The 72,089-nt window shown below is 33.7% G+C and overlaps 1 protein-coding gene across 3 annotated transcripts; it reads left to right on the forward strand.

Moving 5' to 3' along the window:
- The first annotated feature begins 10,512 nt into the window (after positions 1–10,512).
- LOC100371591 (neural-cadherin-like) lies at positions 10,513–52,173 on the forward strand. Of its 3 annotated transcripts, XM_085501537.1 has the most exons (23): positions 10,513–10,646; positions 19,414–19,541; positions 20,121–21,483; positions 28,210–28,403; positions 29,448–29,739; positions 31,836–32,066; positions 32,788–33,029; positions 33,197–33,435; positions 33,617–33,780; positions 35,250–35,504; positions 36,112–36,297; positions 40,765–40,874; positions 41,616–42,011; positions 42,671–42,936; positions 43,487–43,829; positions 43,940–44,055; positions 44,275–44,606; positions 44,860–45,035; positions 45,927–46,206; positions 46,862–47,030; positions 49,522–49,652; positions 49,913–50,185; positions 50,345–52,173. In XM_085501537.1, the coding sequence occupies exons 3-23, from the start codon at positions 20,232–20,234 to the stop codon at positions 50,593–50,595; spliced, it is 5,898 nt and encodes a 1,965-aa protein (XP_085357663.1). In that variant the 5' UTR covers positions 10,513–10,646; positions 19,414–19,541; positions 20,121–20,231; the 3' UTR covers positions 50,596–52,173. The 3 variants fall into 3 exon arrangements, with proteins under 3 accessions (XP_085357663.1, XP_006823457.2, XP_085357664.1); XM_006823394.3 differs by lacking the exons at positions 10,513–10,646; positions 19,414–19,541 and adding an exon at positions 19,783–19,881; XM_085501538.1 differs by lacking the exons at positions 10,513–10,646; positions 19,414–19,541 and adding an exon at positions 19,855–19,987.
- The last annotated feature ends 19,916 nt before the right edge of the window (positions 52,174–72,089 follow it).

The raw sequence follows: 72,089 nt of genomic DNA on the forward strand, positions 1-72,089 counted from the left end.
ACCCCAAAAATAAGAGAATTTAGTATATAGCCTTGACATTTTTTCCTTGTCTAAAAATGTATTTTTTTTGTATGTAACTTTATATGGAAATTCTAATGAGATTTAAAGTTCAGTTCACAACTGACGGTTTTGCAACATTAGAGCTTGTCAACTTGTCCATGGAGGCTGCAAGATTTTTTATATAAATATTGTATTCATTAATATTTATTTTGTATTTACATTGACCATGAGGTCCATAGCATATTTTTCTTACTAATGTGACTACAGTGACTATGTGGTGTACTCGGCGGTTTTTGTTTTGTTTTGTCAATTGTTGTCAGTTTTTTGTTTTGTGTTCTTGGAACTTTGTACAAAAAATAACAACGGTTAAATAGGTATATTATTTCCACTTAGCAGTATATCATAGACAGTACTTGTATACTTTGTTCTCCAGCATTAATATCGGATTGTTCGAAAGCATGAGATTGTAATGTACATTTCGTTTATTAATGTTGTACGCTATCTTCGGAGCCATGTTGACTATATCCCAGCCCGTGTACTTACTATATACATTGTATATTGGTATATACAAAATGCGACCAAGTAAATGTCAGAAAAGTGAAACAAAAAAGTAACCTAAAAATTAGTTGTCCATGTCAAGAGAGCCGCAGAGCCAAAACAGTCTGTCAGTCGTCGCCGTCCACAGCAGCGATATGATTTTACACATCGAAATTGAGAATCGCCTATTGACCTATTGCATAGATAATAGCTAAGGGGGTGAGGGACTGAATTTCAAAAACATATTTTATATATATGGTATATAATTATCATATATAAATATTTTAAAACAAAATAGCAGCATAGTTCTAATTCTTAAATTTGGTATATTCAGTAAAATATGGAACCTTTCACAAAATGTTTCAGGAAGATAAAAAAGTTTATTTTTTTACTATGGGTTTCTATGGAAACCAGAAGTCAATGCACTGTACAACATTATTTTCTGGGACAAATTATGCCAAAAAAAAAGTCCTGAATCTTAGTTTTCTGAATAATATAAATATCATATCATTCTGCTCCAATTATATTGCTTACATATTTTATGATGCTACCCACTGGTAATCATTAATCATGTTGAAGACCACACTAATCAAGGAAGGGGTGAGGGGAGGTCGCTTGGAATCCAGAATTCATGCTTGATAAAAATTGCTTCTTCAGACAATGAGAATTTTGAATTGCTAACAAATACAGACAGGATGTCAGTGATGTTCACTGATTTAATTATTGTTTTGTTGGAATAATATAGAAGAAATACCATAGAAACAATTGTAAACTGGCCTATAGAAATGTTCTGTTAAAATTTTAATATCTTGATGTCATATTTTGTTTTTATTTATTAAGTTGAAGGCTATTCATAAATGAAAATACATAGAATAGTTTAAAGTTATACTTATGTTATGTATTTGTAAAATATAAATAAGGATAATGACGTAAACAAAGTTGGGGATTATAATGCTCTTTTACGAGATGTTGTATATGAATATAGTAATGCACTTTTTATCATCAGAATATTGCTCTATCAATGAGCATAAAAACTGTCCTCATACTTGTGTGTTTGGACTATTCTATCAAAATCAAAATATAGTTTTGAATCACATATATATAATATATTGTTCACTGTCAACTATTCTTGATAAATAGTTAAAATTTTATTATAAGAATTCCTCAGTTTGGGATACATTGGACATTATTAGTCCCTGTTCAGGCACAGCCTGAAGGAGACTTTCTAAAACGGGTTTTGTAAAATGTCCATTTTCCATTTCCCGCTTTCCGTCTCCAACATTTTCTCGGAAATTCTGCAGCAGATATCAGTGAAACTTGGCAGGTTGATGAACAATAATATGTTTACTATGCACACAATTTTTTTTCCAGATCTGAAAATCCTAAGTAGGTATTTTTCACGATTTTCTTTAAGAATTACCTCTCCCGTCAACATTGACAGAACTGCGCATTCTCAGAATGAATTAATTGCTGTAAAATACTTTATTTTTGCTAAAGGAATGTTTCAGTTAAAATACAATCCAGCGAATATATCTATTTTCCTATATTATACTTTCAACTTCAATCAATGAAAATAATCAATGAAAATAATCAATGAAAATAATCAATGAAAATAATCAATGAAAATAAATTCCATACAAAATACCCAGAAAAAATCTTTTCAGCGAATAATAATCCCAGCTGAAATAAAGTATTTCACAGTATATTAGATCTGTAAGTAACACTGTTTTACAGCTTGTGATTTCTCCATTGCATGCAATTTATTATAGTACTGTTTATATTCTGTTCGGTTCAGTGGTCTCATTCACTAGTTACTAGAAGAACTAGTAACCTTATTTGATTTCAAGAACTTCAAGAAGGCGGCATAAGAGATGTGTTTGCAAAGGTAAGTTCTCCAGTTTCAGTAAAATTCAATGTATTGGGGTAGGATTGGTGTACATTCTGAGTTGTATCAATGTGAATATTATGATTGCCAGCTTTATATTCTTGCGAAAAACCAAAAAACAAACAATTGTCTCAATCTACAAAACTAGTTTGTAAATAGCCTTGTATACCCTGTCAAATTATTGTATACGATTAATTCATAAGGACATAGTTTCAAATAAATCGTTTCCGGTCTTTTGCTCGTGTTTCCACAACTCGGGGGGAAAAAGAATTTTGCATGTGTCAATCAATATATTCATTAGATAATATCAGGTTGCCTATGATTATACAGTGGCCCCTCGGTAAGTCGTGGGTGTCAGGATCCAAGCAAAAACCGCGACTTATCGAGGGCCGCGACTTACAGAGAGACCTCGTGAAAGAGGGAGGTTGTGCATTGAAAAACATATAAAAAGCACATATAAACCCTCGGTTTAGTTAATTGATGTATCATCACATGTGTCAGGAAGTATTCGAATAAAATCATGACTATGTATGCTGTAAACTTTGCGTTGTTTATTTTGTTTGTGTCCGATATTATGTGGGTCGTTTGCTATTGCTTGCGACTTCGACGGTAACAGCTTCCAAAATGAACCAGTTTCATCGCAATTATAAACTTTTTCGTCAAAATAACCACCTTTATAGATAATTTCTCTCAGTTTTTCGGGAAAAGTTCTGATAGCGTCCATGTTCGCAGATCGAGCTTCGCCTTGGATTGAGACTGCGTGTATAGCGTGTCTTCTTTGCCATTGCAAGAACCACCCTGAACTGGCCTCAAATTCAAAGTCGGCATATCTGAGTTGTGTGCTTTGCATTGGGTGATGGGACCAGAGAGTCCGGCAGATCGTTCTTGAAGAAACGTAAACAGCTTTATCGATGTCATTATTGTCGGACAATTTCGCATGTTTTTTCTGTTCAGTCCCGCCTCTTGGTCAACTTTGAAAACAGATTTACTTTTCATTTTTTATCCACCCACAGATAGTGGGCTCAACCACTGCTAGATCACCTGTAGCCCTTAATTTGGTTTCACCTCTTCTTGACACGATCGATCGCTGTGAGTTTATGGCGTACGAACAGGCTGGATAGTTTTCGCTTTGACATGCTGCTCAATTGAGAAATAGAGATCAGATAATGAATTCAACTCATTGTAGCGAGTTTTTTAGAGGTATACCAAAATGGGACCGGCTGAGAAGTACGTACGGTCACTACTCGACACCCCTGTTGACACCTTGAGTAAGGCCGCCGTCACCCATTGCATCTCAGCAATTGACGGACAGTAGGTGTTATGTTGTCTCTTTAACGGTTAGTTAAAAACACTATGCCATGAAACATTAGTCTTTATACTTCAAAACTGCTGTCAAAACACAATAACAATTTTGGGAGCCATTCAAGTACCCGCAACTTAGCTTAATCGTGACTTACTGAGGCGCGACTTAGCGAGGGGTCACTGTATTCGTATTTTTTATGTTGTAAGCATTAAACTGTTAGTTGTAATGAAGATTTTATCGACCACGTGCGATTCAACACGACGGATGTACAGTGACAATATGAGATAATGGCGGATATGCCGACCCAGTCCTCATGTTTTTTCGGCAGTTTTTTTTAGTTTTTTTTTTCAATATTTTCAATATTTCATTCACTCCTGACGCCTAGGATAGAGTCTAATTTATACTTTACCGTAGTCATTGACGCCTAGAATAGAGTCTAATTTATACTTTACCGTAGTCATTGACACCAAGAATAGAGTCTAATTTATACTTTACCATAGTCATTGACGCCTAGAATAGAGTCTAATTTATACTTTACCGTAGTCATTGACGCCTAGAATAGAGTCTAATTTATACTTTACCGTAGTCATTGATGCCTATTCAAGAGTATGATGTTTATTGTGACTAGTGTGAATGGGTAAGCTTCGTTTCGACAATGAGCTGTTATTTCCATGAACAATGTTAAATTATTCTTTAAATGCTCAGTTTATTTTTTGAAAACAACTAATTTTTAAACTTAAAAACAAAAATTGTGCTGATTTCCCGTCAAAATCAAAGCATAAAGATCTTGCTACAACATTGGTGAATCTCTACCGTGTTGCGTTCAACATGAGGTCACTGACCATCATTAACATATTTAAATGAGCTATGTGTAATGGCAGATGTCGTATCGCATCATGCATTTACATTCGACCGAAATCATTCGTTTACATTGAAACTAAGTTGAATTTTACTTCCAATTCATAAAAATTCAACGAATTTATTTTTTGTACATTATTATAATCATTACTGAATAATAATCAACAATTGCAATACTTCGAAAACAAGTAAGTTATTTACTTGCAAAACACAGAATGACTGGATTGTGTTACCATGATCATTTGCTACCGGTACTAACCACTAAGCAATCTATTGATGTTTGTATTTATTCAAAACTTCTTTTAGAACCCATATTACATTATGTGAATTTTTTTTAATTCAATTTCAACATCTCGGGAATATTTTAGAACCAAATTAAGGGACGACGTCAAAAGATCAGTGTCGAATAAAAAACTTATTTGCTTTAGGTTGGGATTGGGGTTGGGGGGTTTGACCTCAAAAATTTTCCATCCCACAAAAACGATTGTATTTTTTAATGCTGTAAACAAAAATCTTGGAGTATTTGTAGTTAAATAACAGAAAATAAAAAAACACATCCAAGACGAGAAAATGGTTTGGTTTGAGTGTAAATATGTGCGTTAAATGAGGTCAATTTCAGATCATGGACCTAGAACCAACTGCTATGCCATACTACTGTCCGATTATCAATTTGTATTTAATGGTGAGTATGGTTTGACGCCATGATCAATATCTATCAATTAAGTTTCAGTGGGGGGGGGACTAAAGGAATTATGTTTTTTATCCCACATTGAACTTTTGATGTTGTCTCTAAGGCCTTTCACTCCTCTCTGAGTGTGACACCTAAACCAGAGATTTAAGGCCGCTTGAACCTTATTCAAAATTAAAAGTACATGTTATTATGTAATTCATTATGAAAACTGACTAAATTAAATGTGATCTTATTTTTAATTGTTTGAACAGAATTTTGATTTATTTATATCGGTAATGACGTTTTCATTCGATATTAATTGTGCAATTGTTAAATTGCCTACCTACTCATTTATTGTTTTTGTTTCTGTTGCCTTGAAATAAACATTTTAAAAAAAAATTAAAAAGACATGCTTGATTAAAATTGAAAAAAAAGATGTAGCCATGGCCCCTTCCTGTCTACTGTTCCCAACTTCTTCCAAAGTAAAACTGTGGCGAAGCAAGTGCCATGCAACCATCAACTTTAGAATCGTGTGAAAAAACTTGTATGTTATTGAAAATCATTGTTTTGTTGTCATGAACGTGAAGCGTTGGTTGGTTTATAAAACAAATACGAAGTTCGCAAAAAAACATTCAGTCTATAGATTTACTCTATTGGCTCAGCTGACCATAGGTCCGCTGAGCCTATGGGATGGGTTTCTGTCCTGCGTCTGTCGTCCGTCCGTCTATCTATCTATTTATCTATCAGTCTGTGCACGAATCGTTTGACTCGATTTTTTGTGTGTGGATGCCTTGATGAGTGTAGATAGTAATTTGTTCATGAGAAGTCGATCTGCCAAAAATTATGCAAATTAGCCCCCCAAAACTCTAAAATTTCTTCTATGCTACTATGACACTAAGTGGTCTACAGTGCTGATATTGATAGTGCATGTGCCTTGGGTTGTTCTCTATCTTTTGTTTTGTTAATTTGGTAAGAAAATTTTCAATTTCCTAATTTTGGCGAATATTTTAAAAATTCAGATTTTCCAACCTAACTAGAGTGAAGGTGTGACTTGCCTGCCAAGTTTGAACCAAATCAGCTCAGCCAAAAAAATCACAGAAAAGTTAAAAAGCCATTCCTGGTGAACACTAATGAAAAAAGATATCAAAAATTCAAACAGTAACTTTGTGCCCACACTCAAGCTGGGTAGAATGAGCTATATCTGAGGTGTTTTATCCCAAATTTGTAGAAGATACATTTGGCGCGAAACTATCCAAAATTTTTTTTTTGCTGTTGCTACGACAACGGTGGGCCAAACAAGTTTTCCAGATTTTTCCTAATAACTAGGGTGAAGGTGTGACCTACCTGCCAAGTTTGAGCAAAATCAGCCAAGCAAAAAAAATCCCAGAAGAAATAATACGTAAAAACACTGGAAATCACACACACATACAAACCTACAAAAGGGCAATTCTAGCTGAGCGGATCGCCAACAAATACTGGTCCTATTGATACACAAAGAATGGAATTAACATGTCAAGTCAAAGAAGTTATTAAAGGTACTGAACATCAGGCGTCACTCAGATTTATGAATGATATCTCTGGAGCAAGTACCTGTATGACAAATAGTCTTGTTGCACTTGTGTACTCAGAGATTCTGGACATGAATCAATTGAATTCTTCAATTATCAGTAAAATATTAGATTACGGAAAATTACTTTATGGTGAGGTGTATCCTCATAGACAGAGTACTGATTCATCCTCCTACTTGCAGATTTCAGATTTAAAAGTTTGCTTATCAGTTGAGTTATATCAATTTTGGTGTTCTGCAGGGACATGTATATTTTACTGATCATTTTATTGCCTCGTGTTTATACGAGCATGCACTGTCATATTCAAGGCAAATCACTGCATCAATCACATGCAATGCAATGCAGTTCAGCTAACTGATACAGAATAACCTCATTATTGGAAATATATTTGGATGGTTAAAATGGATTGGTCTAGCTAAGAAAAAAAAAATGAAACAGACACTAAATATATACCACCAAACAAAGTGTAATGCTGTATCCATCATATCTGCACACAACCTGAAGCAAGTCTAATATTTTAACAGGGACTCTCGTACTGTCATACGTGAATTGTTGTACCTTGATTCAAAATGGCTGACTAGTGGCCATATTGTTGTTACCATTTCTAGGACAGATTTTATATTCGTAAAAGTTGTTTTCACTCAGTAGGTAGTACCTTATCATACAAAATAGTCTCTCAACATTTAAATATAATTTTCTTTTTTTCAATGTTTATAATTCAGTCATTGAAAACTGGATTCACAGAGACTATGTCGCTGACAATGACCTGTTAAAAATATGTGTGTAAAAAATTAACTCTGTCAGTGTGCAATAATAATGGTGAAAATGATTTGTATGTCAAACACTGTGAAGTATTTATGGAATGAAATGATTTCACTATATCCAGGGGGGGGCACCTTATCACCGGTCATCAATTATTATCATAGATCACACCTCAAATAGTATATCAACATATGAATCTCATAATGCACAAAAGAACGATATCAACAAAATGTTCAAAGTTGTCCATATTGCATATTACTCCTCAGAATAGAAATAGGAATAGTGTGTCATAATTTTAGGTTCTGTCATTTAATTTCAACGAAACTGGTCTTTTGCTTTATTTCTAACAGCACACTCTCTCTGCTGATGATGTACTAGGACTGCATATGCACTCAAGAATCAAGAACACAGAATAAATTAATTCAGACCTCCTGAACATATGTTCGATCATTATGCACGGTTGACAGATCATAAGAATTGTTAAACATGGGTGCACCACTGTCCCTCAACACCGTGGGTGCACCTAGCCAATGGCAAAAAGTATGGACTGCATCATTTCCTGTTAACAGTATGATAATTACAGAGCTTTTTTGTTTTCAAGCATGAAGGTAAACTTCCTGGGTGGACAAAACAACACTTGAGTCACTTCACAGTTTTAGAACAATGGGTGTGTAGACATGCTTAGCTTAAAATAGAACAAATCAGTAAATACTGAATGGGTGTGTAGACATGCTTAGCGTAAAATAGAACAGACAAAATATGTTCATATATAGAATAATGTAGCATAGCAAGTGTGTAAGTTTCTTAATGCTGTAGGGACAATAAAAAAATATAACATATTCGCTTGGTATGTACAATAAATGACAGGTGTTAAAATTAAATATATTTTATTGATTAAGTATATACAATCCAACTCTTTGATACAATAAATGTAAAGTTTGGGTTATGTTCACTTCTATTGGTGACATACTTCTATCAGAGTGAATCAGTAATGCCTAGCACTACATCTTATCCTATTACTAAATGTCTTGATTACAAACATTATGTTTTAGAAAATGAAAAATTTTCCAAAACATAATGATAAGATAAGATAAGATAATTCTTTATTACAACCTTATAGAATGAATTACATATCTATTTTGGTTTATGAAATGCAATAAAGGTGTTAAAATAAACATAACAAGTTAGATATCTAAAATCTACTACAATACAGTTACATGAAATAATGTTAAAAAAAAATATTAATGACCCATTAGGTGGTTTTCTCTAATGGTATTTGCTGTTTTTATAAATTTGATAAGCTCTGTTAGTAAATATTTGTTGTTTGTATTCAATATATGAATGAATTTTTCTTTGTTTGTACAGTGTTGAAAATTGTTAATTTTCTTTGAAAAATGTGAATATAACAACTCTCTGTTTGTAATCAAGTTAAAACTTTCTCATGTATTTTTTAAATTTTAATTCTGAATTCATTTTTTAATTAATGAAGTAAATGAGTTATAAGGCACTACCTTTGAGAGTTTTAAGTACTGTTGACAATATGTAAATTTGTCATCAAATACTTTGAGAGTCAAAAGTTATCACTAAAATGGTTATTCTGGTTTTTAATTTCACTATTTTCACCGATAAGTAAAGTCTGCTAATTTAAATCCATGTTAAATCACATTATTCTCCTGCCATGTTTGTGAACTTAAAACTTATTAAATAGTGAAAATAAAGGGTTTACACTATTCATTTCTTGAACATAAGTTTGTTTGCTCCAAAGCATGTTACAATTATTATATTTGAATTTTTTATAAGCAGGTATTCAGGCATGGGAAATAAATCTAGGATGCTCATGGAAATATGCAGATATGGCTGCTTTTAATTCTAATTCTACTACTAAAACATAAAAACCAAGATTTGTGAAAAGGAATTAATTTGTATCTGCCAAAGAAATTATGCATGTGATTTAAATTGTTAGAGTCTAGAGACCTGTAGCGTAGAATGAAATAGTTTTTATTTAATCAATAGTAAATATTGTCATATAAAGTTTAGACCCAGACCTAACAACTATAAAATTGATTAACTTATATGTATGACGAAAAAAATGTTGATAACTTATTGTTATATTATTTTCATTGGCAGATTGCTACCATGAACAGGCTGATATAATTACAGTATAATAAATCTATAATTACTACTGTCAAGTTTTAAATCTACAGATGGTAACACGACTTTAATTACAGTTTTCAGGAATTTCCAGATATCGGTTTGAAACACAATAGCAGGTAACGCAGTTCAATGTTGTTTTTCTGAATACCACTAATTAAAACAACAAGCATTCTTGAGTAAGCAGATATGTATGTAATTACATTTTGTCTCTGAAGTACTGCATGCCGACACACTTCAGTGTTTTTAAAAATTGAGTTCAAAAATTGTTGTGTGCATGACGCTCACAGTCCATAAAGAGTATATATTTTTAAAAAATCAGAAAAAAAAAACGTAGCCACGTAAAAAAAATTTGTTCCACGTAGGTTTACCACATTAACAATAAATATATGCAACTGAAATAAATTTGATAATTTATATTGTGACATAAATATACCATCCATCAATGGTTGTGGTAAAATATTTCAACTTTTTAAAAATGTCGCCAAGGTGATTTTCATGTCTCCCCAGCAAGATCACATATCGCATTGGGGTTGGTTTAATTGGTCTAATCATGGAGGTCTAAGGGAATGTATTGACAATGCAAACCACTGCAAGTGTTACATACAATGAATATTCAAATAAAGGTATCAACTGTTTCTGCTTCTCTTCTGTTATTATGTAAGATAGCTATTGTTTGGGTTGTGTCTCCTATGATTGGTTGTCAGACTGGAATGCTTTATGCAAATCACTAGTGCTTTCACACCTGTTGACATAAGAACTACTTCATTCTGAAGCATGTGGGAGTTTTATTCAAATTAGGTGTGTCATTCTTTGTTGGTGCTCTGACCCATTCTGTTCAATTTCACTAGCATCAAACGCTCACTGGACTAATACCTGTTGTGAATTTGAAGAAAGCTACCAAGCCAACAAGTAAGTCTGCTTTTTTCATGACTGTCTTCTTACACTAATTTATGGTGAAAAACTGCTAGATATTTTCAGTTGACACAAGAACCGTACCTCAAATTTCAAATAGGACTGTTTTATAAAATGCCACTCACCAAACACTTGTAGATTACTGTAAAATGACTAATTTTCAGTTGGTTTTAAATTTACGGTTTCGTCAATTAGATAATGTGTTCTATGCTAAATTTTACATATTCACTGTGTTTTAATTTAGCGCATTTTTCCAGTCAGCGAAATAAGCTAAATTAAAACCCAGTGAATAATTACCCCCTTTACAGTATTTCAGTGTAAGCATAGCATTATTTGCATAACCTTGACTCTTGTTTCCTTCATGTCTCAATGCCTTGCCATTATGTGTACTTGTTCATGGTGTTGCATTCTCTTATATCAGATTGTAGAATACATTGTACATCAGAATAATTTAAATCTTCCCTCGGCATGCCGGTTAGTACAGATCATCAAGTGCAATGTTTTTGGATAGGGTATTTGTATGACCATGGGTGTAATTATTATTACAATTTTATTTTTAATTTAAATTAATGATATCACAAATTCTTTTCATCTTTTGAGTATTTAGAGATGACTCAAATTTGTTTCATACATATTTACATATAAATAATAATATTGATCAGTCAGAAGTCACAATTAATTTAAACCAATTTCTCTCTTGATGTGTGATGCTGATAAATTAACTATAAATAATGGGAAAACTTATTTTATAATTTTTAGGGGTGAAAATAAGCCTATTATTGTGACATTATCTATTTCCATTGAGGAGACAATATTGACAAGGTTTGTCAGAGTAACTTTTGACAAGCATCTCATCTGGTCCAACAAGCATAGGGCCCCCAAACACAGAACCCTAATCCTAACCCTGCCCCTCCAGTGTATACCCTTATCGGGTCACTTACAATTATTTGGAGGGGCATAGTGAATTACATTGGGAGCCTGGAGTGTTAGGGTTGGGGTTTAGGTTAAGGGTGAGTGGGCCTTAAGGAACTCTTCCCAAAACATCATAGTCCGTACCATGATGTTGAACTTTCCCTCCTTGTTTTAAAATTTGAAAATTCATTCACTATCTTTTGGTCCTATTAATTCACATTTATTAAAATGAAATTCCAAAAGTGTATACTAATGGCTATCCAAAAAAGGAATTCTGATGTCTGCTAGTATTTTTTCATGCCTGAACTATTAATTAGTAAACAAGTCATCTTGTAACTACTGTAATTGGTATTAGAGCAATTACAAATCAGTGCTTAATAATTGTACATGTAGATTAAAATACTACTGCCCAGGTTATTGACCACCTCTTGCCTATAGTGATCACTTTTAGACGGTGTATAACACCCTGTGTATAAAGACCACAAGATGTATGTAACCACCCTTTCAGCATCATTTTTGCAAATTCACCTTTCTTTATAAACTAAAATAATATTAGCTTTCTGTTCATGAATCTGTTTTTAATTTGATTTTCTTTAATTTTTCTTGACTCATAAATGTGTTTGTTTGCAACTGTACCATCTCGTTCGCTGTTCAATTGTTATGTCAAATATGAACAAATAATTCAACCTTCATATAAAGACAACCTGTATATAAAGACAATTTTAATGAAGTCTTGCTATATACTGGTTTGACTGAAGAAAACTAATTTAATTTATTAGTAATTAGAAAATATCATATTCAAGCATAATATAATTTGCCTGGCATATGCCTCTTGGAAATATTGTGTTTAATTGTATCCAGGTTACCAGGTTAGTTTGTAATTTATATACCGTCTGTGGCATATATAACCGGTATATAATTTATAATCCACTGGTATTCTGAATGAGTGCGACATTGAGGACCAGTGACTTTTCGCATAGTGATCAAGCTTAAGCTCAGAGTAATAAAACTATGGAGAGTAACAAGTCAAAGATTGTGTCACATGGGTAAATAATATTGGGGGGGGGGTCACCATCATGTGTGTGTGTGTGTGTGTGTTTACTTATAATTTGTAGACATATGATATGTTCACATGGCAGCATTCTACCAGAGCCAAACTACTGCGCTCCTCCTACCGAGGAGATTACCTCCAATGCGTTCATACGGTCGGGAGTGGAATGAGAGCTGCCATAGTTCGATTCAGTTCGGTCAGAGCCTAACGGAACAGTGCCCTCAAATAATTAGTATGAAAAAACGGGCTTCTGTTTCTTTACATGGCACGATTCTGTTGATGTGGGAGAAAAAACAGAAATGCTCGCAATCGAATCTGAGCATTGAGGTAGAAAAGACAATGAACTGGTGTTATGATTTAGGTAATAGTATCTCGAATAAACAGAAAAAACGGCAGCTAAAATGTGTTACAGCCTATTCGCTTACGTTATTGTTATTATTCAACTGTTGTGATATGTATTACAGTTGTCAATCTAAACCTACTTTGAACATGTCACCTTACTGTGACCGCTTCTACGATTTTTATCTCTGGTGTCTTTAAAAAGTATCTTCAATTTTCATTGAATCTGTTCAGTCCTTCTTCCAAGTGTTTGTTGCTTAATTTAATATGCCATTTTTTCATTAAAAATTGTTCAAAGCATACAACACATGCTGGAGAAGACGATGTGATATTCTTGAAATACAATGTGCACAAAATGATACAACATTGTAAATATATCAATAGTTTTACGCAGTATATGCATCTTCCTTGTTTTTCTTTACCTCACATTTTGTGCATGGCCCAAAACATTTTCAAATTGTTTCAATATTGGCAAACCTGCCTGTGTAAACTCTGAAATTTGTGCATATCACCACAGTGTTGCGTCATACCTAGGTGATAATGTCTTTGTGTATGATAATCTTAAATTTCCACTTCCTTGAATTCCTTCCAATATCTTGGAAGATATGGTTTTGAATTGTGTGTATGTCATCATATTGCATGATTTTTTTATTTTTAGAAAGTCTGAAAATTAGGAACTCTGGATTCTTACATTATCTAAAACTTCACAAAAAAATAATTTATTTTATACTTTTAATGCTTTCTATTTTAAACCTCATTTGTCATCGAAAAATTTCAATTTTCGGAAATGGAATGGCCGATTATCTTGTATTTTACATAGTTATGTATTTCTGCTTCCTTTTTTCCCCACATCTGATTCTGTAAAGTGAAATGACTGAACCATGAACCAAGACTATAATGGTGTAAACCAAATATTTTATTACCTTTGTAATAGTTTACTGAAGGTAGTATAGGCCTTGAATATGTCGTTGACCATGACTAAATTCACCAAGATTTGTCATTAATTCTTTCTCATTACACTGTAAAAAGGATTGGTAAATTCCTTTTCCCTGACATGCGTGTGTACTCTAGTTTCATAATTTGAATTTGAGATTAGCAAGGTTTACTGCTGGGCATGAAGACACAGGAAATCACAGACAGGCAAAGTAATTCATTCACCTGTGAATTCTACAGTGGATGAACTTTGCATACAAAATGTACAAATCTCTCGGATCAATATCCTGTTGATTCAGTGCTTTATATGGTACAGTACATTCTTGATTTCTTTGTACTTTAATGACTTTTTACTAGCAAGGGAAATTTATTATAGCCATCGGTGACATGTTTATGCTTGTTGTTTGTTGTGTACACACGAGTTCACTCTGCTGAGTAACTATGGGAAACGTACTGGTTCAAGAGCCATTATTAAAACAAAATTGGTTACTTATTAATATTTATATAGTCTATCATTAACTATTCACTCTCTGATGTGAATAATATTCTACAAGGGGAAATGAACAAGACAGGAAAATTGTGGTAAAACTTTTTGACAGTTTGACAACTGTTTTTTATAGACTACCCACTAGAAATGTAAATTAAACAATCCTTTGTTTCACTCCATGTCACCATAGTTGTTTTAGATATTTTCCTGACATAAGGAATAACAGTAAAATGTACTAAAACCAACAAATCTGTCATTGTGATATTTAATGTAAAATTAATGTAGTGTGAAAATAAAGAAAAAGCATTATTTTATATTCAATTCTTTCCATGTGAATTATAAGAATGTTTGTTCTGTTGACAACTGCTTAGATCAAACATACACAGCAATATAAAACTTAGTGATGATTCTAACTTATTTAGCCATTGACCATAACTTGGTTGCTATGTTATGACACAAATTGCAGGACAAATTGACTTATTGGCAAGGCCTGTGATGAATGAATTTTTTTTATCGTGCAGTGTTATCCCCGGAATAATAAGTATATATTTGCATAACAATATGATATGTTAATTGCCTCCAGTGTATTCATTATTATGTTAAATTTGTTCTATTGTCTATCCTAAATTGGGAACTTCTCATCTATAATATAATGCTCTGGGGAAAACCCAGTCATCTGAATTCTGACTTGTATATACAGGGGTACAGTGTATGTTGTTGAGTTGCTTCTCTTGCAAAATCATTCCATAAATGTAATTTAATTTAACTTTTATGCTTCCATGTACTTTGATGCTCTCTTTTTTTTCAAAATCTGTGCAGGTCTTCAATAAAATTGCATTCTTATGTGTAGAAACTTTTGATTCAAATGTAATTTCTCAACATGCGCAAGTCATCTGTTATCTTTGCGTCTACCCAGTCCTTGTTAACTGTCTTAATTCTACTACGAAAAATTCTCTGCACAATAATCAAATACTAGTACAACGAATGAATAAGCATTAATTATGTACATGCAACGATGATTCATACGTGTCTAAATAAGACTATTACACATTACCAATACTGTTTTCTATGTGCAACATATTTGAGTACAAACATCCTCCCCTGCATCATGAATTCACAATAATTTTAGATTTACCAGAAAAAAAGATAATATTTATGTTACAGCAATGATTATCAATAATTTTACTATTTTTAAGAGCTGAAAATTTAATATTTTAATGGGTGTGGTTAGGTTCTAGGGAATTCAAACATAAAGCAATTTGCAGGCATATTGATTTAATTCTCACTGTATGACAAATTAATGAATTTTGTAGTAAATATTCACGATAGCACTGGTAGCCTGGTGCAATTTCAGTGACAAAAACGTATTTTTCAATATTACAATTCCTGATTAATGAATTGATACTATTTGCACAATTATTATTCATTCGCTTACATATATTGTGTGACCGTGTGAACGTAAAAACTCCACTCAAATTAAACTGCTATCTTTCAACTAACTTGCACACTATTCTACCCAAGGAAGAAAAATGAACATGCAAATTACCTTTGGCTATAGCCCAATATTTTCGTGTTTTTTTTGCAGAATTTTGGTAGTTGAAAAACTGTCATGATCATATTTACTCAGCGAAACGCGCACGCAAGTCAATTTTCTCTTAAAAAAAAAAAAAAAAAAAAAAAAAAAAATTCAACTGGAAATCAATGTTTCTCAGCTGTCTTAAATAGTTCTTCTAACTGCCTTTGTTTGTACCCACCCACTCTCCCTTGTAGAGTCCTTGTAACCTAGGGAGCTGCAGCTAGTGGGTGCTCCCTGGCGACTACCTAGCTTGGTGATAAAAGACCCATAGTCTCTGCGAAGCAGAATGGTACCCACCCACACAGCAGACAACTGGAATGTTTACTGGCCTCTGGCTATCAACAGGCAATGGTTGAATGTTTACTTGTCCTGGCTACCAACAGACAACTCTGGAATGTTTACTGGCCTCTGGCTACCAACAGACAACTGTTGAATGTTAACTGGCCTCTGGCTACCAGCAGACAACTGTGGAATGTTTACTGGCTGCCAGCAGACACCTGTTGAATGTTTACTGGCCTCTGTCTACAAGCAGACAACTGTGAAATGTTTACTGGCCTCTTGCTGTCAGCAGACAACTGTTGAATGTTTACTGGCCTCTGGCTGTCAGCAGACAACTGTTGAATGTTTACTGGCCTCTGGCTACCAACAGACAACTGTTGAATGTTTACTGGCCTCTGGCTGTCAGCAGACAACTGTTGAATGTTTACTGGCCTCTGACTGATGGCAGACACCTGTTGAATGTTTACTGGCCTCTGGCTACCAACAGACACCTGTTGAATGTTTACTGGCCTCTGGCTACCAACAGACACCTGTTGAATGTTTACTGGCCTCTGGCTACCAACAGACACCTGTTGAATGTTTACTGGCCTCTGGCTACCAACAGACACCTGTTGAATGTTTACTGGCCTCTGGCTACCAACAGACAACTGTTGAATGTTTACTGGCCTCTGGCTACCAACAGACAACTGTTGAATGTTTACTGGCCTCTGGCTGTCAGCAGACACCTGTTGAATGTTTACTGGCCTCTGGCTGTCAGCAGACACCTGTTGAATGTTTACTGGCCTCTGGCTGTCAGCAGACAACTGTTGAATGTTTACTGGCCTCTGGCTGACGGCAGACACCTGTTGAATGTTTACTGGCCTCTGGCTGACGGCAGACACCTGTTGAATGTTTACTGGCCTCTGGCTGACGGCAGACACCTGTTGAATGTTTACTGGCCTCTGGCTGACGGCAGACAACTGTTGAATGTTTACTGGCCTCTGGCTGTCAGCAGACAACTGTTGAATGTTTACTGGCCTCTGGCTACCAACAGACAACTGTTGAATGTTTACTGGCCTCTGGCTACCAACAGACAACTGTTGAATATTTATTGGCAATCAAACAATAATGGTTGACAATTCTAGGCCATGCAAAATGTCCATACATATAAACTTGCAGCATATTCTGAGTTTAACAATGTATACAGGTGAAAAAATATCCTAAACATATTGGGAGTGTACCTATCATTGACTATGTCAATGTACTCTAGTTGCTGGTGCAATCTCAACATATTTAAGCCCTTTATACTGTCATGCTTGTGTTTTTTTTTAGTTACACAGGTACTGATCCCTTTTTTACAAGAATCTCAAATTAAACCATACCTTGCATCACGTCTGTTTCTTGCTTATATCATGCACTGTAAAGGGACACAAAAAACAGATGTAAACCTGTTAAATTTTTTTCAAATCATCTATAACAAAAGTAATTAATCAAAAAGTAAGCACAACATTCTGGTCACTTTGTGTGATGTCATGTACACATGAAGAAAATCATTCACATGTAATCATTTTGTAGAGAACACTATTTAAAATCATTTTTAGAACTCCCACAGCCAAAGCATCCCATTTGCCTAAGGGGGGAGCAGCGACTGAAATGTCGGGGTTTGAAGTGTCTGTCCACCTGCAAAACTGCTCGACTTGAAAGACCCAAGAACAGCACTGGCTCCTGTACAACCAGTTGCTTGACTCACAATTTCAGGCTTATTAATGCTCCTGGGCTTGTATGTTTTCTACCATCAGCCCTACTTATTGGTGTCTGGCAATGTACATGCATGTACTACTAATGTGTACTCGTAAATCAAAATAAACTGTTGACAGCTCTTTTAAATAGGTGTCAGTCAGCTTTATAAAAAAGTTCAATTATAATGGAATACATGTTTAACCTAGCCCATACAATACATGTGATTCCATGTACACTAAATTGTCTTGTTCATCTGTTCTAATCTAATTTAGTCTCTACTTTCCTAATATAATTGCACAATGTAGTAGTCAATGAATGTTTTCATAAATCATTAGTGTTGACTTTATTTTCATTAAAAATGTATATCCACTGAAAGAACCAAAGATTGACTTTTTTTTCTCTGCACCATGATAGTATTCAATGTGCAACATTGGTATATAGTAAACTTGATTTATTATTAGAAACTCTCAACTTGCTGTTGAGATTAAAACCTTGTAAATGAAAGAAATAAATGAACTACCAGTGAGCATAAAGGCACAGCCTTACTTATATTTTGTAAAGAGTGTCATTGCCATCAATAATTTCAACTACATTGTGTTCACCCATGTCACTAATATCAGACATAGACAGGTCACAGGTAGAATAGTGGTTGTACATCAAACTCATGGTCGGTAGATCTACAATGTAAGTTCAAATTCTAAAAAACTGTCATAAATATGGCTACTGTGGCAAAAATGCACTGTCGGCACTAGCCTAGGGCTTGCTATTTGCACATACAAAAAAAACGGTGACATTCAATGTCAAGAACTGTTACCTGGCACAAAAAAATATTTATGTACATGTATGTGGCAGTTTTGAAAGGAATAAAGCTAACCCTACCTAAATGTTAAGTTGTGCTTTGATCATATTGTTGTCAACATTTTTCCAGTAACAGATACTGTACATAGTGTCAGATGAGAATATATCATGATACAGTGTTTTATTATTAGATGCAGCTTTAATATATATAAACTATAATCATAGAGCTATCAACTTGATCATATTTGTCTGCTGTTTTTGTTTTGATTTCTCTAGTGTTTTTTAACTGAAATGTTAAAGGAGTTTCAATACAATTAAGTGACAGCTGTTTGTGTCTTGACTTGCACCTAAACCTAGGTATGACTTCTCTCCAGGTGTCAATAACTTTAGTCTTGACAATTCTTTTTCTGAATTTGTTGAATCAAAGAGGTGTGCTTTGGATTAACTGTTATGGTATATGTGATCAGTGTGTCAGTAGGTGCAGTGAACTGTGCAATTGCCTGATTGTTTTCATGATTTGATACGGTGGTGTGAACCTATTTAAACTGTAGCGAGTAAAGCTGCCTTCAACCAGATCCACCTTTTTTGCATGCATACATGCATACATAGCTTTCATGGCCACTGGGGTCATAGTTTTACATATGCTAATTTTCAGCTTTGTCATTTTCAGCACCTATAGCGTCCAGCATTACTGTCATTGTCAAATAGAGTCACATACACATTGTCCTGTGGTGAAAGTTCCAACTATTCTGAAAGAGGAAGAAAATACTGCAGCATGTTGTAATTTCCGTAACGCAGGTAAGATGAATAACACCTATTTGTGATTCCATGTGGGTTTATGAGAGTGAGTAATAAGCCTCAGTGAAAGAGAAAATGCCCAGCCTTTTAAGGTGATTGGGTTTTTTGTTTATCATGCAAAACGGCCGTAAACAAAAGCCATCCATACAAAGGGACATTAATTACATGCAGCTTTTCTGTTATGCGTCATCATCAGGGCGTCTCCCATGCAAATCCAACAACTGTTCCTGCTCATTTTAATATAAATGGTGGCTGTGTTCAAAAAAATAGTCTGTTCCATGATTGGTTGCTATAAATAATCGTACTGCTGGCTGTTTTGTACAGGGCCCTGCCTGCTAAGGTTAGTCACTTCACCACTAGCCACATTCACTTTTAACAGTACTCACCTTATTACAATTGGATTTACGTACACTTCAAAAGTGTCGTCAATATGATGTACACAGTAGGTAAGTAACAGAAATGTGTGGATTATTTTAATATGACGGCATTTGAGGTGAATTGGAAAGTGAGAATTTAATACACACAAATCATTTAAAAGCAACAAACACACTGACGGCCATTTTGAATTTATCATTGTAGTGCTATAGCAGGCTGTGGTGGAACGTTTTCAGAAGATCTCACTTGGTGAAGATAACACCCAATAAGGATTTACTTGCTGTAGTATATTTAGTGTTTTTTTTGAAAAAAACAATGGCAAGTATGGCACCTGTAGCCATACTAATGCTGGCCTTACTAAGCATACAACAACTTTCGATACAAGCCATGCCATTCCCCCAAATCAAGGTACCCTGTCATGTTATGCCTGGATTTGAAGTAATGAAGTTACAGCATGTAGGACAGCATTACAGAATGCACCGTCATGGGAATGAGAACATTGACAGGTTATTCAACATAACTGAAGATGGAGTATTACAAACCAAGGAGAAACTAAATGATTATGCGGATAACTTGTTCAATATAGTGGTAGAACAGTTTCTGAATGACAACTCCTGGAAAGATTCTTTCAGTATTTACATCTCTGATAGCCAGCAGGATTTGGCTTTCAGTAGTAAGGTTTTTTATGGAAATGTTGCTGAGAATCAACCAGCTGGTACGCAAGTTGTCGTTAATGCATTCATGTCTGCCTGTTATATGTGCAAGGATGTTAACTACCAGTTGGTTGGTGCAGGAAGTGAAAAGTTCCGACTTGTCTATGAAGGACAATCAGTTAAATTGTTCACCGCTGATGTGTTAGATCGGGAAATCCAGCCAGAGTACATTTTTACGGTCACTGCCAGTTTATCATCAGAAAGTGTGACATCAGAGCTGACAATATCCATCATGGATGTAAATGATAATGCTCCCATATTTGATCGCGAGTTCTACGAAGTTACCATCCCTGAAGTATCTCCTGCTGATGCACAGGTTGTACAGGTTCAGGCCAGTGATGCTGATGCTGGTGAGAATGCACGTATCACATACCAGACTGACAACAATGATATGACTTTCTCTGTGCATCCAGATACTGGTAGCGTGATAATAGGAGGACCACTGCATCCTAAGGAATATGCCTTCACTGTTTTTGCACATGACCATGGTGATCCATGGCTTGAGTCTACAACTACTGTTTACATCACCGTAACTCCAGTCGACCAACGTCTGAAATTCTCTTCCATTTTTGAGCCAGGTCCAGTGATACTTGGCCGAAAGACAGAAAAGTTACCAGATATGGAAGCCATGATAAATGAAGAAGTGCCAAGTGGTACAGTAGTGGCAGAGGTAGCAACCGCCGTAAATGGTCAGAGTGGTGATAAATTTGTGATGAACAAACCTCTCAATCCCAGGTTTCATGTCAACTACTTCACTGGTGAAATATTAGTGACTGGAAAACTGAACCACACAGAACACCCAATAGAAGAAGTGTATGTCGAGATCACGCAAGATTTTAATAAACCAAATAAACGTGAGTATATGCATAAAGGTATAGTTGCTTGTCTAATTCTAAATCAAATTTTCATTGTATCTCCCAAGCTAAGCTTATTATGCCAATCCAGTAATGATCTACCAAAGTGTTCCAAATTTTGTATTTTTCTGTATATGGTACACGTGTATATATATCATTTGTACACAATATGCTGTGCCCATCATTTATCCCATCCTTTTAGGTGATGATATATAGGTTAGCACAGAATGATTCAGTTATAAAAGTTTGACACTTATTGTGTGTATTATTGTAAGACCTAATAAGATGTGTAACAAGTTAGCCTACCAACAAGTTGTATGAAAGTTGCATGTATGACTGAGACTTGAAACAAACACATATTTTTTATCACAAGGCATATAGGTACATGTACTACAGGTGGAGATGCCTCATATTTTTTTGTGATATCTTCTATTTTGCTTGAAATGTGCATTGAAGGGCTTCTTGTTTAATAATGTACAAAAAAAGTACATGTGATTGTTTTTCATCAACAACAAAAGTTGTGTAACTGTTCGTCATCCTCAACTGGTGTTTAGTTTGTAGTTATGAGAATAATCACGATAAACAATTTATTTTACTACAATCTAGTGTATAATTTATATTATAAAACATAGATTGTAGTAACAAGGAGTAAATCCAAATTGAGATTTGATCAATAGTACCATGTCATGTTATTTCCAGGACCATAGGAACATGCCTAATCTATTAATAATTGACTTGTTTGAATTAGCAAGGTAGCCTTGTAATTATAATAGACAAATTAATTAGGAGAACAAGGACATTCATGCTCACTGATAGTGTACAGTAACAATATTATACTTATTGATATATATATATTTTTTAAAAACTTTTAAATTTAGTTTTAGATATTGGATTGTTATTTTTTCATTTCACTTATTTTGTTTATTTTTTGCAAAATTTTATACTAATTATGAAGTTTATTAAGTTTGTTTTTTTAAGTGTAATACTACATATTTTCAGATGATTCGGGATAATTGCTCCATTTTTAAATGAAAGTGAGAGTAAAAATTGGCTTTTGATCACTGTTTTAATAAACATGTATGTATGCATTGAAATTACATGCAAATAATGAAAAAAACAAACTATGAGAGACAAAAATATTATTCAGATGTGATTCCTGTATCATAATCCTGTCTGTGAAAAGGTTAAACAGTAAATTTGGAATTGTGCCAACCTGAGTCCCAGCCTTTAAGCAAATAATAAATACACGACAATAAGGTATCGCGCTCTCTGCGTCACTAAATACGACATCCAGACAAAACAAGCGGCTGTTGTTCACTGTCTATGCATAGTTTTATGTTACCGTAATTGTCTCCTAAAAGCACAATCCAAACAGGATTATTGAAAAATATCATTCCAAATATCGGCAAATTTTCTCAACACTCTCGTGCTTAGCATCCTATTATTATTCTCACTGTTTTCTCACTAACAAATTTAAAACATTTATTTTCCATTTATCCATGATTGCACTGTTAAATGAGAAAAAAAATGTCCAGACATTTTCTGGATCATTACTGCATCATTATTGCATGTGCTAAAAATAGCAATTCTTCATTGGTACTGGGTTTGATATGACCAAACTGCATTAATCATATTGTCACAGTTTGCTAGGTGGCTAATACTGTCGGGTACCTTAACACAGATGTATGTATAATAACATTTCAAGGTCTTTGTTTCAAGTATTCATATGATATACAACTAAAGCTTAGTCAGATCTGTGGAAAATGGTGAAACTTTTTACTTATTTGCCTCTGGACATGTCCCGCAAAAACATGATGGAATTATAGACACAAATTTATGCAATTCATCAAAATGAAATACATTAAAATAGAATTATTTGTTTAAAATATTCCATGTTATGACGCAAGTTGAGTGCACCTATTCAGTTAAAATGTGTAGGAATGTGGTAAATATTCAAATTTGTAGATCACTTAATACTCCACTAATTAAAAAGTTACCAATTGATCTAGCAGTATATCCAATTTAAATTTCCTGGTGGGCAGATTAATGCTTTTTTACAATGCAAGGTTTTATCTTTGCTTACCTACTTACAGTATTTTGTTGGTTATGTGGTGTTTCTTAGGCAGCCATCATATCCCACTCTGGAATTCAGATTTAAAAGTATTATAGATACATTCCTTTACATTTCCAAATGAAACTGATTTTCTTCAAAAAATATTTCTTTGCAAAATGCTTGGATAAATTTTCCTCGTTCTAAAACTCGCTAAAATGACTCAAAATATTTAAAGCACAATGAATGTTTTTCAACACTTTTTTTGTTAATACATGTATTCATAAATATTGTCATATAGATTTGTTTATAGGCAAGCAATACATGAATAATTACTTTTTAAAAAGGTAAAAATGTATGATCTTCAGAGGTAGATTACAAATTACACAAATTCATAAAATAGTCTCATTTTTAGTGAGCACTTTTCTTCAGAAGATTGGGACGAAAATGGCCAAACTGAAAATTGATTCAAATTTTGTCTGTTGGCTCCAAAATTACAATGTAGAGTTCATTTCAAGAAAAAAGTCTGCAGCCCCCATCTTTAACTCAAATTGGTCCCTACAACAGTTTTGTTATTAATGTCAAGAGAATTGACAATTCTATTTAACCTGAAAGTAACGGCTCTATCATGGTTGTCATTTTGAATTGAAAAATTGACATCTTGAATATATCCCGTTAACTAATTATGTACTATTACTGTCCTTTCCACATAAATATTGAATTAAGCAGTACATAATTTATTGATTTGAGATCAGCAGGTGTAAGATTAGTTTACCTTTATCACCATGCAGCACATAGAATATCATTTAAAGGCACACCTCCAGGTAAGCCTAATCTCATGGCAAAATTCATCAAGAAATTAAAAACTGATTAACTCTTGAAACATAATCAAGTGTCCAATCCCAGGGAATGGCAGCTTCCCCTTTAAAAAAAACAAGTTGTATATCATATTATATCATATCAGGGTGTTCTCAAATTGAGAACTAATGTTGCTCACTTTACCACATCATTTTTTAAATGTAGCCTTTTTGTAGGATAAAAATGGCGTGCAAAATAGGAATACTATGTTTAAAAAATAAACTTGAGATGAATGACAAATCTGCAAGCTGCTATTGACATGCGACATGTCTTCTAGGACCAAGTGTTTTCTATCCTCAATTCAAAGCTGTTTCTTTGTAAAAAAATTCACTTGGGAATTAAAGCGGTTTTGACAATGAATACAACAATATGAATGAACCTTGCATTTAATCTCTTGAGTATTAATAACAATTCAAGGTTGAATGTACAATAAATTCTGGCTTCTTTTTCAAATTATTTCTTGGTATGTTGGACCATGGAGGTAAAAAAAGAATTTATCTCTATGGTTGGAATAAGACAAGACTATTATTAGAGTTAGTGTGTTCTATCTGTCTTAATTTCTGAGGAGAGAGGGAGGTGTACTGCAAAAATGTTGTCAAAAATTGAAATTAGGTAACAGATGGTCAGTGTTTTTCAGTGTTTAGTCTGTTTGAGACTCCTTTATTTAATGCGAAGCATATTATATGTAGCATATGGCTTACTATCAACAGAAAAATAACACATCAGCAGTATAGCCCACTAAAAGACTGATTAGCATGGTTCTACCACTGCCACCATATTACTATTGCCTTGCATCAGTTCGATACAGATTTATAAATTATTTAAATTGTACATCAAAGCTTTATCTCTGATTGAAATTAAATATACATGAAACTAATATGCTTGTCAGTCATAGGTTTATGGGTCTCTTCTGCTTCAGTAATTTTATTTCAAAATGATGACTTGAACTAATAATGAAAAAAAAATCTGTAATTGTTAACATTTAACAAATTGTGAGATAATTTTTTTCTGGAAATTGAAACTATATTGATTGAAATGCAGAATATGGGGATATAGAATATGTTTACTTAGGCACGTATATCCATAAATTTGCATATTCAATTTGTTCTATAAATACTGTCCCCAGACAGTATACAATTCGATTTAAATGTTCACAGATACATTGCTTAAAAGCACATTCCACTTAGTTAACTAGTAAATAATCTTAAGAAATTGACACCTGAAACAATTTGGTTATTATTTTCTTGTTCAGGTATGCAATTTGAATAAGGAGTGTCTGTCTTTCCCTGTGAAAAATACCTTGGTTGAAAGCAGGAAATAGGGTGTGGTATGTTGGATGTAACTGGATACCTTAGCAATGATTGAACAATTTTGTTTGGCAGATTTCAAAATTTTGATGAAATCCCCAATTTGTTGCATCATAGCTTCTGTGTATATTGACTATCAAGGTTAATCTTGCATACATGTATGTAAAGAATGTTGGATGTTAAATCATACGTTAGATGCTTGTGCAGGTCTGGAGTTCTGTAAAAAGTTAATTATTAACTGAGTTTTAATTTTACTTATTTCGCTGACTGGAAAATGTGCTAAATTAAAACCCAGTGATTATGTAAAATTTAGCATAGAACACGTTATCTAAATGATAAAACAGTGAATTTAAAAACTCGCCGACTATGCCTGAAATGGTAAATCAGCGGAATTTAAACCCAGTGAAAATTAGTCATTTTACAGTATATATATAACCTTTATACAAAGTACAGGTCGATTCTTGTGTGGGTTCTCACAATTTTTTTTTTTGTATTTTAATTTATAAATTGATTTTCAGCAGAGAAGTCATTTTGTCAAGTCTTTTTTTTTTTTTGTGCAAATAGTGTGACAACTATACTCCAAAGTCCAACCTGTGATTAGGTGCTTTGTATTACCTCAGAGACGCAAGATATTTTTGGGGAGACAAATGGAGTTGCAATGAAAGTTGTATTGTTTTATATCCAAATAAGATCAGCTGTATTTCAATGAATATTTACATTGTAGTTGTGATTATTTTGCTGGTAGATGTACTCTGTGTTTACATCAAAGTTTCATATCTAATACTTTTATCTGGATTATAATGCCCCTCAGCAATTTGCCATCCTGAACCCCATGATAAATAATGGTATAATCCAGCTGTTTGGAATGATGTCATTGTGCTCATTCCATAAAAGGTGAAGTGTGTTCCATATTAGGGCATTGCAGGGAGCAATGACATGCCTAAATACCTATGTCAGGTATTCCATTATGAGATGGTAGAGTGTTAAATGAATTTCTGTGGGTAGAAGGCAGCTGATTCATTTTACGAGGAAATGAAAGTGATAAAAATAAATTTTGAATAGATAGAATTTCTATACTTGTTCCCAAATAACACTTGTATAAAATTAAAGAAAGTTTAATAATTTATGAATGCATTATGTGACTATCTTGGTGTTTATGGAAGAAAATAAAGTCCTGTTATAATGTTTGAATTGGCCAGTACAAGTCTGGTTTTGTCTTTGTTTCCCTGGTGTATATCTAATGAAACTATAGCTCTATAGTTGAATTTTTTACCTTGGTTACTAATTTGTCGGTAGTTGTTGTTGTCACGAAGCCGTTTCTTTGATCTAATAACTACAATGAGTTTAGTGATTGCAAAGGGAATGCATACACATGACTATAGCTTATTTGGCTGACCTGTTAATACCGACTAGACCTCTCTACATACCTTGAATGCATTGCAGGTGAAGAAACCAAACTGATCCTTCCCCTTGTTTATCTGCGCTTAACTTTCAAAGCCTTTCAGACCTGTCAATAAAACATTATTTTCAAGTCAAGTATGTCAGATCCTTCATGACGTGCCATAGACAAACACTTGTGCACAGAAATGTACAAAAAAATATTTATTTTGTTATTTGAGTTGTAGCTGTGTTGACGGAACTCTTGCAGTGTGGCATATTTTCACTCTGAATTGTAGAATTCTCTGCTTTGTGATGCCAGTTGTTAGGAAGACAATGGGAGAAATTGCATTCTTTCAGTGGAAAATAGTTGTCGGTATTTAGGAAGTAACGTTTCAAGGCTAGTGATTAAAGCAATCAGGAATTTTGTTTTTATTGTGTATAAACCTTCGGCATTATGTCCCACTCACTCACACAATCAACCACCCAGTGCTGGTCTGTTTTTCCTGAGCTTAATAATTACAAAATTAACACTCGGCTCTCACATTATCTGATAACAAATATGGAGCCAATTAGAATCTAGATTTGGAACAAAAAAAAAATCACATGTCCCTGGTCTTATAAATTTATCTTTTGAAACCTGTATTAAAAATATAGGATTACAAACTGCCCATCTGTGACGCATACACATGACTTAATACTTCTATCATTTTAAATCAGAATTTCAGAGATAGATATTAAGCTGTCTCCTCCCCCATATTTATTTTAAAAAAAAATTAACAGAAAGCTCATGATCACAGCTAATCGATAGGGTTGCATTAGAATAGTTCTGAACGGCAAGCTATTAAGTCTCGTCAGTTGAATGAAAAGAAAAAAAAATACTGTACCCTGTGACTAGAAATTCCAATACTATGTCTGTTTTATCTGTGCATTTGAATTGGAAATGTTTCTGTGGTTAAAATAAGTAATATTTTATTGATTCAGTATACAAGTGTAATAGCTCGTATGCAAGGCTATACATGATACATAGGGCAAGTACTGACACATTGCTATGTTTACATTAAATTGACAACCACAATGTTATTTCATTCTTTATGGATTCCATTCATTTATTTTTTTCTTTCACTTCAACAGCTACTCCCAAAACTATAAAAGTACTTATCACTGTGGAAGCTGCAGTCAGTGGAATTCAGGAAGTTTCCAAAGCATCTAAGAGGGTTCGCAGAGCCAGTAATCCTGTGTTTGACGAAGCCAAATATGAGGGAAGCGTGCCTGAGGTGGATGGTCTCAATAAACCACAAGTATTCACACCTGAAACGATTCTCACGGTATGTGACATATAACATTCATTTCTCAATGAATTCAAATTGCTTTTTAGTCCCCGTTCAGACAAAGTCCAAAAACGGGGACTACCGTAATAATTTGATTTCCGTCTGTGTGTCCGTCTGGAGCCATTTCTCGGACACCCTTTGACCGATCTTATTCAAACTTGGCATACTGACAATCTATGATGACCTACATATGCACATCAATTTTCGTTATGATTTGTTTAAATATGGCTGACTGGAAGCCATTTTGTCCCTCAAATTTGCTAAATTCTGATATTTAAACGTGTCCGGAACTGTTTCTGAGATAAACAGGGTGATTTCAATAAAATTTTGTATGTTGATCATGCATATTGGGTTATACTAATATTGGGTTACTCATGCACATCATATTTTTTTTCAAAATTTGAACAGACTGGCAACCATTTTGTTTTTTTTCTTTTTTGTGCCGATTCCTCTGAAAGATATGGCCTGATTCATTCCGTTTGTACATAGGTAGTATACTGCAAGGTAACACAAAACCATGTTTTGTTTTGAGATTTGATCAAATTTGTCTAAATGGCCATTTTGTCAAAAAAAATATCATTCCTATTTTATATCATTCTGTAACATCTCCAGAACTGTTTCTAGGAGCTGAACAGGCGATATAGGGCATTTTCAATCAAAATTTGTATGATGAACTTGCATATTAGGTTACCGTGCAAGCAATGTTTCTTTTGGAGTTACTTACAATACAACAATACCCGACTGACTACGTTTTTCTTTCATGCTATTTCCTCTGTAAGATATAGTCAAATTCAGTTCAAAGTTTCCACATAGGTACTATACTGACAGTAACACAATCTATAATCTGTGTTATATCTTTAATTTCTACATGTCACTTGTACTGAACATTTACATCGACCACAGCTAATACTTAACAGGGACTATGCATTATCAATGCTTGTTGTATCTCTTCTGCAATGGATACAGCACCTAAACTCAAAATTCAAATATGTGCTTTGCACTTTAATTTGGTAACTATCAATGTGTTTTCTTTGTGATCAGGTTCATGCCACTGGTAATCCAAATGATATTACATACAGTATCTCACCAAGCCTTTATCAATCAGATTTTGAGATTGGAACACAAAGTGGTGTTCTCAAAACAAGGCAACCACTTGACCGTGAAGAGGAAGGTGATGGAAAAGGACAAGTTCGACAATTTCAAGTCATTGCAAGAAATTCATATGGTACTACATCTGTCGATGTCCTGGTTAATGTAGAGGATGTCAATGATAATGCACCTAAATTTCCATATTCTCCATATGTTGGTCATTTTGAGGAACATACTGGCCCAGGTAAGTGACAGTAAGAATTTGTCGGCTTGCCCTACTTTACAAGTCGTGTCTTGCTTCATTTCAAGTTTTGTATAATTCATTTTTTTCTGGGGGAGGGTTTACTCTTATTTTCACTTTGCATGTTCCTTTTACAGAGACGAGAACTTCTTCTGAGACATCACATGATTTTAGAATTTGATTGCATGTTATTTTTGTCACAATCAGGATTTTAAGATTCTTGATTTAAAAAAAAACGTCTTTTTTGCATGCCCATGTTATAAAACCTCTTGCCACCAAAACATTTTTTTCATGTATCTTTCTCAATCATGAACTAATGTCCATGCATTTTTTTCATCCATATACAAACTTTGTGCCAAAATGTGTGTTTTTTCCCTTAAAAATGCAGATGCGGCATATATGGGAGGTAAACTCATTTTTAATAAAACTCAGCAAAGTTGACACATAATTGAAGTTTTTTGCATCCAGTTTAACCAGACTCCTTACCCAACCCCAATTCATTTGAGTAATGCATCACCTCAGCTAAAAATGATATTATTTTTCATATTTTATTAAAAAAAACTTTGCATTCTATTTCATGCAGAGAAACACCTTTGTATATTCACACAACCACAGTTAAAACATTTCTACCAAGTTATTAAATACATATTTACTATCACCTATCTGGTAGTTGTTCACTGAAGCACTTGAAACAAACTTGTGGTTCTCTTAGGGCAGAACATTCATTTTAAAAACACTGGTGCTTGAGAGACAATTACTAATATACATAATGTATGATTGTATATAAATAAAAATCCACTTATCTGTTATTCCCTTGTTTGTCCTGTACATGTTCCTTTGTAAATGCATTGCTGTGAGATCACAATAACAAACTAATATTATTGTTTGTGCTGCTAGGTTTCTTAGCTTATAAGCAATGAAAGCATCTTGTTTCATTTACATGTGCAAGTTCATGTGGACCCCTGTTGTCAAACTTGACTGCATGCTTACACAATTCTACTTAGCTAGTTTTCTGCAGTTTTACTGCACATTTTCTTCACTTTTTCTGATATATACATCTTTTCTACATTCTATGGTACATACCTTGTACATATGTAGTGTTGTGTTGTCCTGTGTACATCGTGCATCAACATTCCTTCATCTTCCCACATCCTTACAAATATTATGAATATAGTACAACTATTAAAATATATCCAGTTTGTTATCTGCATAGTTGTATTAAAGGGATAACCGTTCCCAAGATTTTAAAACCATAATTTGAATAATATTTTTTCAAATTTTTAACAATCCCAATAAGTTAGTTTTTGTAAATGTTGTTGTCCAGTACATTAATTTTGAAACTTGTCATTGTGGTGTACAAGAGTACATTTTTAATTATTTCTGGAAAGTGATATAGAAAAAAATATGCAGTTTACAAAATTGTATGTTGAGTTATGTTTGTTTACAAAGTTGTCTGTCTGGTCATGATCACCCATACTAACACAACAGGACGCAGTAATAATTTCACCAAAACGTAACTTGAACCAATTTATCTTCGTTGTAAATGTGACTACAGATGTTTTGCAATTAAAAAAAAAAAATTGATTGAATTTGAAAATTTTTAAAATTGAAAGATTTTCAGGGAGCATTGCTGCCAAATGTAACAAGTTCATTGGCACCATATATGAGTGCATTTAGAGCTCATTCTGTGAAATTGGATCTAATTTCATAATTGATCAGAAACAACACTCCTAGTTTTCTGAAAGCGAACCTTTGGAGTTTGTATAAACAATTTACTGTGACAGGAATGGGACATGGCTGCAATTCAGAATCTTTACAATTTTATTCAAAACTTCAACTCTATTCTAATCACAAATGTCCGTTCAAAGAAACATGTGTGAAAATCAAAAACTGTGTTAGTAATTCACAAGCATTTTATCTATTATTGTTAGTTAAGTTGCTGTCATTTTTCATTTATAAAACATTTTTAAATATTTTATACAAAAACATTCATAAATTTACTTTATCACAGTGGGGATTTCATTATAATTTCTTTTTAAAATGATACTATGTATTTTCACTGAACTGATTGCTAATTAATTGTAACATCTTATTTACAGGGGAGTCAGTGATGACAATAGATGCAGTTGATCTGGATGATCCCAATGTAGATCGAAATGCTAAACTTGTCTATAGCATTGTGACCAATTCTTTAACACCTGAAAGCAGGAATATTTTTACAATTAATAGTGATACAGCGCTCATTAAGACAAATGTTGGTAATCTAGACAGAGAAACAACACCAGTGTACTTTATCACTGTACAGGCTATTGATGGATATGGGTTATCAGGTGAGACAAATTTCTCAACAATTTACATAGACCTTTCTCTGGTACTGAATTATTGTAATTATTTTAAAAACAGGGCATACAAAGGTAGTTGTGGCATCAAAACATTGCAGGGTTGATGAAATCTTGCCATAGCCTGCTCTGAAAGATTGGCATTTTGATATTGAACTATAAAAGAGAAATTGAAGTTCAAAGTCAAATCATTTGTGGTAAATGTTTGATCTGCTTCATTCATGCATTACACAAGATCTCGTAGTGAGCAGAAAATCACCTAACATCTCTTGCTCAAACAAAGATGTAGTATTTGAATTGAGTTTCTCAAATTCAAAATCAAAACATTTTGCAAAGTTCTGAGTAATTAGTGTTGTCTGGGTTCTGTAGTATGAACAGAAAGTGTTGCATACCTACCACGTCTGTCTAAACATACACAAGACAAAACTGGCTTATAATTATTTGTTAACATTTGCGTGGTAGTGATTTTAGCAATTCCTTCATGTGTGTTTCATGTATACATGAAATCTATAGATATCATGTGTCCTTGCTGTGCATGTAGCTTGTTGTACACAAGACTTCATCTCGCATTGACTTCATGTATATTATAGTCAATCATTTTGGTAAGAGTCATGGCAGGTCAGAAAAGGTCATTTTAAGTTTCATTAGGAATATGTTATTACTCTATTTGGATTTTCATAATAATTTTTTTTTTTTTTCAACTTTATTGTAGGCACTGTCACAGCTACAATTTATGTTGATGATATCAATGACAATGCACCAGAGTTTCCCCAGGAACAGTACTACACCACTGTTTCAGAAAACCTTGCAGTTGATTCTTCTGTCTATTCAGTGAAGGCGTTTGACAGAGATGAAGGCATTAACTCCTATTCTATTACCAGTGGAAATATAGGAAATAAATTCAAGGTTGATGTAGATCTTCAGAGCGGTACTGGAATTATAAAAATACAGTCGGTATGTAGTTATTAAAGTACTGCAAGTTTATGTAAACAGATCTCCACTTTTCTTACAATATAAGGATTAAAGTTCTATTGATAGTAAATAAATCAAAAAACCCATATCACTCGTGTAATCAATGCAATGCCATAAACAATCAACCTATTTCTGTCTCTTCTAAATAGCCACTTGATTTTGAAGAACCGGACCAGAAGCAGTTTCGCTTAGTTGTTGAAGTATTTGATGGGGAAAATTCTGACAGTACTCAAGTTTTGATTACTGTTCTTGATGACAATGATGAGCCTCCGTTGTTCCAGAAAGATAGCTATCAGATATCAGTGTATGAAGACTATCCTCTGAATGTGGAAATAACCAGTGTGCAAGCAACAGACCGTGACTCTTCTGCTAAGTTTAGTAGCATTGGGTGAGTGAAAAAATAATCTGAAACATGCTTTTCCAGTATCGCTTTTTATCATCCTTGTCATCGAAGATGAACAAGAGGAGCTATACATATTACTAATTGTTGGCCAGGTATACAAAGTATGCCTTGTGTCATAATGTATTTTAGAATAATTATAAAAATTGTATTTATTATTTTTCTACAGTTATTATATTCCAGCTGGGCAGGATGATGGTAGTTTCTTTAGTGTTGGAATAGAAACTGGTATAGTTAAAGCAGTCAAGCAACTCGATAGAGAACCTTATGAAGATCCAAAAATGATAAAATCCAATTATATATTCAAAATAACTGCTGTAGATAATAGAGACGGTTAGTGAAACTATTTAACTTGATTGCTATCAAGGTGGGAATTATATTAAACTGGTATTGACCATGTTACATCTGATGTACAGTATATATGTATGTGCATCACTTATGGTTGGGTACATCTGATGTACAGTATATATGTATATGCATCACTTATGGTTGGGTACATGCTTTTTTAGATACTTGTCAACATGTATGCAATTCTAGTGGAGTATTCTATAGTACCGTAATAACTCTATTAATTCGCGGTCTCTATTAATTGCACACCCATTTTATTTTCGAACTCTAATTTTTAAATGCATCTTTTGAATTCACGGCGTTTAAAAACGTTTAAAATTGTATCCTATTAATTCGCGGACCAGAATAAAGTGGATAACTCAGAATATATTGCATGAAGACATTAAAAATATACATTTTGTTTTTTTTAAGTTTGAGTTTTGATGTTATCAGTACTTGGTGTAGCCGCAATCGCAGATGATCTGTCATCACAGCCTTTCAGTTTAGGTTTAGTCAAGCAGTTTAGGTTCGGTCAAGATTTGACCTGAAAAAATCATTCCCCCACGACACTACAGATGTTGGGCAAGATTATTACTTAGTCGATAAATATCAATCGGTCAGCACATTGATTATGAATTTCTGTGATGGAATGCTTAGTACAGGGCTTTTTGTCACTGGTCCACAGGGTTGCATCGACCATGTGTCTGCCATTTTGGAAAGTGATTTTATTCTATAACGTCATTTAAGTGAACCGCCCTTTTGTGTGTAAATTGACGTTTTTGATTGGTCGGGCGATTGACCTCGTGTCACATTTTCATTATAGATGAAAGTGCTTGACAAAAAACAAACAATGATGTAAACAATGAACACATGGCTACAAAAATGCAATCAACAGGGCAGAAGACCACCTTATCCGAAGCAACACTGAAATAGCAGAAATCTATGCCGTTTTGCTTTTAGACGACAACGGTGATTGGTTTGATGGCTTCACTGCCGAAGACCTGTTGAACAATTAATAATTTGTGTCTGACCGTACTGCCTAAAAAATTTTTTAAAAAAAGGCAGTGCAGCCAGATGGCTAATTTGTAGCCACGTGTTCATTGTTTGTTTGTTTGTGTACCTTTGCCATTTCACTGTTCTATTTCATGGTGCGTGGTCCTTGACGCAGTGCGTGTTTCTGCCTGACTAGCCACGAGTCTCAGAGGCACTAAAACAATGTCCTGTAATCGTGTTCATTGGAAAAAAAAACAAATCACTAATAAATTTATAAAAACGGCTCATTTTTGAATCAATCTAAAAATACTCTTTTAATTCGCGCACCAAAAACCAATTATTTCCGTTTTTACGCTACTAATTCGCGCACTTGAAAAAATAATTATTTTTACTACTGCGAATTATTTGAGTTTTTACGGTAATGTTGGTTAACATTAACACTCTGTAATACATCTTCTAAATGTATCTGTTTATTCTTTCAGGTCCTTATTATGAAGCACACAACACAGCCACAACGACTATGACAATTGATTTGATTGATGTAAATGATAACCCTCCAGAATTTTTACTCAATTACCAACCAGTGGTCATGGAAAACACTCCTGCTCCTGAATTTGTGGTTCAGATCAGTGTTATTGATAGGGATAAACCAGAACAAGGTCCTTTCACATTCAGTGTGGATAACTCAAATGGTATCCTGGATTATTTCAGCTTCAATCCTGTTCAAAATACTGATGGTATGTCATGACAATAAACAATATTTTCCCAGCAGTTACAGCTATTTGTTTGTCTGTTATAGCAGTCTATTCGTAATTTTGGTCTCTAGAGGAGAGAAAAGAGGAAGACTTTGTTGATTCAAGTTGAATTTTTTTTGACATTGTCAATCTTGCTTTTTTAAACAATGATCTGTACCATTTAAGTTACCCAAATGGGATGAACTTGCTGACAAAAAAAATAATTATGTGCATTAGTCACACAACATTAAAAGTTTACATGTGCATTTTTAATAAACATTGAGGCTCATTAAGTATGAATTGTTTCATTAGTGAAGCCATGCCTTGTGGGCATGCCATATCCCATACATGTAAATAAATCATTTTTTGCGACTATCCATGTGTCAGCCCTTGCATAATGATTTCCCATAACTCTCATGCATTTGTTTTGATCCTATTAAGTTTGGCTGACTGGTGGCCAATTTAATCATTATTTGTTGAAATAATAATACTGTCTATTGACAATGACTTGTTTATAGAATGCTAGATGCAATATATCAATGATAGATGACATGCTTGTAAAGGTTGACAGATGTTTGATACAACAAATCCTGTGCTTTTTTAACCACAGATCAAGCTGATGTTTTCTCACGTGTGATGTTTGACCGTGAGGAGACGCCCTACTACTATATGGCAATTGTAATGGCTGACAATGGCGATTTAACTGGAACACAGACATTGACGATTAAAATAGGAGACGAGAATGACAACCCACCTGCAGCAGCCACAAAGGAAATATCACTTTATACATACAAAGGTAATTGTGTCGTCACCCAATATATTGTGGTATTCCAAGGTACCATTAAGGGCTTATCATTGATAAATAAAATAAACCGCTAAGGGCCTAAAATGAATCCTTGAAAATCAGACGTAATGTTACTCCATAAAGATTGTAAACTTTGTTTCATGTTTGACAAATAATCACGCAACCAAATTACAGCGGGCGCAAGATATTTACATACACCTAACTCCTGCACCCGGTAGATAATTACCGAGGGACTTTGCAACATCTCCAGACACTTTGCTAGACACTCCAATGACCGTTGTAGACGCAATAAAGTTACATACATGCTCACGTGACAGTTAATCAAAATACTGGATGCGTTATGCCTTTGAAGTTTGGCCACGAAGAACGAGGAGTAGTTGGACTATTCCATTGTTTTGTAGATACGAAAATCATTGCTATGTAATACAAACATTAAACTGAAAATAAATATTAATAAGAAATGATAAATCTAAATTCTTTTGACTGGTGGTTTAAGATGTTGTCAATGGATATTATATTAATAATGTTAGCGTTGTGAGTGTCCCGTTCAATGTCCTGCTTAAAGTGCCTGTGAAATAGTTGCTATTTTCACGCCTAAAATTATCCATTGAATTATTTTTTTAAGTGAAAAAATGTGTTTTAAACTCAATCTACGACAACTATATTTTTGTGTATTTTTGACTCCTGTGTGCGAAGCACAAAAGGGAGTCTTTGCAGCTACCCTGTATGTCTGTATGTCTGTATGTCACTTTTTTTGTTTCAGTTATCTCAAGAACCACTAATCAAATTTCGATGAAACTTGGTACATAGATGCTCTGGGATAATGCGGAGAATTGATTAGGTTTTGGGTAAAAACCCTTGAATATTAATTACCTAATTTGCATGATAATTAACTGATTTTAAGCTGTTCTAAGACTGTTCCACTGATATTTGAAGAACCACTCATTGGATTTTGATGAAACTTGGCGCATGGATGCTCTGAACTAATGCGCAGATTTGATTAGTTTGGGTAAAAACTCATGAATATCAATTACCTAATTTGCATAATGATTAATCAATTTTTGGCTTTTCCACTGTTATCTCAAGTACTAATCATAACATTTCAATAAAACTTGGTACATAGATGTCATATGACACTTCACAGACCTGATAGTTTTTAGGGTAATATCAGTACATATTAATTACCTAATTTGCATAATTAATTAATTTTCAGCTTTTGATATTTCAAGTAGGAATCATCACATTTCAATGAAACCTGGTACATAGTTACTTGAGGACTGCAGAGACCTAATTAGATTTTGGGTAAATATTTGTGCATATTAATCACCTTATTAGCATAATTAGTTAATTTTCAGCTTTTCACCTGATATCTCGTATCTCATCACATTTCAATGACACTTGTGACATAGACCTTCTCGGACTATGCAGAGACCTGATTAATTTTGGGATAAATAATTGTGCATATTAATTACTTAATTTGCATAATTAGTTAATTTTTTGCTGTTGCACTGGTGTCTAAAGAACCACTCATTGGATTTTAAAGAGTACGCATCTTCACATTTCAATGAACCTATAACTATACACTATATTAGTTTTTGGTAAATATTTATGCTTCTTAATCACCTAGTTAACATAATTAATTAATACTGGTATCTCAAATACTGATCGTCTCATTTGAGTAAAATTTGGTACATAAATGCTCTAGGACAATAGACAGCCTGATTAATTTTGGGTTAAAATCTGTTATATTAATTCACTAATTAGTATAATAATTAATAATGTTTTTGTTCTAATCACATTTCAATGAAACTTGGTACATAGATGTTACATTGTCCAGACCTTATTAGTTTTAAACTTAAATCTGTTCATATTAGTTACCTTATTTGTATAAGCTTTTCCATCAATATCTCAAGTTCAAGTAATTTAATTAATTTTTAACGTGTCTCCAATACTCTCAGCAAACAGGAGTTCTTTCTAAGCTTTCTTTGATAAAACGAGGCTCCTCATTAGCTTCTTATTTGCATACAAAAATTCCCCTTGTGACGTCAGAAGGGGAAGTCGCATGGCAGCTTGCATTGCCGATATGTGTAAATAAGGCAAATTTCTTCGCAGTTTTCTCGTCTCTGACTAAATTTTCACTTGTGTACTTGTTCGTCGAGGAGGAATGGACCATACTGAACACATAGTATCAATTTTTGTTGCATGGGGTTGAGTTAGATGCGAAATATGTTCGTTCTGGTGTAGCTGGTCACCGTGATCGTCAGCGGCGTACGTTTGTACATTGTTGCTGGACAAAATAGAATTTGACGTCGGAATTATCTCGTTATTTAGCAGGTTACTAGGCACGTCACTACACTGTTTTATTTCATCGAGCGTCTGAGTAAAACTTTCAAAATTAAAATAAAAGAACATATTTTGACATTCTAAACATTAGACTATAGTGATCACTATAAAATAATTTTAAAAAACTACAAATCAGTTATTAAATAAATGACAGCCGCGTGGAAATAAATTGAAATTTTGTTGAAATAGGTGAACGCATCGGGTCACGACGAGGGTAAGTGCGTTAAAAGCGGCGTTTAATTGGATAACAAAAATAACCGAGATCGACACACATACAGATAAATTCAGAGTGGATTCGAGTAAGCGTATTCCATGGCGTGATTGTCAAAATTATAACCTATTAAAACTTTATTTGGTGGAAACACATTGACCAAAGCCGGATTCTTATTTCAGAAATTATTACGCAGATCAAGCTGCAAGCATGGAGGTAAAAAAGAACAGAGGTGTAAATTCGACATTCAACACAAACCACCAAACAATTCAGAAACTTTTAGCCTTCGAAAATGAAAACAATTAGCAGTGTGTAAGGGCTGTGTAATTTCCTGATTGTCCGACGCTTCGTTTTCGTGTCACTGTCAAAATTATTGCTACTCTTTACTTAACAGGGACTAAATGGTCTCCATAAAACGATAATCAGGATCGCAAAAAAAGTAAACTCATTTAAAACACTTGCCGGACGTCTGTCTCTCTTCTGAAATCCGCCTCGGTGATCATGGTCCGGAATCTATTTCTTTCAAAAGTGTTGCACCAGGTTTATGTTGTCGGCGTTTCTCTTTAAACCTAAATTTTTTTTAATGGACGACGGCAGTTTTTCCAAAAAAAGAATCTGAGGCTAAGTGGCTTTCGTCCACTGATGTCGCACCTTCGGATCGATTAGAAACATGTGAATACTTACACTATAACTATACGTTTCACTGCAACTGCCCACAACACAACATCCAAAAACTCTCTCTCTCTCTCTCTCTCTCTCAAAAAAAAAAAACGCCGACTGAAAAATGTATATAGTTTAAAAGTATACTGAATGACCAGTGTTATTACGGCTCAGGGGTATGACTTCCTCTCACATTTTGGCATTTGGTGGTGCACTTTTGGCGAGAGTCGGGATTCCGGAAACAGTCGACCGTTTCAGAATAGGTGGGCGTGGCTACAACACGAGAAATATCCCAAATTTACTTGGATACGAGTAATCATTTTCAGCAAAAAACAATAACTGCCCATTTCAGTGGGATACAGATCTAAAATGGGAAACGTGAGGGTGGGCATTGCACAGGCACTTTAATGGCTGGTCCCATATCCCTGTTTGCCAGAACACTCATTGCCCAGTTAATCTTTACCTTGAATCTTCTAATTAGTTTCACCACATCGTCACTAAATACCAGTTTCAAATATCCTTCAGAAAAATTAGGCCGGTACTCCTCTCGGGACATATCCAACTGATCCGACTGAAATGCCGCACAATTTCTTGAACCGTTGCTCTCGTTAGTCCATCTTCCTCCGTCGACGATCATTCGCAAGCATAGAATAATCTCTATCTCACTGTCTTCGCTTAAACGCTTTGACATAATAGCAATAATTGTTCAAAATCAGAAACTGCATTCAAAACTAAACTCTTCTCGCGAGGATAATTCAGACAATTTCATTGTATGTTAGGGCCATTTTTGAATATTTGTATCAAATAGGTTTATTTTCGCGAATCAAAAATAGAATTTATTAAATGAATTCGCATATGTATGCATGAAATAATAAAGTGTCCGATATCAAAAATGAGTAAAACATGATTGTTTGATGAATGTTTGACTGGACGCTTACACGTTGTAATAGTTGAACCCATCTGAAACCCTGGTCAGTTGTTTTGATTAACTGTCACGTAGGCGTGTATATAACTTTATTGAGTCTACAACGGCTACTGGAGTGTCTAGGAAAGTGTCTGGGGATGTTGCAAAGTCCCTCGCTAATTACCTACCTGATGCAGGAGTTAGGTGTATGTAAATATCTTGCGCTCGCTGTAATAGATCTTTATTTTTTGGGTCCACAAATCTTGCAAAGAAAGAGCCCATGGAACCACTCTATACTAAAGTTTGTATATATTAAATCATTTTTGTCATGTTCTCATAGGACAAATACCAGAGAGTTATATTGGTGAGGTCTATGCTGAAGATGCAGATGAAGTAAAAGGGGACGACATCAAATATACCATGGTTGACAAAAAATCTCGTTATTTCATAGTAAGTATCCTTAACTATCACATGTACTTTATGGTGCATTTGACGATAAAATGTTTTTGTGTATAAAAGTCATTTACTCAAAAGTTTTTTCGGAGAAAACGTGCAAGAATAAGTGTTTTTTGAAAGTATCTCAATGTTAAATTGTCATTGTATAGCATTGTATGATTACAGTGTCTAAAATTGTCATTGTGTAGCATTGTATGATTAGTGTCTAAAATTGTCATTGTGTAGCATTGTATGATTAGTGTTTAAAATTGTCACACAAGTGTAAATACTATCATCTAGGAAATGATGTCAAACCATTTCAATTTCACGTGATATAATTGTGAACATGATCACTGTGTATGCACTGACACTGTTGCTTTGTCAGCTTCATTTTTGGCTAAAACTTAGGCTTTTGTTGGTTCACAATTGTAACGTTTAAAAACACATAACAGTGTACAAATCTCATTCAGAGTAAGGGCATACAACAACAACAACAAAACAATGTAGTTTGTTGAGCTTGTAGTAGCTGCCTTATTATACTGCAAAATTTTTAAAATGATAAAGTACATTACTAAATTACAAACATGCTCTAGATGCTGGAAATAATATTGCTATCTTAACCCTGACATTGGAACATGGCCTGAAGTTTATCTTGATGAATGTACGTTTTTCATAGAGCAACAAATAGAATACAAGTGATGAATTGCAAGATTATAACTTGTGATTATAAGTATATATTGATGTCTGAATCTACAGGTTGAATCTGATACTGGCCAAATAATAATTCTTGAGAACACCCCAGCTGGTGAATACGAGTTCAATGTTGAAGTGGATGAAGCTCCATGGAATCCAGTCACTTGTACTGTCAAAGTAAAAGTCAACGATGTTCCTGAGGAGGCAGTATTCAGCTCTGGCTCAGTCAGGTTCAAAATTACAGCTGAAGAGTTTATTTCGGGAAAGCCCAGTTTGATGGATGAGTTCAAGAATCTGTTGGTGACAATAGTTGGTGCCAAGTGGGAAAATATTGATGTGTTCAGTGTACAGAATGCTGCTGATGAGGAAGGCTCTTGTGATGTCCGTTGGTCTGCTCATGGATCACCTTACTATCGACCTGAGAAAATGAATACACAGATATTAATAAACAAAGATTTGGTATGTCATAATTTTTAGTTAATATATAAACACTAGATTTATTTTCTTGGTTTAAATTATCTGTATTGCCTATTTGCACTGAAAACATTTCTGACTGAACAATGACGTTTCCTCTGTATCACCATCGCCAAAATGTTCTGTTTTAAATATTTCAACCGTTTTCTATCACAATATGAACTGTACGTTCGAGACTACATCAATGCACAAATACAGCTGCAGACATTAAAGGAAAGTTATCAAGAGATGTCATTTTTTTTTTAAATATTTAAATTAGCAACAATTTAAATTAATCTTTCATTTATTGTGAAATAATCAAACATAGTCAGGCATGTTTTTCCATATTAAATTACTTTACAAAACCACAGTTGCATTTTTCTGTATATTCTTTAGTTTCTTTGGTTTGATCCAATAATAATTTTTTGGAGTACTTTAATTACACAACAAGCAGAAATTGCAAATTATAAGAAAACATTTTACGTTGCTTGATTGTTGTCCAATCGTTGCGTACTTGTCATTCTTGGTTTTGATTCGTAGTCTCTCGAAAATCACAAATAAAATGAGTCTTCACAGTATGTTAAAGAATTAGGCCACTGTATTAAAATCTACTTTGATAGTAAATATTTTTATGAAGATTTACCAAATAATTCAATTTCTTACAGATTGAGGCATCCCTTGGTATTGAAATTGGTATGGTACCCATTGATATGTGCTTAGATGAAGGAATTTGTGAGTCGTCGTGTACAAACTATTTCTCAGTATCTACTACACCAACAGTGGTAGATGCTGGTGCTGATACGTTTGCTGGTGTGACTACACGACTAGAAGCCAGATGTGTCTGTGGTGCTAAGATAGCCCCAAGAGGTCCATGTGCCTCTAATCCATGTTATAATGGTGGTACCTGTTATGACACTCCATCAGGATATTCGTAAGTATTGGCTTTTAAATCTTCATTTTGCATCTAGCTTTACTTATTATGATGCATGAGAAGTTTGTACTTTGATCTTGAATGGACTGATTTTGTGATCAATTAATCACATGTATTTACCATCAATGAATACATTTATTAAATTATTTAAAGATGAGATTTTAATCAAGAATTTTTCATGGGATTTTGATGACTATTGTTTTTATAATGGAATATTTGAACACCTACTTTTGTGAAATGCTACTTTATATAGTTTGAGTTGAAGTTAATTATTAAAGCATGCATAATTTTGATAAACTGAATTACCCATCTGTCAGCTGTATTTGTGTTAAAGTATATCATTATAAGGAGTGTATGCATTTCAACAATTAATTTTATTCTAAATTGTTTACCGGTAATTAAAAAATGACATTCTATTATTTACGTAGGCTACTATAATGAATCATATTATGTCATTGTCTTCATCACGTGTTGGTGCATTTCATCTCATCTTTAATTCTTTATAGTTAACCAACTTTATCTCACAACTTGTTTTTATTAAATTCAATAGATGTGAATGTAGTCCACAATTTGAAGGACCCAACTGTGAAGAAACTGCTATATCCATTTCTTCTGGTGGTTTTGCTTGGTTTGAAACTTTGGCACAATGTGAGCAAACCAGAACCAGTGTTGAATTTTTAACTGAACGACCTAATGGTGTTTTGTTGTACAATGGACCTATAATGAAAATGCCAGCAGATTACCCAGATGATTTTATGGCCATTGTTCTTGTCGATGGATTACCAAAACTTTACCTAAATTTAGGATCAGGAACTATGACATTGGAAATTCCAGGTTCCCCTAGATTGAATGACAAAAAGTGGCATTTATTGGAAGTTGTGAGAGCCAGTCAGGTGAGTGTACATGCCAAATTTCACTTTACATTTAGATCTCATTTCTTGATTCAAAGTCGCTTCTGTACTAGAAACTAGGATCTAAATATTTTGATGTGTATTTTATTCAGTATGTGGAGTTCATTGTTGATCACTGTCAGTCAGCTACTCGAAGTGAAGATGCCTCCTCTACTTCAAGTGATGAAGATAGCTGCAAGACAACTGGCAGAACACCTAACAACCACAAGTAAGTACTTTGCTAAAATAAGGAAAAAAAAGTTGTTTAATTTCATTCTTGTCAGATTGATTTGTCAATTGTCAGTCATGTTTTGTGTTCTTGAATTTTTCCTGTATGACTTTTGTAATAGAATTCAAAATAGAAGATTAAATTTGGCAATGTAGCCATTTTTTTCATTGTAAATGATGTTTTATTTCATTACTTAAAATAATTGTTCTTTTTTTTCAGATTTCTAAATGTCAACACACCCTTACAAGTGGGTGGTCTGGACAGAAGTTCTGACTTTAGTTATGATCACTTTGATTACTTTGATCTACCTGCACTTCGCAGTGTCTCGCCCGACTTTGATGGTTGTATTAAAAACATCATTCAGGATGGCAAAGTCTATGACCTGGCTACTCCAGCTAGGGAATCAAACTCTGGACCTGGTTGTATACATACTGATCAAAATTGTTTTATTGGGGATAAATATGTTTGTAGTTATGGTACCTGCATTGCTGAGGTGGATAGCTATTTCTGCATATGTGATCCTGGTTGGGGTGGCCTTAATTGCGATATTGGTGAGTGAACACAGTCACAATGTCAAATAATTAAGCACTTTTATCAACATAGTTTTGAAGACTTATTCATTTTATGAATTTGTTGTGATATGAGTGTCTGTTTTTATTGTAATAATTGCCCAAATGTGTGCATATAATCAGTACAGCTTTTGGTAGCAAGAATTCTTAATTCTCAGATTGTTGAATCGTGCACAAAGTTTCTTCATTGCTATTAAGCTAACAATACTCCTGCAATTTTTGTTTTATATTGCAGAGTTGCCTTCATTTGACTTTGGCCTCGACAGCTATGTGCATTATGACCTGAACCAAGAACTGGTTACTGATGCATTCACATCCAACTTTCATCTGATGATTGGTACAACCCAAGAAGAGACAGGATCTTTGTGGCACATTGAGAGCAAGGATGGTGTGGAGTACATAACTATTAGGGTAAGCATGCTTGACAGTCTGATGATGCATATTTTATAAAAGGTAATGTAAAACTAATCAGCTTTGGTAAAAATGAACGATAGGTATACTTTTTATTTCGGACTTTCATCTAAAATACTTGAGGAATTGACCTCTGAGCTGACAGCCATTTTCTTTTGTAATGAAATGCTGGTAAATCACATTTATAGTAAGAAGTGATCATTCTGCCAAACACTTCTACGAGAGTAACAAGTGTAGACTAAACAAATGGCAACTTGACACACCCCTGTTGGTTGTCTTTAACTAAGCAAAAATCCAGCACAGATATAAACTGCAGTGGTTAATCTTCCATGTTTATTTATTAATCACTGTCTTCCATTATCTTGATGAACTACTAATTATAATCTTGTCAATCGAAGTAGCTTAAAACACTTTAGGCCATTGTTGAACATGTATGTTGATTTTTGAACAGCGGTTTCATTCAAGTTCTGTTACTATTCTCATTGTGTTATTGTGTTAAAACTGACATGTAATGATGGACCAGTGCTAATAGAGCATTGTGTGCCAGTCTGCAACTTTTTTTGTGGTTGGAAATTCTGGGTGCATAAAGCAGCGACCACCAAGGGTAGATCTTAGCGTTGTGTGCAAAAATTAAATGATTTGATTTTCATTTTTTTTTTATTCAGTGTCGAAATGCTGTGAGAGGGGAATAGACCCTTACTTCATCAAAATCTCACATTCTTAAGCATGAAAACATCCCAAAACACTTATGATGCTATAACCTTACTTTATGCATAGCGCGAAATCTTGTAGTGAATAGAAAATGTTCTACATGTGATCTGTTGAACTTGAAGTGTTGTTTGTCTGTTTGGTGGTTATCTTTTACTTTACATAGCATGTTGTTAATTGCAGGTTGTGGATGGATATATCACTGTCCAATACAACTTGGGTGATCCAGGTAAGGAGTACTACCTAAATATGGACAACTATACTGTGAACGACGGCAACTATCATACTATCCAGTTGCAACGATATGGTAACTTCTTCCAATTGAAAGCTGATGGTGGAGGTGGTGCTAGAACAGTTGAAGCTACACAGGGAGTGTTTACACAGTTTGTACCTGATTCAACATCACTTGTCATTGGTGCTAAAATACTGACATCTGGTAGTTCTGTTACTGAGGATTATACAGGTTAGTGAAATAAAGATTGAAAAACTTATGGTTATCAACCCTTTTGTTACTTTAGGCAGTTCAAACCAAAATCTTTTGGCTTTAGTGTTTGTAAAATTAATAGGCGATTTGCTGTTCAACTGCAAGATCTTGGATATTGCGTGAAAGACGTCTGCCACAAAAATCGAACGATTTGAATTTCTTTTTTTCATAGCTCAAAGTCGAAAGGTCGATCTTTAAAATGGAAATATTGCATTTAGATATCCTTACTTCATCGAAACTGACAACCATCAAATGTCTACAGCACTTTCATGTTTGTCAAATTCTCCCCGATGTTTGATGATACTACAACACTATGACCATTGTTTGTCCTGTTTTTACGTTCGATTTCACACATAACAAACTCCCAACAAACTAGAGGTTGATTTGTGAAAATTACAATGAACAGGATTGCTACTTGTAGATGAAATTTGATTTGAACAATGGTGGCGCTATAACAGTTATACCGGTAGTTCATTTTCTATTGCCTTATGTGCTGAATAGGGTTGTTTTATAAGCTTGTTGCTTCCTTCATAGACCGATTTCATTAAAAGTTTAGTACCGGGGTATATCATTTTTTGGTTATTCATACTCCAAATACCTTATGTTGGCTAAGTGTTACATTGTTTTTTCACAGGTTGTGCAAAGGACGCCCGTATTAATAATAAATACATTGGATTTGATGACGAGATTGATGGAACTAAAGCAGAAGCATTTAATGTTGATGAGGGCTGTGATATCTGTTTATTGAACCCCTGTTTGCCTCCCTTATTGTGCATTGCTACACCAAGTTTCTATTACTGCAGGTATGTCATAACTCTACCCACCTTTGTTCTTCTGCCGCATCACAAAATATAAACCATTTCAATTTGCCGAGTAAGTAGGTTTCTACAACATGGAATCCCGGTGACTTTGGCTAAATTTTTTTCTTCAGATGTACAATCCTGAAAATTAAATGTTTTTCAGTAGTTACTCTCGCGTTATACCATTATGTTAATCTTAGAGGCATTGTTTTGTCTCAAATAATTAGCCAAATGGAATTTATTATGCTAAATATATGTGTGTGTAGCCAATAATAAAGTTGGCATTTGGATAGATGACTAAAGTTCAGCAGGATAGACGGATAGACTTGAAATTCCACACATTGTTTGCAACTTCATTTACCAATACTGTATGATGTAAAATAAAATTGAATGCCCATTATCAAAATAACCTGTTGCCTAAATTAAATACTGCTTGATTCAGTGTTTGATATTTGTAACAAGTTTACACAATGTTCATACAGAAGAACCACAAATCATTGATAGTCCTTACAATATCAGTAGAGAACATAATAGTATGACTTATAAGTGTAAGAAAAAAATCGACTGCGAATACTTATTTACATTTTGTCTATAAAATTTCGTGATCTATGTTGATTTATGTACTAGATCTGTATAAGCAAGAATAAGTCAGTACAAAAGTTTTCAATGCAAAAATATTTGAAGAATAAGTAGAACTATTTATTGTTCTTGTGTACTTTATGTGAGATTTCACAAATGTCCTGATGGTGTGAGATTGATATGTACCGGTACTGAAATGTTTTTTTTGTATGTGCACTTCCAATAGAATGATTATGCTAAAGTTTATTACTGACTTTGCATGGTAGCACATAGCATGTATGAAGTGTGCCTTTATTGGCATGTAAACAGAAACCTGTGCATTACAAGGCGCATTTTGTATTCAGCAGGATGCACTGGGAATGTGCATGACTTTGCCTGCAGCATTTCACTATAATTCAAATTTGGCATGAGAAACTAGTATTAGTAAAATAATATTTCCAATATCTGCTCTATTAGTAGCGCATATTTTAAATGTGCTTTTTGGTTTATATGTACTTGTATTGAAGATATGCTTCTAATAAAGCAGATATGGTAGTTGTAATTGTCTCTAAACATTAGCATAATTGCATTTTGAATGGTTCAGTTGATTTAGATCTCGTACATGTTGCTAGATGTTAGAATAATGCTGTAACAATGGTGTATTTATTTTGGGTGCATTCATTCATTGTGTGGAGATTTCACTTAGTTTAAAAGCTTCCCAGTCCAATAAATTTTGACGAAAAAAATTGTGATTTAAACTGTTCTTTGTTATGGCTTTCTGAATTTAATTTTGAAAGGCAAAATTTAACGATGTTTAACAATGCACAAAACCCAAAATAAATGCTAAAGTGTTTTGTACACCCTCCTTCCTGCATACTGAATTCTGAATAAGCCTGATTAAAACTGCACCAGATTAATGCACACCCTCCTTCCTGCATACTGAATAAGCCTGATTAAAACTGCACCAGATTAATGTACACCCTCCTTCCTGCATACTGAATTCTGAATAAGCCTGATTAAAACTGCACCAGATTAATGCACACCCTCCTTCCTGCATACTGAATAAGCCTGATTAAAACTGCACCAGATTAATGCACACCCTCCTTCCTGCATACTGAATAAGCCTGATTAAAACTGCACCAGATTAATGTACACCATCCTCAATCCCCAATAAATCATTCTTAGCACTTGTTTCTTTCTACCTTATTGCACCAGTCATGTTTTTTTTGTCTTGTGTTTCTGCAAATACTATTGCCTCTTTGTCCTATCTTTTTTCCCTCCCATACTCTATACATAGCTGTCCAGCTGGACTTTTCCGTGTGGGTAATTACTGTGTTGATGAGGATTTTGGCGTCACCTTTGTAACTCCAGGGTAACTATGGCACTCTTCACTTCATCTTAAATTCTTTCCATCCATCAACAAATAAATTTGTCTTTTACTTTTTATCTAACTTACACTCTAATAACTGTTAGTTGTATAACTGTTGCAGTCATGCACCAAAGTTTTTATTTCTTTAACAAAATGAATTCTCTGCAAGAATTGGGATACTGATACTTGAAATATTTATTGCATGGTACTTCCACAGAGCTTGCTCCAGATATAAAATAAAGCTAATCTCATAAAAACAAAACCAATTTGACTCGAAAGTATATAAAGGCAGCTGAAATCTCAGTTGTATGTATGTTAATAAATGCTAAGGTTATCATACTTGCAATACCTAGTTTGTTTCAATCACAGCTGTAAAGCACAAATCATGCACGTTCTAAATATATTGACACAGAGATTGTGTACACTCTCACATGACATGTGTTTACACACACACACTCTGCAGTGAATACTGATGGTGTAACCATTGCAACACTTATTGTGCAGCATTAACAGTTAAACATTTGTATTGTAAATAATGTAGTTTAACGCATTCTCAATTGATTTCAGCTGTCCCATTGGATTTATCTTGAAAAATGGAGATTGTGTAGAGGAGGGTGATACTGAATATGTGGTTGGAGCCGCACTTCTAAGTTTTGAAGCCCTCATTGCAATTCTCATCTGTATCTTTGTAATACTTAGTGAGTAAAACTTAATATTTTTTTTCCCATTGGAGTGCTGCATGTGACTTTTGTTGGTGATATATTTTATGCAGTTGCTGCCCCAGTAGTAAATGTCATTCTTAGATGATTCCAGTAAAGTTGCTTTTTGTACTGGGGTATTTGTTGGTGATAAGTATGTTGAAAAAACCATAAACTGTAATTTTGAGGCAGTTGGATATGAAAGTTACAAAATCTACTCAACTTTCCTTTTAACATTCATTTCTATCATATTTTTTCAGTTTTGATTTTGGCATTTGTTGTGTATAAGCGTCGACAAAATCAACAAAAGAACAAAGGATTGGTGTTTGATGTGGATCATGATGACGATCTGCAGGAAAACATTGTTGTATACGATGATGAAGGTGGTGGCGAAGAAGACTACGATGGCTATGACATCAACACTTTGCGCAAACCAATTGAGCCTGAAGTGGAGAGTCCGTTAACTGCTAAGAAGAGGCCACCACCAGTGGAAGAAACTCCACGTGGTCGTGCAGCTCCACCACCTGGAGGAGGTATGTACATTACAAATATTATATTGCATTGTGTTGCTGGTGATGGGGCTGCTTTGAGATTACCGGTACAAGTCATTTATTGAAGTATTATAGTGTGAAATCATATGTAAAGTCAATGAAAGCAACAGGCATATTTGAATAATTATTTTCTCTCTACAGAACTTCCAGACATTGGTGACTTCTTAGACAAGAGGCAAAACGATGCAGATGATGATCCCGAAGCTCCACCATATGATACTTTACGTATGTACAACTATGAAGGTGAAGGTTCCACTGCTGGCTCTCTCAGCTCGCTTAACACCAGTGGTTCGGGTGAATCTGAGCAGAATTTTGACTATCTAAAGGATTTTGGTGCACCGTTTAAGAAGCTTGCCGACATGTATGGTGAAGGGGAATCAGAGGATGACTGAAAATTGACTTTATTATTGGGTTGATGCTTACTTCTTTTTCTAATCAGACTTGTTTTCTGCAAGAGTATGAGTCTGTGCAAATAGAATCTTGATTGACAATGTCCAAGGCAATAATATTTTTTCTGTTGCCAATTCTGGTTTTATTAAAACAGAAACTTTAAAGATTTGAAAATTAATAGATCTGAAACGGTGCATGCTGTAAAATCAGTTACAAATCACTTTATAGAATAGAAGCTTTACATTAGCACAGAATTACTGCAATACTTCATTGCACAGTTTTTATCACTTGAATTATGAAGAACTGATAATATTTGAAATCGTCTTGTGTAAAAGAATAAAGATAAAAAAATCTTTGTATATTTTAGGAAATTTGAACTGAATGCTAAGTTAGGAACTTATTACTATTTTTATACTTACCTAAATTTCAACTGCAATGAAGCAGTAAATAAATTGTGCTCGTCCCCGTTAATAGAGGCTGATTTTTTATTTACTACAGTGATTATAATAAGCATTCCAGTTAAAAACAGCAACTGCCCAATCTTTTTTTAATGTTTTATTGTTTGTAGTTTGCAAGAGTACACTTTGTTTAATTTTGTTATTGTCACATTATATAATGCAGTGTTAGATAGACATGTTTAAAAGATTTAAAAAAAAAAGTGCTCACTGTAGTTGTGTAGATAATTTTTGGATTAAAATTAGCAGAAACAAATGAGTTTCTGTTTTTTCATGCTTCAGTTGAGGCCGCACCTGGTGGAGAGTTTTGGATTAAACCAAGATCACATACTTGTATTTTTATAATATGTAGTTCTTGCAATGAATTGAATGTTAGACAAGAATGGGATGCCATGCCATGTGAGGGACTATCTGCTATTTGTATTTCATTTAAAATTTTGCTAATGAAATGACAGCTTCGAAGTGAATGAGTGTGTTGACATGGTTACTGTAATAACATCCCTTGTATGTATTATCGGATAGCTGCAAAATTGAACGTTTTACTAATATTTTAAATAACTGAAAACCCTTCATACAACCCATTCTTAAAGTTCTCAATAACATGTGCAAGACCCATCTCGCAATTTAAATTAAAACGAATATCCATATCCACCGTGAATTGTTTTTATCCAAAATGCAATTTTGTACTTTGATACATAGTCCTAAACCATATGACCGACAATCATATAGTACATCAGTCTGTCTAACTGTACATGTAATTCCGACACTAGACACTGCTAATGGTTCATGTCGGTATACATGTATCCTGGTTAATTCAGTGGCTGCTCTGTTTGACATAATATGCTTGTGTAATATATTCATCCATGTATTCAATTTTTGTTTTTCATATTTTGTAAGGTTTTGATGTTTAATCATAGTAATGTCATTGTTTGATCACACAATCACTACATATTGAAGTTCTCTTCCTATAGCTTATGAAATCCACTTTGTGCATGCTGGAATGCAGACTTTTATTGAATAATTATTGAAGAGATTAGCTTCTTTATTTTAACTTCTGAGATGTACATCTTTATTTGGAGTTCTTTCTATACGGAGTTTAAATAAAACACTTTACTACTAAAAAAATTGTTATTCATCTGTGTATCTGGAAGGAATTTTTGAGGAACTATTGAGTTTGTGCTCAGTGGTGTAGTTTGCTCCTGAGGACACAATTGACATGGATCCTACAAAGTATGTCCTTGTGGGAAAAACTTGTCTAATCTTGAAAATTGGGGAGGGGGGGTACATGCTTTGATTTTCGGCTGGAGTGCTCTGCTGCCAGTTAAAAAAAATGGTCCATAAATGAGACACTGGAAAAATGTTGGCTCAAAAACGTTGCCTAAATGGCAGAGTATAAAATTGATGGTCAAAAAGATAGGTTTGAAAAATTATATTTCTTTCCTCTTCAATAAAAAAAAATTGTTTATTTTTTAAGCCCGCCTAGTTTTCATATGGGGATTGACGTACTTTGAATGGACGCTCTGACGCTCCACACATGCTTAGTCTGTAAACAAAATGTTCGCTTTTGACTTTTAAATTTATTTTCATAAAAACATGCAGTATCGTGGGCTCGGCTGTGCGATTTTTTTTTTTGCTTTACGTCACTTTGAAATAAAAAAAATAAGGAAACAAAGCAACCTTTAATATTGAACATTCCAAAATAAGCAAATCAAAGTTGATGTTTAAAATGGAATACACACTTAATTTAGTTTTATTGAACACAAACTTTTCATTTCTTTGATAAACAGATCATATGGTTTTCCCTGTTTACTGCGAGTACTCGCGTGGAAGGCGCGGATTGAATGTTTTCTGCAAATATCTAATAATTTAATCTTGAGCTTGAATTCCTTTTTTTTTTTTATAGTTCATAGTTCCACAATTAGGGACTGTGATAGTTCAAAAGAAAGGGATATGGCGTTACTTCATCACAATTTACCGTAATCAAATGTGTATAGCACATTATTAAACGTGAAACAGCCCTCAACATGTACATTCATGTTTGTTGAATCCCACGCAACATTTTAACGCCACTGAGACGTTATGACCTTCGTTTGTGTTTCCTGTAAAGCAAAAACGGAATAGCGAAGAAATAAAAAATAACAAAATAATAAAAAAGCCGTACTTGCAAATTTTACTATGTTGACCTTCATGATTATAAAGTAGCGTTCACGCACGGGCTGGGAGGTCAAATACCTTAGCCCGTGCTAAAGAAACTTGTGTAAACGTTTGGCACGGGCTAATAAATGCTAAGGACGGATTAAATTCGGCCAGTTTTAAGTCCCGGTCCAGATACTTAGCACGGGCTAACGCAGTGTGCGTGTGCATGTAGGCTTAGCTCGGCTAAGTGCACAAAACTCAATTTTATATAAAATGTTCATTTGGAAGATATACTATTACATTCATAACTATTCATTTCGGTGTGCATATCGTTGTCGAGAAATGTGTGCTACTTCCTGTAGAACTAACATGTATACCTCACTAATTACTGTACTGGGTAATTAAAATGACTTTTGTTTATGCAGTTTAGGCGTTTCTCAACCCGTACTAACCACTATTTCCTCCAGTGCGTGAACGCAAATGGGTACTAGTATATCAGATATGCGATATACACTGGTCACTATAAATAATTTAAATAGATGAATCGGAATCGGAAAATGCGACCACACTCCAGAATTTCAAACGGAAATTAAGCAAATCTGAGCCACCAACAGAAATAAAAGAAATACACTATACTCAACTGTACAGAGTGCCAGTAAATGCATTTAGGCCATGCCATAGACTGTGGCCATGCCAACCGTAGTTGCCTAGTGTGTATTGTATAATTGCGTCTCCAAACCGGCCAGGCAACGTCTCCTCGTTGCCTCGTGTATACACCACCACGTCGTCGCGTTGCCGGTTGCAATCTTTGATCTTTGCACATACTCCAAACAACGTTCTTTCTCTGGAGGCTTCTTCAATTTGTTTTATATTTGTAAGCTTAATTTTGTTTAGTATAGCTACACCTAAAAGAAGATGAATCGATCCTTTAATTTGATTTGTACATGATTAACTCGCCCAATCTCAGGACAATAACAATTTTGTTCAGCCTAGAATCCAGCCATTACCAGTTCACAATTATTCGTAAATTGTTCAAAATCTTACAATTTACCGTAGTGCAGTGTAAGAGTGTTCACACAGCTTGACTTATGTATGTCGGGGTGAGTAAATTATTTCTATTTTATGGTCATTAGTAATAGAGTATATATTTTTGAAAGCAAACAACTTCTACGTTGATTTACCATATTTATGTATCTCCTAAAACCAAATAAAAAACTTATTCGAATACATTTGTATTAGGAGTTCGCGAACAAAGAGTGCAAGCAATTAATGTTAAGCCACTGTACCTGCATGGTGACTATATATAGTGTATTCTGAATAATTGGGTGTATCTAGTATTTTATCGTATGAATTTAAATGACATGCACACCGGTAGATAGCTACCACACCGGTAGATAGGTACCACACCGGTGGATAGGTACCACACCGGTAGGTAAGTACCACACCGGTAGATAGGTACCACACTAATAAAAGCAAGAAAGGAGCCTATATTAGCACATAGTCACAGAGTGCAAAGTTGGAAAAAGCGATTGAAAAGTTGGCAGAGTTGCTTGTATATTTGACCTAAGTCATTGTCATGGCAGGCCTGCAATTACATTTTGAAAACATTAGGTAAATGTCTAGAAAATAACACAGATTATCACAACACATCAACACCAAGAAACTAAAACGTGCTCCAAGTGATTAAAGCAGTATTTACATATATTGTCCTAATTACAATTTCCCCAACCTTATTCCCATCTACTGATCATAATTCAAAATATAGAGGGCGATCTACATAAATACTTGAATATTGAGTTTGGTTTAATTTGTCAAATATTAGAGATAATTCGTGGTAAAAGACTCCGTTAATTATCTAGTGTTATTCACTATTACACATTTTGTGTTTACTGTGGTGCTTTAAAGGAATGCTGTGATATGTAAATAATTTATTTTTATCAATGAACAAATAATATATTGTCACAGAACATAAGCGTACACCATAATCTTAAATTAATATACAATCGTAAACTCTAACTGCACCAGTGAATCTTAAAAATGACAGCAAAAGTGACAAATTTTACAGATAATGTTTCTAGTAATCTGTTTAAACTATCCATTGATATTTATTTCATTGTTGGTAAAAACCATTGGCAATGTTCTGAGTGATTAAATGTCACCCATACTGCGTCTACTGAGTCCCATGGTCAACCACTTCTTTTGAACAAATCCAAATTTAAGCGAATGTAGTAACCATCATGATACACCGATTAACATTTTTTTTCATTTTCTAAAGATACACACACTTTCAGACCAATTTCATGAGTTACAACTATGTTTTGTTGCTAGAAGTATACTTTCTGACCCATTTCATGAGTTACATCTATGTTTTGTTGCTAGAAGTATACTTTCTGACTCATTTTATGAGTTACATCTGTGTTATGTTAGAAGTATACTTTTTGACCAATTTCATGAGTTACATCTATGTTTTGTTGCTAGAAGTATACTTTCTGACCCATTTCATGAGTTTCATTTAGGTTTTGTTGATAGAAGTATACTTTCAGACCCATTTCATGAGTTACATCTATGTTTTGTTGCTAGAAGTATACTTTCTGACTCATTTCATGAGTTACATCTATGTTTTGTTGCTAGAAGTACACTTTCTGACCCATTTTATGAGTTACATTTATGTTTTGTTGCTAGAAGTATACTTTCTGACCCATTTTATGGGTTACAACTATGTTTTGTTGCTAGAAGTATACTTTCTGACCCATTTCATGAGTTACATCTATGTTTTGTTGCTAGAAGTATACTTTCTGACTCATTTTATGAGTTACATCTGTGTTATGTTGTTAGAAGTATACTTTCTGACCAATTTCATGAGTTACATCTATGTTTTGTTGCTAGAAGTATACTTTCTGACCCATTTCATGAGTTTCATTTAGGTTTTGTTGATAGAAGTATACTTTCAGACCCATTTCATGAGTTACATCTATGCTTTGTTGCTAGAAGTATACTTTCTGACCCATTTTATGAGTTACATTTATGTTTTGTTGCTAGAAGTATACTTTCTGACCCATTTTGTGAGTTACATCTATGTTTTGTTTCTAGAAGTATACTTTCAGACCCATTTCATGAGTTACATCTATGTTTTGTTGCTAGAATTATACTTTCAGGACCATTTCATAAGTTTCATTTAGTTTTTGTTGCTAGAAGTATACTTTCAGGACAATTTCATCAGATACATTTAGGTTTTGTTACTAGAATTATACTTTCTGACCGATTTCATGAGTTGAATTTAGGTTTTGTTGTTAGAAGTATACTTTCAGGACCATTTCATGAGTTGCATTTAGGTTTTGTTGGTAGAATTATTCTTTCTGACCCATTTCATGAGTTACATCTATGTTTTGTTGCTGGAAGTATACTTTCAGACCCATTTCATGAGTTGCATCTATGTTTTGTTGGTAGAAGTATACTTTCAGGACCATTTCATGAGTTACATTTAGGTTTTATTGCTAGAAGTATACTTTCTGATCAATTTCATGAGTTACATCTATGTTTTGTTGCTAGAAGTATACTTTCTGACCCATTTCATGAGTTACATCTATGTTTTGTTGCTAGAAGTATACTTTCTGACTCATTTCATGAGTTACATCTATGTTTTGTTGCTAGAAGTATACTTTCTGACTCATTTCATGAGTTACATCTATGCTATGTTGCTAGAAGTATACTTTCTGACCCATTTCATGAGTTGTATCTATGTTTTGTTGCTAGAAGAATACTTTCTGACCCATTTCATAAGTAACATCTATGTTTTCTTGATAAAAGTATACTTTCTGACCCATTTTATGGGTTACATTTAGGTTTTGTTGCTAGAAGTATACTTTCAGGACCATTTCATGAGTTGCATCTATGTTATGTTGCTAGAATAATTCTTTCTGATCCATTTCATGAGTTACATTCATGTTTTGTTGCTAGAAGTACACTTTCAGACCCATTTCATGAGTTACATCTATGTTTTGTTGCTAGAAGTATACTTTCAGACCCATTTTATGAGTTACATCTATGTTTTGTTGCTAGAAGTATACTTTCTGACCCATTTTATGAGTTACATCTATGTTTTGTTGCTAGAAGTATACTTTCAGACTCATTTCATGACTTACATCTATGTTTTGTTGCTAGAAGTATACTTTCAGACCCATTTCATGATTTAAATCTATGTTTTGTTGCTAGAAGTATACTTTCAGACCCATTTTATGAGTTACATCTATGTTTTGTTGCTAGAAGTATACTTTCTGACCCATTTCATAAGTTACATCTATGTTTTGTTGCTAGAAGTATACTTTCAGACCCATTTTATGAGTTACATCTATGTTTTGTTGCTAGAAGTATACTTTCTGACCCATTTTATGAGTTACATCTATGTTTTGTTGCTAGAAGTATACTTTCAGACCCATTTCATGAGTTACATCTATGTTTTGTTGCTAGAAGTATACTTTCTGACCCATTTTATGAGTTACATCTATGTTTTGTTGCTAGAAGTATACTTTCTGACCCATTTCATGGGTTACATTTAGGTTTTGTTGCTAGAATTATACTTTCAGGACCATTTCATGAGTTTCATTTAGGTTTTTTTGCTAGAAGTATACTTTCAGGACAATTTCATCAGATGCATTTAGGTTTTGTTACTAGAATTATACTTTCTGACCCATTTCATGAGTTACATCTATGTTTTGTTGCTAGAAGTGTACTTTCTGACCCATTTTATGAGTTACATTTATGTTTTGTTGCTAGAAGTATACTTTCTGACCCATTTTATGAGTTACATCTATGTTTTGTTGCTAGAAGTATACTTTCTGACCCATTTCATGGGTTACATTTAGGTTTTGTTGCTAGAATTATACTTTCAGGACCATTTCATGAGTTTCATTTAGGTTTTGTTGCTAGAAATATACTTTCAGGACAATTTCATCAGATACATTTAGGTTTTGTTACTAGAATTATACTTTCTGACCCATTTCATGAGTTACATTTAGGTTTTGTTGCTAGAATTATTCTTTCTGACCCATTTAAAGAGTTACATTCATGTTTTGTTGCTAGAAGTACACTTTCAGACCCATTTCATAAGTTACATCTATGTTTTGTTGCTAGAAGTATACTTTCTGACCCATTTTATGAGTTACATTTATGTTTTGTTGCTAGAAGTATACTTTCTGACCCATTTTATGAGTTACATCTATGTTTTGTTGCTAGAAGTATACTTTCAGACCCATTTCATGAGTTACATCTATGTTTTGTTGCTAGAATTATACTTTCAGGACCATTTCATGAGTTTCATTTAGGTTTTGTTGCTAGAAGTATACTTTCAGGACCATTTCATGAGTTTCATTTAGGTTTTGTTGCTAGAAGTATACTTTGAGGACAATTTCATCAGATGCATTTAGGTTTTGTTACTAGAATTATACTTTCTGACCCATTTCATGAGATGCATCTATGTTTTGTTGCTAGAAGTATACTTTGTGACCCATTTTATGAGTTACATTTATGTTTTGTTGCTAGAAGTATACTTTCAGGACCATTTCATGAGTTACATCTATGTTATGTTGCTAGAAGTATACTTTCTGACCCATTTTATGAGTTACATCTATGTTTTCTTGCTAGAAGTATACTTTCAGACCCATTTCATGAGTTACATCTATGTTCTGTTGCTAGAAGTAGACTTTCTGACCCATTTATGAGTTACATCTATGTTTTGTTGCTAGAAGTAGACTTTCTGACCCATTTCATGGGTTACATATAGGTTTTGTTGCTAGAATTATACTTTCAGGACCATTTCATGAGTTTCATTTAGTTTTTGTTGCTAGAAGTATACTTTCAGGACAATTTCATCAGATGCATTTAGGTTTGTTACTAGAATTATACTTTCTGACCCATTTCATGAGTTACATTTAGGTTTTGTTGCTAGAATTATTCTTTCTGACCAATTTCATAAGTTACATTCATGTTTTGTTGCTAGAAGTATACTTTCAGGACCATTTCATGAGTTGCATTTAGGTTTTGTTGCTAGAAGTATACTTTCTGACCCATTTTATGAGTTTCATTTATGTTTTGTTGCTAGAAGTATACTTTCTGACCCATTTCATGAGTTACATCTATGTTTTGTTGCTAGAAGTTTACTTTCAGGACCCATTTAATGAGTTACATCTATGTTTTATTGCTAGAAGTATACTTTCTGATCAATTTCATGAGTTTCATCTATGTTATGCTGCTAGAAGTATACTTTCTGACCCAATTCACGAGTTTCATTTAGGTTTTGTTGCTAGAATTATACTTTCAGGACCATTTCATCAGATGCATTTAGGTTTTGTTACTAGAATTATACTTTCTGACCCATTTCATGAGTTACATCTATGTTTTGTTGCTAGAAGTGTACTTTCTGACCCATTTTATGAGTTACATTTATGTTTTGTTGCTAGAAGTATACTTTCAGACCCATTTTATGAGTTACATCTATGTTTTGTTGCTAGAAGTATACTTTCTGACCCATTTTATGAGTTACATCTATGTTTTGTTGCTAGAAGTATACTTTCAGACCCATTTCATGAGTTACATCTATGTTTTGTTGCTAGAAGTATACTTTCTGACCCATTTTATGAGTTACATCTATGTTTTGTTGCTAGAAGTATACTTTCTGACCCATTTCATGGGTTACATTTAGGTTTTGTTGCTAGAATTATACTTTCATTACCATTTCATGAGTTTCATTTAGGTTTTTTTGCTAGAAGTATACTTTCAGGACAATTTCATCAGATGCATTTAGGTTTTGTTACTAGAATTATACTTTCTGACCCATTTCATGAGTTACATCTATGTTTTGTTGCTAGAAGTGTACTTTCTGACCCATTTTATGAGTTACATTTATGTTTTGTTGCTAGAAGTATACTTTCTGACCCATTTTATGAGTTACATCTATGTTTTGTTGCTAGAAGTATACTTTCTGACCCATTTCATTGGTTACATTTAGGTTTTGTTGCTAGAATTATACTTTCAGGACCATTTCATGAGTTTCATTTAGGTTTTGTTGCTAGAAATATACTTTCAGGACAATTTCATCAGATACATTTAGGTTTTGTTACTAGAATTATACTTTCTGACCCATTTCATGAGTTACATTTAGGTTTTGTTGCTAGAATTATTCTTTCTGACCCATTTAAAGAGTTACATTCATGTTTTGTTGCTAGAAGTACACTTTCTGACCCATTTCATAAGTTACATCTATGTTTTGTTGCTAGAAGTATACTTTCTGACCCATTTTATGAGTTACATTTATGTTTTGTTGCTAGAAGTATACTTTCTGACCCATTTTATGAGTTACATCTATGTTTTGTTGCTAGAAGTATACTTTCAGACCCATTTCATGAGTTACATCTATGTTTTGTTGCTAGAATTATACTTTCAAGACCATTTCATGAGTTTCATTTAGGTTTTGTTGCTAGAAGTATACTTTCAGGACCATTTCATGAGTTTCATTTAGGTTTTGTTGCTAGAAGTATACTTTCAGGACAATTTCATCAGATGCATTTAGATTTTGTTACTAGAATTATACTTTCTGACCCATTTCATGAGTTGCATCTATGTTTTGTTGCTAGAAGTATACTTTCTGACCCATTTTATGAGTTACATTTATGTTTTGTTGCTAGACGTATACTTTCTGACACATTTTATGAGTTACATCTATGTTTTGTTGCTAGAAGTATACATTCTGACCCATTTCATGAGTTACATCTATGTTTTGTTGCTAGAATTATTCTTTCTGACCCATTTCATGAGTTACATTCATGTTTTGTTGCTAGAAGTACACTTTCAGACCCATTTCATGAGATACATCTATGTTTTGTTGCTAGAAGTATACTTTCTGACCCATTTTATGAGTTACATTTATGTTTAATTGCTAGAAGTATACTTTCTGACCCATTTTATGAGTTACATCTTTGTTTTGTTGCTAGAAGTATACTTTCAGGACCATTTCATGAGTTACATCTATGTTATGTTGCTAGAAGTATACTTTCTGACCCATTTTATGAGTTACATCTATGTTTTCTTGCTAGAAGTATACTTTCAGACCCATTTCATGAGTTACATCTATGTTTTGTTGCTAGAAGTAGACTTTCTGACCCATTTATGAGTTACATCTATGTTTTGTTGCTAGAAGTAGACTTTCTGACCCATTTCATGGGTTACATATAGGTTTTGTTGCTAGAATTATACTTTCAGGACCATTTCATGAGTTTCATTTAGTTTTTGTTGCTAGAAGTATACTTTCAGGACAATTTCATCAGATGCATTTAGGTTTGTTACTAGAATTATACTTTCTGACCCATTTCATGAGTTACATTTAGGTTTTGTTGCTAGAATTATTCTTTCTGACCAATTTCATAAGTTACATTCATGTTTTGTTGCTAGAAGTATACTTTCAGGACCATTTCATGAGTTGCATTTAGGTTTTGTTGCTAGAAGTATACTTTCTGACCCATTTTATGAGTTTCATTTATGTTTTGTTGCTAGAAGTATACTTTCTGACCCATTTCATGAGTTACATCTATGTTTTGTTGCTAGAAGTTTACTTTCAGGACCCATTTAATGAGTTACATCTATGTTTTATTGCTAGAAGTATACTTTCTGATCAATTTCATGAGTTTCATCTATGTTATGCTGCTAGAAGTATACTTTCTGACCCAATTCACGAGTTTCATTTAGGTTTTGTTGCTAGAATTATACTTTCAGGACCATTTCATCAGATGCATTTAGGTTTTGTTACTAGAATTATACTTTCTGACCCATTTCATGAGTTGCATTTAGGTTTTGTTGTTAGAAGTATACTTTCAGGACCATTTCATGAGTTGCATTTAGGTTTTGTTGGTAGAATTATTCTTTCTGACCCATTTCATGAGTTACATCTATGTTTTGTTGCTGGAAGTATACTTTCAGACCCATTTCATGAGTTGCATCTATGTTTTGTTGGTAGAAGTATACTTTCAGGACCATTTCATGAGTTACATTTAGGTTTTATTGCTAGAAGTATACTTTCTGATCAATTTCATGAGTTACATCTATGTTTTGTTGCTAGAAGTATACTTTCTGACCCATTTCATGAGTTACATCTATGTTTTGTTGCTAGAAGTATACTTTCTGACTCATTTCATGAGTTACATCTATGTTTTGTTGCTAGAAGTATACTTTCTGACTCATTTCATGAGTTACATCTATGCTATGTTGCTAGAAGTATACTTTCTGACCCATTTCATGAGTTGTATCTATGTTTTGTTGCTAGAAGAATACTTTCTGACCCATTTCATAAGTAACATCTATGTTTTCTTGATAAAAGTATACTTTCTGACCCATTTTATGGGTTACATTTAGGTTTTGTTGCTAGAAGTATACTTTCAGGACCATTTCATGAGTTGCATTTAGGTTTTGTTGCTCGAATTATTCTTTCAGACCCATTGCATGAGTTACATCTATGTTTTGTTGCTAGAAGTATACTTTCTGACCCACTTTATGGGTTACATTTAGGTTTTGTTGCTAGAAGTATACTTTCAGGACCATTTCATGAGTTGCATTTAGGTTTTGTTGCTAGAATTATACTTTCTGACCCATTTCATGAGTTACATCTATGTTTGTTGCTAGAAGTATACTTTCTGACCCATTTTATGGGTTACATTTAGGTTTTGTTGCTAGAAGTATACTTTCAGGACCATTTCATGAGTTGCATTTAGGTTTTGTTGCTGGAATTATTCTTTCAGACCAATTTCATGAGTTACATTTAGGTTTTGTTGCTAGAATTATTCTTTCTGACCCATTTCATAAGTTACATTCATGTTTTGTTGCTAGAAGTATACTTTCAGGACCATTTCATGAGTTGCATTTAGGTTTTGTTGCTAGAAGTATACATTCTGACACATTTCGTGAGTTACATCTATGTTTTGTTGCGAGAAGTATACTTTCAGACTCATTTCATGAGTTGCATCTATGTTTTGTTGGTAGAAGTATACTTTCAGGACCATTTCATGAGTTACATTTAGGTTTTGTTGCTAGAAGTATACTTTCTGATCAATTTCATGATTTAAATCTATGTTTTGTTGCTAGAAGTATTATACTTTCAGACCCATTTCATGAGTAACATCTATGTTTTGTTGCTAGAAGTATACTTTCTGACCCATTTTATGGGTTATATTTAGGTTTTGTTGCTATAAGTATACTTTCAGGACCATTTTATGAGTTACATCTATGTTTTCTTGCTAGAAGTATACTTTCAGACCCATTTCATGAGTTACATCTATGTTTTGTTGCTAGAAGTAGACTTTCTGACCCATTTTATGAGTTACATCTATGTTTTGTTGCTAGAAGTATACTTTCTGACCCATTTCATGGGTTACATTTAGGTTTTGTTGCTGGAAGTATACTTTCAGACCCATTTCATGAGTTGCATCTATGTTTTGTTGGTAGAAGTATACTTTCAGGAACATTTCATGAGTTACATTTAGGTTTAATTGCTAGAAGTATACTTTCTGATCAATTTCATGAGTTACATCTATGTTTTGTTGCTAGAAGTAGACTTTCTGACCCATTTCATGAGTTACATCTATGTTTTGTTGCTAGAAGTATACTTTCAGGACCATTTCATGAGTTGCATTTAGGTTTTGTTGGTAGAATTATTCTTTCTGACCCATTTCATGAGTTACATCTATGTTTTGTTGCTGGAAGTATACTTTCAGACCCATTTCATGAGTTGCATCTATGTTTTGTTGGTAGAAGTATACTTTCAGGACCATTTCATGAGTTACATTTAGGTTTTATTGCTAGAAGTATACTTTCTGATCAATTTCATGAGTTACATCTATGTTTTGTTGCTAGAAGTATACTTTCTGACCCATTTCATGAGTTACATCTATGTTTTGTTGCTAGAAGTATACTTTCTGACTCATTTCATGAGTTACATCTATGTTTTGTTGCTAGAAGTATACTTTCTGACTCATTTCATGAGTTACATCTATGCTATGTTGCTAGAAGTATACTTTCTGACCCATTTCATGAGTTGTATCTATGTTTTGTTGCTAGAAGAATACTTTCTGACCCATTTCATAAGTAACATATATGTTTTCTTGATAAAAGTATACTTTCTGACCCATTTTATGGGTTACATTTAGGTTTTGTTGCTAGAAGTATACTTTCAGGACCATTTCATGAGTTGCATTTAGGTTTTGTTGCTCGAATTATTCTTTCAGACCCATTGCATGAGTTACATCTATGTTTTGTTGCTAGAAGTATACTTTCTGACCCATTTTATGGGTTACATTTAGGTTTTGTTGCTAGAAGTATACTTTCAGGACCATTTCATGAGTTGCATTTAGGTTTTGTTGCTAGAATTATACTTTCTGATCCATTTCATGAGTTACATCTATGTTTGTTGCTAGAAGTATACTTTCTTACCCATTTTATGGGTTACATTTAGGTTTTGTTGCTAGAAGTATACTTTCAGGACCATTTCATGAGTTGCATTTAGGTTTTGTTGCTGGAATTATTCTTTCTGACCAATTTCATGAGTTAAATTTAGGTTTTGTTGCTAGAAGTAGACTTTCAGGACCATTTCATGAGTTGCATTTAGGTTTTGTTGCTAGAAGTATACATTCTGACACATTTCATGAGTTACATCTATGTTTTGTTGCGAGAAGTATACTTTCAGACTCATTTCAGGAGTTGCATCTATGTTTTGTTGGTAGAAGTATACTTTCAGGACCATTTCATGAGTTACATTTAGGTTTTGTTGCTAGAAGTATACTTTCTGATCAATTTCATGATTTCCATCTATGTTTTGTTGCTAGAAGTATTATACTTTCAGACCCATTTCATGAGTAACATCTATGTTTTGTTGCTAGAAGTATACTTTCTGACCCATTTTATGGGTTATATTTAGGTTTTGTTGCTATAAGTATACTTTCAGGACCATTTTATGAGTTACATCTATGTTTTCTTGCTAGAAGTATACTTTCAGACCCATTTCATGAGTTACATCTATGTTTTGTTGCTAGAAGTAGACTTTCTGACCCATTTTATGAGTTACATCTATGTTTTGTTGCTAGAAGTATACTTTCTGACCCATTTCATGGGTTACATTTAGGTTTTGTTGCTAGAATTATACTTTCAGGACCATTTCATGAATTTCATTTAGTTTTTGTTGCTAGAAGTATACTTTCAGGACAATTTCATCAGATGCATTTAGGTTTTGTTACTAGAATTATACTTTCTGACCCATTTCATGAGTTACATCTATGTTTTGTTGCTAGAAGTATACTTTCTGACTCATTTCATGAGTTACATCTATGTTTGTTGCTAGAAGTATACTTTCTGACCCATTTCATGAGTTGTATCTATGTTTTGTTGCTAGAAGTATACTTTCTCACCCATTTCATGAGTTACATCTATGTTTTGTTGCTAGAAGTATACTTTCTGACTCATTTCATGAGTTACATCTATGTTATGTTGCTAGAAGTATACTTTCTGACCCATTTCATGAGTTGTATCTATGTTTTGTTGCTAGAAGAATACTTTCTGACCCATTTCACAAGTAACATCTATGTTTTCTTGATAAAAGTATACTTTCTGACCCATTTTATGGGTTACATTTAGGTTGTGTTGCTAGAAGTATACTTTCAGGACCATTTCATGAGCTGCATTTAGGTTTTGTTGCTAGAATTATACTTTCTGACCCATTTCATGAGTTACATCTATGTTTGTTGCTAGAAGTATACTTTCTGACCCATTTTATGGGTTACCTTTAGGTTTTGTTGCTAGAAGTATACTTTCAGGACCATTTCATGAGTTGCATTTAGGTTTTGTTGCTGGAATTATTCTTTCTGACCAATTTCATGAGTTACATTTAGGTTTTGTTGCTAGAATTATTCTTTCTGACCCATTTCATAAGTTACATTCATGTTTTGTTGCTAGAAGTATACTTTCAGGACCATTTCATGAGTTGCATTTAGGTTTTGTTGCTAGAAGTATACTTTCTGACATATTTCATGAGTTACATCTGTGTTTTCTTGCTAGAAGTATACTTTCAGACCCATTTCATCTATGTTTTGTTGCTAGAAGTAGACTTTCTGACCCATTTTATGAGTTACATCTATGTTTTGTTGCTAGAAGAATACTTTCTGACCCATTTTATGGGTTACATTTAGGTTTTGTTGCTAGAATTATACTTTCAGGACCATTTCATGAGTTTCATTTAGTTTTTGTTGCTAGAAGTATACTTTCAGGACAATTTCATCAGATGCATTTAGGTTTTGTTACTAGAATTATACTTTCTGACCCATTTCATGAGTTACATTTAGGTTTTGTTGCTAGAATTATTCTTTCTGACCCATTTCATAAGTTACATTCATGTTTTGTTGCTAGAAGTATACTTTCAGGACCATTTCATGAGTTGCATTTAGGTTTTGTTGCTAGAAGTATACTTTCTGACCCATTTTATGAGTTACATTTATGTTTTGTTGCTAGAAGTATACTTTCTGACCCATTTCATGCGTTACATCTATGTTTTGTTGCTAGAAGTATACTTTCTGACTCATTTCATGAGTTACATCTATGTTATGTTGCTAGAAGTATACTTTCAGACCCATTTCATGAGTAACATCTATGTTTTGTTGCTAGAAGTATACTTTCTGACCCATTTTATGGGTTATATTTAGGTTTTGTTGCTATAAGTATACTTTCAGGACCATTTTATGAGTTACATCTATGTTTTCTTGCTAGAAGTATACTTTCAGACCCATTTCATGAGTTACATCTATGTTTTGTTGCTAGAAGTAGACTTTCTGACCCATTTTATGAGTTACATCTATGTTTTGTTGCTAGAAGTATACTTTCTGACCCATTTCATGGGTTACATTTAGGTTTTGTTGCTAGAATTATACTTTCAGGACCATTTCATGAATTTCATTTAGTTTTTGTTGCTAGAAGTATACTTTCAGGACAATTTCATCAGATGCATTTAGGTTTTGTTACTAGAATTATACTTTCTGACCCATTTCATGAGTTACATCTATGTTTTGTTGCTAGAAGTATACTTTCTGACTCATTTCATGAGTTACATCTATGTTTGTTGCTAGAAGTATACTTTCTGACCCATTTCATGAGTTGTATCTATGTTTTGTTGCTAGAAGTATACTTTCTCACCCATTTCATGAGTTACATCTATGTTTTGTTGCTAGAAGTATACTTTCTGACTCATTTCATGAGTTACATCTATGTTATGTTGCTAGAAGTATACTTTCTGACCCATTTCATGAGTTGTATCTATGTTTTGTTGCTAGAAGAATACTTTCTGACCCATTTCACAAGTAACATCTATGTTTTCTTGATAAAAGTATACTTTCTGACCCATTTTATGGGTTACATTTAGGTTGTGTTGCTAGAAGTATACTTTCAGGACCATTTCATGAGCTGCATTTAGGTTTTGTTGCTAGAATTATACTTTCTGACCCATTTCATGAGTTACATCTATGTTTGTTGCTAGAAGTATACTTTCTGACCCATTTTATGGGTTACATTTAGGTTTTGTTGCTAGAAGTATACTTTCAGGACCATTTCATGAGTTGCATTTAGGTTTTGTTGCTGGAATTATTCTTTCTGACCAATTTCATGAGTTACATTTAGGTTTTGTTGCTAGAATTATTCTTTCTGACCCATTTCATAAGTTACATTCATGTTTTGTTGCTAGAAGTATACTTTCAGGACCATTTCATGAGTTGCATTTAGGTTTTGTTGCAAGAAGTATACTTTCTGACATATTTCATGAGTTACATCTGTGTTTTCTTGCTAGAAGTATACTTTCAGACCCATTTCATCTATGTTTTGTTGCTAGAAGTAGACTTTCTGACCCATTTCATGAGTTACATTTAGGTCTTGTTGCTAGAATTATTCTTTCTGACCCATTTCATAAGTTTCATTTAGTTTTTGTTGCTAGAAGTATACTTTCAGGACAATTTCATCAGATGCATTTAGGTTTTGTTACTAGAATTATACTTTCTGACCCATTTCATGAGTTACATTTAGGTTTTGTTGCTAGAATTATTCTTTCTGACCCATTTCATAAGTTACATTCATGTTTTGTTGCTAGAAGTATACTTTCAGGACCATTTCATGAGTTGCATTTAGGTTTTGTTGCTAGAAGTATACTTTCTGACCCATTTTATGAGTTACATTTATGTTTTGTTGCTAGAAGTATACTTTCTGACCCATTTCATGCGTTACATCTATGTTTTGTTGCTAGAAGTATACTTTCTGACTCATTTCATGAGTTACATCTATGTTATGTTGCTAGAAGTATACTTTCTGACCCATTTCATGAGTTGTATCTATGTTTTGTTGCTAGAAGAATACTTTCTGACCCATTTCATAAGTAACATCTATGTTTTCTTGATAAAAGTATACTTTCTGACCCATTTTATGGGTTACATTTAGGTTTTGTTGCTAGAAGTATACTTTCAGGACCATTTCATGAGTTGCATTTAGGTTTTGTTGCTAGAATTATACTTTCTGACCCATTTCATGAGTTACATCTATGTTTGTTGCTAGAAGTATACTTTCTGACCCATTTTATGGGTTACATTTAGGTTTTGTTGCTAGAAGTATACTTTCAGGACCATTTCATGAGTTGCATTTAGGTTTTGTTGCTGGAATTATTCTTTCTGACCAATTTCATGAGTTACATTTAGGTTTTGTTGCTAGAATTATTCTTTCTGACCCATTTCATAAGTTACATTCATGTTTTGTTGCTAGAAGTATACTTTCAGGACCATTTCATGAGTTGCATTTAGGTTTTGTTGCTAGAAGTATACTTTCAGACCCATTTCATGAGTTCCATTTATGTTTTGTTGCTAGAAGTAGACTTTCTGACCCATTTTATGAGTTGCATCTATGTTTTGTTGCTAGAAGTATACTTTCTGACCCATTTTATGGGTTACATTTAGGTTTTGTTGCTAGAATTATACTTTCAGGACCATTTCATGAGTTTCATTTAGTTTTTGTTGCTAGAAGTATACTTTCAGGACAATTTCATCAGATGCATTTAGGTTTTGTTACTAGAATTATACTTTCTGACCCATTTCATGAGTTACATTTAGGTTTTGTTGCTGGAATTATTCTTTCTGACCAATTTCATAAGTTACATTCATGTTTTGTTGCTAGAAGTATACTTTCAGGACCATTTCATGAGTTGCATTTAGGTTTTGTTGCTAGAAGTATACTTTCTGACCCATTTTATGAGTTACATTTATGTTTTGTTGCTAGAAGTATACTTTCTGACCCATTTCATGTGTTACATCTATGTTTTGTTGCTAGAAGTTTACTTTCAGGACCCATTTAATGAGTTACATCTATGTGTTATTGCTAGAAGTATACTTTCTGATCAATTTCATGAGTTTCATCTATGTTATGCTGCTAGAAGTATACTTTCTGACCCAATTCACGAGTTTCATTTAGGTTTTGTTGCTAGAATTATACTTTCAGGACCATTTCATCAGATGCATTTAGGTTTTGTTACTAGAATTATACTTTCTGACCCATTTCATGAGTTGCATTTAGGTTTTGTTGTTAGAAGTATACTTTCAGGACCATTTCATGAGTTGCATTTAGGTTTTGTTGGTAGAATTATTCTTTCTGACCCATTTTATGAGTTACATCTATGTTTTGTTGCTGGAAGTATTCTTTCAGACCCATTTCATGAGTTGCATCTATGTTTTGTTGGTAGAAGTATACTTTCAGGACCATTTCATGAGTTACATTTAGGTTTTGTTGCTGGAATTATTCTTTCTGACCAATTTCATAAGTTACATTCATGTTTTGTTGCTAGAAGTATACTTTCAGGACCATTTCATGAGTTGCATTTAGATTTTGTTGCTAGAAGTATACTTTCTGACCCATTTTATGAGTTACATTTATGTTTTGTTGCTAGAAGTATACTTTCTGTCCCATTTCATGTGTTACATCTATGTTTTGTTGCTAGAAGTTTACTTTCAGGACCCATTTAATGAGTTACATCTATGTGTTATTGCTAGAAGTATACTTTCTGATCAATTTCATGAGTTTCATCTATGTTATGCTGCTAGAAGTATACTTTCTGACCCAATTCACGAGTTTCATTTAGGTTTTGTTTCTAGAATTATACTTTCAGGACCATTTCATCAGATGCATTTAGGTTTTGTTACTAGAATTATACTTTCTGACCCATTTCATGAGTTGCATTTAGGTTTTGTTGTTAGAAGTATACTTTCAGGACCATTTCATGAGTTGCATTTAGGTTTTGTTGGTAGAATTATTCTTTCTGACCCATTTTATGAGTTACATCTATGTTTTGTTGCTGGAAGTATTCTTTCAGACCCATTTCATGAGTTTCATCTATGTTTTGTTGGTAGAAGTATACTTTCAGGACCATTTCATGAGTTACATTTAGGTTTTATTGTTAGAAGTATACTTTCTGATCAATTTCATGAGTTACATCTATGTTTTGTTGCTAGAAGTATACTTTCTGACTCATTTCATAAGTTACATCTATGTTATGTTGCTAGAAGTATACTTTCTGACCCATTTCATGAGTTGTGTCTATGTTTTGTTGCTAGAAGTATACTTTCTGACCCATTTCATGAGTTACATCTATGTTTTGTTGCTAGAAGTATACTTTCTGACTCATTTCATGAGTTACATCTATGTTATGTTGCTAGAAGTCTACTTTCTGACCCATTTCATGAGTTGTATCTATGTTTTGTTGCTAGAAGAATACTTTCTGACCCATTTCATAAGTAACATCTATGTTTTCTTGATAAAAGTATACTTTCTGACCCATTTTATGGGTTACATTTAGGTTTTGTTGCTAGAAGTATACTTTCAGGACCATTTCATGTTTTGTTGCTCGAATTATTCTTTCAGACCCATTGCATGAGTTACATCTATGTTTTGTTGCTAGAAGTATACTTTCTGACCCATTTTATGGGTTACATTTAGGTTTTGTTGATAGAAGTATACTTTCAGGACCATTTCATGAGTTGCATTTAGGTTTTGTTGCTAGAATTATACTTTCTGACCCATTTCATGAGTTACATCTATGTTTGTTGCTAGAAGTATACTTTCTGACCCATTTTATGGGTTACATTTAGGTTTTGTTGCTAGAAGTATACTTTCAGGACCATTTCATGAGTTGCATTTAGGTTTTGTTGCTGGAATTATTCTTTCTGACCAATTTCATGAGTTACATTTAGGTTTTGTTGCTAGAATTATTCTTTCTGACCCATTTCATAAGTTACATTCATGTTTTGTTGCTAGAAGTATACTTTCAGGACCATTTCATGAGTTGCATTTAGGTTTTGTTGCTAGAAGTATACTTTCAGACCCATTTCATGAGTTCCATTTATGTTTTGTTGCTAGAAGTAGACTTTCTGACCCATTTTATGAGTTGCATCTATGTTTTGTTGCTAGAAGTATACTTTCTGACCCATTTTATGGGTTACATTTAGGTTTTGTTGCTAGAATTATACTTTCAGGACCATTTCATGAGTTTCATTTAGTTTTTGTTGCTAGAAGTATACTTTCAGGACAATTTCATCAGATGCATTTAGGTTTTGTTACTAGAATTATACTTTCTGACCCATTTCATGAGTTACATTTAGGTTTTGTTGCTGGAATTATTCTTTCTGACCAATTTCATAAGTTACATTCATGTTTTGTTGCTAGAAGTATACTTTCAGGACCATTTCATGAGTTGCATTTAGGTTTTGTTGCTAGAAGTATACTTTCTGACCCATTTTATGAGTTACATTTATGTTTTGTTGCTAGAAGTATACTTTCTGACCCATTTCATGTGTTACATCTAT

This window comes from Saccoglossus kowalevskii, chromosome 7, assembly GCF_978046115.1.
Source record: "Saccoglossus kowalevskii chromosome 7, keSacKowa6.1, whole genome shotgun sequence".
NCBI classification, from domain to species: Eukaryota; Metazoa; Hemichordata; class Enteropneusta; family Harrimaniidae; genus Saccoglossus; species Saccoglossus kowalevskii.

Bases quoted from the DNA above. Each gene is read 5' to 3' on its own strand.
- LOC100371591 (XM_085501537.1), top strand. From the start codon at position 20,232: ATGGCAAGTATGGCACCTGTAGCCATACTAATGCTGGCCTTACTAAGC. The intron at 33,030-33,196 runs GTATGTAGTTAT...TCTTCTAAATAG, and splicing joins GAATTATAAAAATACAGTCG to CCACTTGATTTTGAAGAACC. The intron at 49,653-49,912 runs GTGAGTAAAACT...ATATTTTTTCAG, and splicing joins CTGTATCTTTGTAATACTTA to TTTTGATTTTGGCATTTGTT.